This window comes from Ambystoma mexicanum, chromosome 1p (genome assembly GCF_040938575.1).
Source record: "Ambystoma mexicanum isolate Mex_15411 chromosome 1p, UKY_AmexF1_1, whole genome shotgun sequence".
In the NCBI taxonomy this organism is placed as follows: Eukaryota; Metazoa; Chordata; class Amphibia; order Caudata; family Ambystomatidae; genus Ambystoma; species Ambystoma mexicanum.
In genome coordinates this window covers 1,078,921,687-1,078,993,775 of record NC_090921.1, presented here as the reverse complement: position 1 = coordinate 1,078,993,775, position 72,089 = coordinate 1,078,921,687, and the positions used below count along the sequence as shown (strand labels likewise).

The window sequence follows — 72,089 nt, the reverse complement described above, 5'->3', positions numbered from 1 at the left end:
TTATGCCAAGAGTTTTCAGACAAGCAACAGAGGCCGATACATTGGAGATAGTCTTTGACAGCATCTCGCAGTGAGGTCATTAGGTTTGCGAGGTTAAAACTAGAACTTGGTAGGAAAAGCAGACAAGATTATGATGAAGTCAGATAAAGCAAGGGAAACTTAGACACATTTATCTATGTTCTTAATGAAGAGGGCACAATGTGTTATGCAGACCATTTTGAGAGACCAGCTATATTATTTTGGCACCTTGTAATACAGTTTAACTATTTCTCCAACAGTATAAGGCCCTAATTAAGTTTGCGGGACCTTGAAAGTCAGATAAAAAGTAGACACTCATGTGATGAAGGTGTTCTTGGCAGAAGTTGAGAACTGTCATAGTCGTGTCTAGCCAAATCTAAAATAAGCTTATCAGTTTTGTGAGTCAGAGAAAACTGTGGATGCCAGCTATGCTAATGTGGGCTTGGTGTACACCAGACTATAAAAGCAGGTTAAAGGAAAAATGTCTTTGAGTGTGTTCAGAGAATGTCTTGCAACTACAGCCAATAAAGACTGCTGAGAAACTCCAAGGCATCGAATTTTCTGTACTTCTGTCTGTTCAAATGAAGAGTGTTCATAGATGTCAGATGCTTGATGGGACCCACGGTTCAAATGACACCCAAACGTGGGTCCCTAATGTCTTTTCATAAGATTCAGAGACAAAGACCCAGGCTTCGTGGTGATGTGCTGGCAGACAGGGAGAGATGCCTGAAAAAGATGATAAGGTGAGTGACAAACTGCTGTATGGTCTCATTTCTGTCAGGGACATATCCTCATGACCGCCAGCATAGCACTCCTGGCATCTATGGATTATGGCATGTATTGTGAAAGATAGAGGTAGGAGAAAATTAATAAACATGTTTTTGTACATATTATTGGGATTGTAATAATTTTTGAGTAACGGGAAATATTGTGAAGAGAAAAGGTTGCGCCTAGGAGTCCTGACTCAAGGGAGTTAGAAGGAAACGTCTCAAATCCCAGCAGGGGTAGAGTGAAATATATAATGCATAATCTGGATTACGTAAGGTGATGTCTCAAACCCTGTACAGGGTAAAGTAGAGGCAAGGAAAAAGGTGATCACAGTGTTTATAATATGTAATGTCTGAATGTTGTTTGTCAAGTAAGCTATTGAGGAGCAATAAAAGTGTGAAGAGTTGAGAAGTACATTGAAATAAGAGGATTGAGCAGCAATTGGTGGTGCTTGCTCATATTTGTTGTTTTAAAAAATATGAAAAGTGGATGATTTAAGTTTAAAAATAGAGGTTTCATTTAAGGATCTAGTCAAAAATAGGTAGTCAATTGTAACTCTTCCCTGATGCACATATGCAAAACACCATTTTGTTATACCTTTTAAACAAGGGAGTTAAATCAATGTAAGGGTTAAAGAGAAATAAAAATAACATATGTACAGAGATAAAGCTCTTGACAGATTGAAAAGCTTTGAACAGTATAAATCCAATTAGCGGAACACATAAACAAAGGATGATTAAGACAAAAGTGGGACATTTTGCAAGCATTTCTTTCTTGCGAGGAAAGCGTGCAGTTGAACAGTGATTTCATTTTTTTTTAATAAATGAAGACAGTTTGTACATGGCATGCTCTAAGAGTGAACATAAGATAGAAATATATTCATTTTAAAAAGCACAATATGTGAATGGTGGATAGAAACCACAAACATTATGCAGAGTGAGATTTAGTTTTCAAAATGTGGCGCCTTTGAAGTAAACCAAGACTCCTTTTCAAAGCTAAGATAAAGGCTGACACAGAGCCAGGAAGTGATTAATAGTTGCAGAAAAACAGAGCTGCTTGAATTCGAAAACATGAGATAGCCATGCGGGCTAAAGTGGCTATGAATCAGTTTTGCATAAAGAAAGAGAAGTGTGCTTTTTTTAGTGAAGTGACAATACATTTATAAGATACTTCCGAAATTATGTGAAGCTTAGAGAATTGACAAGTGTATTAACTCTGAAACAGAAGAATAAATAAAAATTCATGAAAATGTGTTAAAAATGAGTGGAAATGAGTAGGGCCAGAGCTGATGCATGTATGAGCATGCATGGAATACATTGAGAACAGAGACAGATGTTTAAAAAGTGTGTGGCTTTTGGTTTTCGTGGACCAAGATAGTATGTTTTGTATAAGCAGTAGAGTGATTTTGGATCAACATCGTTAAAAAGAGAGTATTAGTGATTGATTTGTGCATTTTTGAAATAGTCATATTTTGTGTACAAAGGTTGTAACTCACACCCTTATGGAAATAGCCTTGAACCAGAACTTATTGAACTGATTTTCGTTTTTTATTTGTGATACACACATGTAATGCTTCTGTGTTTTGAGTAGGGAAGTTCAGCTGTAGGTCCAAATGACAAACAACTGTTGAAGAAATTGACAATTGAGTAGGTTTTGAGAAACTGATTTTTTTAATGGTATTTGTGCATGTTTTGTTAAAGCAAGGTGCCAGAGAAGCACTTGATTGAATTATCCGACATTGTGGGATAGTTAAGCCCCTGGTTGTTTAAGGTAAGCAAAGGTATATATTTTGAAAGATTGTTTTTCCAAGGAAACTATATGTGACTAAACCAAATTGTGGGTTTACTGTTTTATACTAGAACTTGTCCCCAGTCATTGTACATATGTGAACTGGGGTGGTCCCATTAGGTCACTGTTTAAAGTCACACAAGCCACTTCCCATTCTAAAGGGTTTGTTAGTTATTTTGGCGTTAATGTTAGATACTTCCTCTGTTAAGCACACTAGATCACCCCTGATTTGTTGATCTCATTTTAAGCAAAATAGGCATTTCTTAATAGTGATAAATGGGACATTTTGAAAGAGTTTATATCATAAAGCATGAATGGGCCAATTACACAGATGAGAAAAAGGCAATGGAAAGAACCATTTTAAAAATCTAGACGCATTGATGACAAGTAATTGGGAAAAAAGGAAAGGTGATTCGCTAAAATGTTTCAGTGCGCTACCAAAAGGAACAGCAGATGCACAGTTTATTTTCATAGAATTTGTAACAGAAGGCAAGGAAGTATGTCAGCAGAAGGAAATGGGAAAGTGATTACAGAAGGAGAGAAGACGAATGGGAAAGCGACACACAATGAATTGGAGAGCAAATGTAAGACAGAGATTGCAAATGAAAGCACGGAAGAGAGCTATAAGTAACCATAACAGTGAGAATATTGGTAATTAAGGAAAGAGAGAGGAGGCGTGGGATATGCACCACAATACAATACTGAGTCATAAGTAGATTACACATACAGACACAAGCATATGCACCAAGGCCACAGCATATTAGACAAGCCTCAAGAGGGGGACAGCATAGAAGCATTCAAAAAGATATATATGTATGCCCAAGATCACACAATTTGTTAAACATGCGGCGAGAATAAAAATGTAATTATGAGTGCAAATTACATAAAAATTAGGTTAACACAATAGTAAATGATACTCGATTAAACACAGTGGGCCTCATTTCAATAGTGGTGGTAAGGCAACAACGGCGCCGGTAATGCTACATTACGAGTTCTGCTCGCGAGGGCTGCTCTGCACGCCTGGTCAGACCAGGCGTGCAGAACAGCACCCGCGAGCAGAACTGGATGGTAGCAACGGTACCATTCTGAATGGTACTGATGCTACCATCCTCCCTATTCCCATTGAGCTCTATGGGGGCTCAAATGGGAATGGGGATGTACCGGCTCTGGGTCCCACGAAAGGGGAATTACCGGGCCCGCCAAGGTCTGAATGGCCCAGTAATTCCCCTTTCGTGGGACCCGGAGCAGGACCCAAGTTTGGGGGTAGCCATGCCGGTATAAACAGCACGGCTACCTCCAACCTTGTAATGTGGCCCATTGAATATTTATGGGGAATAGCAAGAATTAACAAGATAAAACACCTTATTTCAGCAACAATGTTAAAAGTGCATGTATTGATGCAAACATATGTATTTAGAATGGGGAGGTAGTAGGTAATGAGAGGAAGTACTCTCAAATGCTCCAAGGCTAAGGTGACACACAATATAGTTTTATAGAGCACACATCCTGATTAGTATGATTTTTAAGACTAAAGAGTGCATTATTTAGATTTTAGCAGGGTTTGTTTAGATGAAACATATTTATGAATAAATGCAAGGAGGCTGGGAGCTGACAAGGAAAAACAAGGAAGGCTTGGCACAATTATTGAGCATGATATGGATTACTATTATGCAAGATTAATTGATTTATTTGGAGAAGCAGAGAAAAATTGAATTTGGAGATAGGAAAAGAGAAGAAATTTTTCATGAGATTGGGGAAAAATATAGATAATTAGGTTAGAGTCCATGTCATGATAGGCTTATAAGGAGAGGGGGAGTGACACACATGCACACACACACACACGCATATAAACACACACACATGCACACACAAACACACACATGCACACACACACATGCACGCACACATGCATGCATGCACACACACACATGCACACACACATACACGCACACACACAATCTTATGGAAGTACAGGCAATCGATGGATCACTGGCTCAATTCACATAAATCCATATTTAGGTAGTCAGAGAAGGAATTCAATACTGCAATGGGAACACACCCACATATATAGGCTGTTTTTGCTTTATATTAGGAACACCAGTTGGAAACATTATGTCTTGCTGAAATACGATATAAGAGTATCTGGATTCTTGGAGACTATAAATGCAAGAGAGATAGGGATACCTTGAATGTACAGGCTCAAAAAGAGACAGGAAGGGTACACACTAATAAAGCTTTATATAAGATTGGTAAGGATTCCTACTGGCAAGGCCAGGTAGGAGTGTGCGCATCAAATTCCCAGAAGGGGTAACAAAAAGAGAAGACAATACATCCACTAAGACAGTGATAGAAAAATGTACATAGGGGAACAGAATAAAGGTACACACATGTAAGGGATTATGGTATATGGTAAGTAAAGTAGAAGAGTTTGTGTTGTGTTTAGACTAATGAATATAAGATAACAATAAACAGTGAAAACTAATAACGCTGAAGTAAGAATTTCCTAACCAAATGATTGACGTCAATCCAGGGGGTGACACACATAAATAAATAAATACATTTTTTTAAATGATGAATGACTGAATATTAAAAAGCAACAAATAAGGGGGCGCTGTTGAGCAGCCTGCAAGATGGCCGCTTAGTGTTTGAGCTCCACGCCTACCCGCCTTCTATCCGGCTACATCTGCGGTTCCCTGCCTGATCCTGTAACCCTGCCTCGGACAAACGACAGCTGCTGCTGGGGGCGCTCTGCACGCCGAATCCCGGAGGAAATCGGACACCGGGTGCCCGTATTCTGCCTACGTGCCACGCGGGCGGTGGCGCGGCCCTGTGCCATAGGAAGTCTCCTGAGTGCCCCGGGCCTCGAGTGGGCACCCGCCGTCGCCCCCATCGCTGCTGGTGCGCGCCTGCGCCTCGGGCGCGGCTCCTCTTCGCCACTGGACCGGAGTTCCTGCTGTCTCCGCCTGCCCGCCCCTCCCGTGGTAGGAACATTACCGCGCCGGCCGCCGGGCCGCGGCTGAGGGCGTGTGCTGAGCGGGCCTGCGGGGGTGTTGCCGTGGTCTGGATCGGGCCTTCTGCACGGCGGGCTATGAGGTGAGGTCTAGGGGCGGCTGTGCCTTTCCGTCTCCCCAGCGCGATGGCCTGTCGTGGCCTGGATGCACTGTGCGCGGCCCTCCCTGCTGGGGTCTGCATTGGGGCCTCACCCCGCTCCTGAGCTGCACTATACCTCCTGTCGGATGTGTGACCTGCACCGCACCCAACTGACTCTCGCTTGCCTGGCCCTGCTCACCCCTCGCCACATCGAGCGGTCCCGCCACTAGCGGTGGACTATACCTCACCGGGCCTTTTCTCCGGCTCCGCGGCACCTCCACCGCGCACCTCGCCTCCTCAGCGCCCCAACCACTTCTGGCCTGCACGCTGCTCGTTCTGGTGGAGACCGCCGCGGGGATTGCGCTGGGAGGGCTGCTGGTCCCTCTGGTGGGCCCTACATTTGGTAAATACTCTCAATTCCCACGCATATGATCTTCTCTCCACCCGGCTCAAGGGCTTTACCGACCTAGGCCTACTTGGCCACCTCCTACGTGCCCTTAGCAGCACGTTCCGCTGTATCTGGCTACCCCTCAATTTGGCATCTCCCCTCTCACTCTCTTCTACCGACCATGTCGAATCGCTCTAAGAGCGGCGCTAGAGGGGGGGTCATGGACAAATTTACGAAGGCGGTCCCTCGTTCCGAGGGGGGCCACGCATCAACTACGCCGGAGGAACCTGATACCGAGCTGAGTTCCGGGGCTCCTTCCCCCGATTTCACTGCCATGATGGAATCGATGGCCAAAAACTTTGCCTCCTTTCATGAGAAGCTTGACGACATCAATGCTAATGTGGCCTCGCTCAAAACACGTGTCGATCAGGCTGGCTCCAGAATTACGGAGGCCGAGAATCGGATCTCGACCAATGAGGATGTGATACACACTCTACAGGACACTGTGGCTGCCTTGTCGCGCGACATGAAGAACGTAAAGGCCAAATGCGATGACTTGGAATCCCGCTCCCGTAGAAACAACCTCCGCATCATTGGGGTCCCTGAAACCGCCCTGAAGGGCCGAATGGAGGAGGCGGTCGAGCGTCTGCTTAAGGACTTGCTTGGTGACCCGGTCCTTTCCCCTTATTTTACTGTTGAGCGAGCTCACCGGGCCTTGTCCCCGAGCCCCAGGCCTGGCGACATCCCCAGGCCCATTATAGCCAAGATCCTCAATTACCGGGACAGGGACCTCATCCTCCGCCTGGCACGCGAGAAGGGTGAGCTGCGCTTGGAGTCTAATACTATCCGAATCTTCCCGGACTTCTCAATTGCTGTGCAGCAGGAAAGGCGTCAGTTCCTTGGCGTCAAGAAGATGCTGCGGGAGCGCAATGTCCCATATGCCATTTTATTTCCTGCCAGACTCAAAATCACCCACAGGGGCAAACTCTTTTTCTTTACCATCCCTGAAGAGGCGGCAAAATTTATTGAATTGGAGATACCGCTCCCGGGCCCTGGTGATGTCATTGCTGATGAAAATTGACGGGGTGTTGGGGAGTGGGTTTACTCGCTGCATTTGCTGTCTTTGTAATTATAATATCTCACTGTGATGGCCTATGCACTCGTTACTGCCAGGGTTGTAATGCCCAGCCCCCTGTCTTCCTTGGGACTGAAATGACACTTTACATAAGACCTATATTGTAATGTAATGTTTTGCAGCCCAACTGTTATGTTTTCCTCCCTCGATGGTACCACTACGAGACCCCCATCTCGTCATGACCGCTCCAGATCCCCACTCAGGGGACACATGGGGTAGATGCTATTTGACTGTTGACACTAGTCTGGTAGTTGCGGAACCGCAGGGGCTTGCGTGCTGTCCCCGCATTCCCGCTTGCGGGCGGGGACTTGCGCTAGAAGTCCACTGCTACTGTTTGTTTGGTAACAGAGCCGTTGGCTCTAAGCGTGCTAGTGCGTGGCAACGGCGCACCCCACTGCGATTGCACTGTTCTTCTCTGTTCTGCTCGAATGGGTTGGCCCCCGTTGGGCCCTTGGGAAGTTCTGGCCAGGTTGGGGTTGGCCTATCTTTGGGTGGCTAAGGGTGGGTGATGGGTACACTGCTGATTTGCGGTTAGTGGTGCGGGTGGGGGGTGGGAAGGGGACTGTTTTTTTAAAAGGCACACGAGGTTTCGCGGGGCGCATACTGAGGGGGCACAAGCGCGCATGCTGTCCTAACTACGGGAGCCCACACGGCTACTGGGGCTGGGACGTTCACTGAGGATGAATACTTCGGCTGAATATGGCTACAATTGAAACGCCTACTGTCATAATGTCCTGGAATGTTCGTGGATTGAGCAACCATACCAAAGCCCGCAAGATCATGGCGTATGTCAACAGGCATAACTCTAGGATCCTGCTACTGCAGGAGACACACTCCAATGGTCTGATACCAAGGGCACTTGCCCCATCTTGGGGTGCCGCCAGATTTTTCACTTCTTACTCCACGCAATCTAGGGGGGTTCTCACGCTCATCCATAAATCAATTAAGTTCGGACTTCACAAAAGCTACATCGACCCCGAGGGCCGCTACGTCATACTACACTGCACACTAGTCAATAGGGAATACCTGCTTGTCAACACCTACTGCCCCAATGTGGATTCACCGGAATTCTTTGACGCAATAGCCACCATACTCCTGGGTTTTGTGGGAGTGCACATTATATGGGGAGGAGACCTAAACCTTATATTGGACACTGTCTTAGACAGAACATCCACGATTCCCAGGGCAGTCTCTCGCGCGGCGCGCAGGTTACGGGGCCATATGCAATCCCTAAACATTTGTGAGGACTCTCCACCCGCAGAAACGTGAATACACCGACTACTCATCGGTGCATGAGAGTTCGTCCAGGATAGATCTGTTTTTGGTTTCCGGTGGGGTGATGGGCGGGGTGGAGGGCGTGGGCATTTTGGCCCGCACGCTCTCGGACCACGCTCCAATCACACTGTCCCTGAGACTGGGCACTCCTGTTCCAACGGTTAGCACTTGGCGCTTTAAGTCTGAGGCCCTAAAAGACATCGTGTTTAAGACCGAAATACTAGCGGATATCGAGTCGTTCTTCGAACTTAACTCACTCCATGATATGACCGCCGCGGTCCGGTGGGAGGCCTTCAAGGTATATATAAGGGGCATGTCCATCTCCCGGGAGGCCGGGGTGCTGAAGGCCATTAGAACTGCCCTGGGGCAATCTGAGACCAAATTGAAACAACTTGAGCGGCGCGCCACTACCGGCTCTGACCCCTCTATTCTTGCCCAGATCTCCGACGAACTCCAAGTATATAATACACTGGCCACCTCCGAAGTCCGTTATTTCAGCCGCCCCCAGGCCGCCAGGAGATATGGAGAGGGCGACAGACCTGGGAAAACGCTCGCGACCCTGGTTAGGGGGGAATTGGGCCGTACACAGATCTCCTCCATTAAAGATCGTAATGGTGACGCTCAGTGGGCGGACCCGAAAATACTAGAGACATTCACTGAGTTTTACAGCTCCCTCTATTCCCAGCCCGCAGAGCACTCCGAGCAGCACATGCGCGACCTCCTCGGGCAAATCCCCACTACAGAAATTTCCCAACAGACTAGGGTCCAGTTGGACTCCCCGATCTCGTTAGACGAGATTGTGTCGTCCATCTCGGACTTGCCCAAGGGCAAGGCGCCTGGCCCCGACGGCCTTACTGCCGACTTCTATCAGGAGCACATAGCTGTCCTAGCCCCTCGTTTGTTCGAGGTTTGGAACGAGGCACTACAAGCCTCCATCCTTCCCCCCTCTATGCGGGAAGCGGTAATCACGGTGTTGCTCAAACCGGGTAAGCCTGAAGACGAGTGTGGGTCATACAGACCCCTTTCCCTCCTGAACCTTGACATAAAGATCTTTGCTAAAATCATTGCCAACCGTTTCTTGCCAATCATGGCGCACCTTGTGCATGAGGATCAGGCGGGCTTTGTCCCGGGCAGGTCCACCTCCCACAACATCAGGAGACTGTTTAATGTCATGTCCCGCATAGATCAAGACGCCCAGGCTGTAGCGGTTACGTTGGACGCCCAGAAAGCCTTTGACATGGTCTCTTGGAGATATATGTGGCTGGTCCTTGAGACAATGGGTGTTGGCCCCAACATGATAGGGTTCATTAAACTTTTGTACACATCCCCTGTGGCGCGTGTTCGTGTTAACTCTCTTACATCTGAGATCTTCACGCTATTCAGAGGCACCCGGCAGGGCTGCCCTTTCTCTCCGATTCTCTTCGCACTAGCGATTGAACCGATGGCGGACTATGTACGCTCAAGACATTCTCGCAAGGGAATAAGATTGTTAGAGGAGCCTGAAATCATATCCCTATATGCAGACGATGTCCTACTTTACATCAGAGATCCCACAACTCACCTCAATCCCATATTGAGAGACATCACTCGCATCGGTACACACTCCGGCTTTACGATCAATTACTCCAAGTCTGAGATCTTCCCGCTCACTAAAACCACCACACACCCCACTTCTGAATATCCTCTGCGCTGGGCCCCTAACGGTATTAAATACCTGGGAGTACATGTATCCCTCACTAAACCCACCCTACTCACCGATAATTACTCCGCGGTAGCGCGGACAGTTGAGGCTAAAATTTCACGATGGCGCACTCTCCCGTTGTCCCTCGCGGGTCGACTGTCCCTGATCAAAATGATCCTCCTCCCCAAGCTCCTGTACACCTTTAGTAACGTGCCCCTATGGCCTGGGAAGGCATACTTCACTAAGCTTCACACGCTCTGCGCACAGTTCCTCTGGCACTCTGGTGCGGTGCGCAAGAAGTGGACTGACATGGCACTCTCGTACAGACGGGGGGGCATGGCTGCTCCTGACCTTGCTACATATTGGATCGCGGCTCAAGCCCAGTATGCCACCCACTGGTACCCCGGTGCCCCAGGACGCCCTCACGTTAAGCTGGAACGGCTGGCATCCTCGGGCATTAACCTGATAACCCTAGTGCTGCACCGACACTATGCACCGGACTCCCCCTTTGACCCCATAGCCTCGACCTTGTTCGCTTGGTCGCACATATTAAGCCCATCAGCTGGGACCTCCCCGTATTACAAGTGGCTGCCCGTGTGGGCCTTCCCGGGGCTGGAACCCACGCTTGATGTGGCCTTGACCCGCCACTGGGAAGCTTTGGGTTATAGGGCATTGTCTGACTTCTATCCAGAGGGCAAATTTATAGATCCCCAGACTTGGAGGCCGGGTCACACTAGATCTCCCTTAGAGACCCTTCAATACTATAGGCTTCGCGCTGCGTTCCGCACTATGTGGCCCTCCTTCCCAGACGAACCCCCAGACGACCCGGCCTTAGCGTACATTGCCAACTCGGGCGGGGCACGGGGCGTTGTCTCATCCCTGTATCATATCTTGCAGGATGCCTCCCCTGCTCCGGTTCTTGGGGCGCGTAACAAATGGACTGATGAGTTGGGTCTAGAGATACCTGATGGGTTGTGGGAATGCATGTGTCTCCACACTAAAAGAGTCTCCTTCAACTTCCGCTTTCGGGCCATGCAGTATAAACTCCTCAACAGGCTATACTACACACCTCACAGGACTTCTGGGTTTGCGCGCTCCGAGGTGCGACTCTGCCCGCGCTGCAGGGCCACAGATGCTGATCACCTTCATATGTTCTGGTCCTGTCATAAGCTGTCCGATTTCTGGGAAGGGGTCATGAACACACTCAGTGCAGTAACTGAGACCACTATTAATCCCGATCCTCTGGCAGTTTTATTCGGGGTTTGGGGCACCGAGGAAACTAAACGCCTGAAAAAGTTTTTAGATATAAGTTGCATGATCGCCAAGAAGTGTATACTCCAGAATCGGAGGTGCTCCCCTCCTCCGACCCATCAGAGATGGTTGGGTCTGCTCACATGGTCGCGGAACTGCGAGGAGGACTATTTGGCTACGCTGCCTGCCCGTTCTCGTCCCAAGAACATTTGGAATTCACCACATACCTCAACAATCAGTCCGATGCCGCATCGAGATCTTGTCCATCCCCGGCATCCACCCATGCATTGTGATCTTCTCCTGGCTCCTCCTTTGTTTGTAAAGTATTCTAATCATTGCTGTAAAGATGTTAAAGTGGCCCGCTAGCTGCTTTACGAGCCACTCGCTTCATATGCTTGGTGTCCCGATGTTTTGTACCCTGTGAACCTCTGCCAATAAAAATAAAAGTTTAAAATAAATAAATAAATAAATAAATAAATTTTAAAAAAAAGCAACAAATAATACAAGTTGATAGAAGGTATAAATAAAAGAACAAAAATAACATTGTGAACACAAGGTTGATGGGGGAAATTGTGGATAAAATATTCAGATATTCAAACAATGACCAGCAATGGATGCTGACTGTTTAAATTGATCAGTGTAATATATTTGATGTGATTAATGAAAGGACAAGATGGTATGGATGGGCAAGATTGATCTGACAGTATGAGAGAACTTTTTGCAGAATTGCACAAAAGAACATAGAGTAAGTAACAAGAAAATTGTTTGTGTTTATATGAAGATGTTGATTTATGTATTACAGATGAAAACAATTGTCATTTTTGGAGCACGGGAGGAATATCTATATGGCCTTAGCGGAGTATAGCGATATAATGGGAAGAAACATTATGACAAAAGTAAATATTAGTGGACAAGTAGAGAAAGAAAAGGTAAGTACCAGAGGACACATTAAGCGTGTGAATAGCCTTATTAATCATTATTAGGCGTAAGAACACCCAGGTAAGTACAGAAAAAAGGTATTAAGGGATACAGGGCCTCATTACACGGAAGGCGGTAATCCAGGGTGCTATTAGCACCCTGGACCATGCCGGTAAATTACCGGCACCGCCTTGGCGGAAAGGGGATTTACCGCCCCCTTCCGCCATTGCCCTTCCCCATTCCCATTTCTGCCCCATAGGGCTCTATGGGAATGGGGAAGGCGCTAATTACGGCACCGCAATTTTGCGGTGCCGTAATTAGCTCCGAGGTCCCTTAGCGGGTTGGTACTTAACGCCTGCAAGAAGCAGGCGTTAATTCCTCCAACCCGCAAAGGGACCTCGTAGTACGGCGGTAAGGGTTAACGGTCACCGTTGCCATTAACGGTGACCGTTAACCCTTACCGCCGTCCGTGTAATGAGGCCCACAGTCTTTTTCAATACATAGCATTTTTTCCAAGAAAGGTGTAAACAGATGTGAGCACAGAATAGTACATATATGCGAGTATGGCCATATCAAATGGAGAGAATGAAGAAGACCTTTGGGTAAAGGGTGGGCAAACTTTCTATAATCCTGACGATTACAAAATTCAAATATATACATTTGGCAAATGCATGAACCTTTAAGAATAGGTAAAACACTGTATGCCTATATGCCACACTTGCATGCACTTAATAGGATCAGTGCTTATTTCCAAATACCACGGGTAGGTAAGATTAGTGTAGAAAGGGCAACAAAAAATGTTAATTATGTCTCAACAGAATAAATATTGCAAAGAAAGAAGAGACTGCGGTCCCACACCATCAGAAGGAGGGCTTCAAAAGTACAGAGAACATTTTCAGCATAGCAGAAGAGATTAAAAACAGTCTTGTCACTATACATATGACAATCCAAAGGAGACTAAAAGTGCACCATCATTTTTATTTTTCAGGAAAGCAACCCTGCATCTTATTAGGCTGAGGATACCAAGAGATGACCTCAGAAACATCATGTTAAAGGAAAAACAAAGGCCTATGTTAAGGAAATAATTGATCGCTTTGCTAGCTTATCAATGACTTTACCTCTATATTCGTTTCTACAGGGAGCAAGAAACTATATTAGCTATGGATACGCCAAGGAGAAAGAAAGGGAGCAGCTAAAGAAGACAACATTCTTTTTTGGAAGAAAAATAAGTTTTGAATTTGTTATGTTGTTTGTTTTGTCTTCTATCATTTTTATCATAAAGAAGGAGACAATGTATCTCTATTGGTGTGAAGAATGACACAACCACAGTGGTTCTTATTGTCACTTAGGAAATAAGCACACTATAAAAAGAAATGGAATGTAAGCCCATGATAAAATGTGGCAATTAAAGGAAAAAACAAATATGTATGTACTTTATGGTCTCATGTCATAGACACACCCAGGTATCAGCCAGTATATGTGAAGCATGGGTGACACTAAGGTATGCAGGAAATGGAGAAAGAATCAGCCATTCTATTATATTAGAAAAAGAGAACATTCATTAGCAATTGTTTTTAGGAGGTAGGAGTGCTTAAAGGAAAAGTACACAGTTATTATAAGGTTTAGGTTCGAGGAAGAAGTACTGAATGTAAAAATGTACTTATTCTTCAAGAAACTCGACCAGTTTTTATATTATAGATGGACGAGCGGCACCTACACTCCAGGTGATTGACGGCAACCGATCCTGCGAACAGGGAGATAAACCCTGTTGTAAAGGGTTTTGAGGGACCCAGCCAGATGCCCAGTTGCAACTAAAATTGAAGACTTTTCTTTATGAAATTCCCCCATCCTTGTGTTCCCCAGTGACAATCTAATGACCTCCAACTGACTATTTTATGTGAATCAGAAGATTGAGAGTTTGTGTCTTCTGTGGTCACATAACAGTGCATCCTAAAAGACTGGCCTATGAATCAAGGGACCCTTGAACTTGCTGCAAAGCAGCACAAAGGACAAATAAAATAAAGTATGGGCTGATTTGAGAAAGTCCTTGGACTTGGAATAAGGAGAATAAAGAATCGGGTGGAAGATGTGCAGATGGAAGACGAATAAGATGAAGACAAAATTGAACGTGCATGGGGAGAGGGCAGGGACCAAGGAAGTGTTGTGGGGTGGGAGGAATAAGAAAATGTATATGAAAAATAAAATGTTGCATGTGGAAGGACCAGTAGAAAATGGGCTGGTGGGTTGTCTCAAGGAATGAGCAAATGTTCTAAATGATCTCTCCCGATTCTCGTAGTGGCTGAAATCACTTGCTGTGCATGTTATTTTAACGTTTAATTGGGTAACAGGGTTGGGGCCCACACAGGATCAAATAAAGTTATTGTTTGAGGATACGTACGTACAAAGATTAAAAGAGGGCAAAACATATGCCATGTGCCTGCTGAGTGCCTCTTTGCCTTCCCGACTGCTCCAGCTGCTCCAGTTGCTTTGTGCATTTCAACTTTAAAGCGATTTCAGTGGAACATTTTGACACGCTGTATTGTGCCGGTGTTGTTCGTGGCCACGCCCCTTTCTTTGAGAAGAACGTAAAAGCAGGCACCCACGCGCAACAGCGCACACGCACCAAGTAGAGTACCAGCTGATTGCCTCATTGCTTTCTCGATTGCTCCAGCTGCTCCAGTTGCTTCGTGCATTTCAACTTTAAAGCGATTTCAATGGACCATTTTGACACAGTATTTTGGCTCACTACATTGTGAACACTCAGAGCGTATTTGACTCTTATATTATAAGATTACAGCTTTATTTGTTTTTACTTCAGCTGTATTGTGCCGGTGTTGTTTGTGGCCACGCCCCTTTCTTTGAGAAGAATGTAAAAGCGGGCCCCCGTGCGCACCAGCACGCGCACCAAACGGAGTGCCTGCTGAGTGCCTCTTTGCCTCTTCGCCAAGTGCGCGAGGGCCAGGTGTCACTCGACAGCCCCGCCTGGTGCATGTAAGCATAGATTTTCATCCGCGGTGCACTGAATTTTTTAATTGAATTTTTTATTTTCTGATTTATTTTTTCACCATGCACCGCAGACTGCAATCTTTGAAGACAGGTATGCCCGTCTCTGCCCACACGCTCTTAAATCCCTTGAACTCAGGATCATCCATCATAAAAAGTGCGAAGCGGACTGTTGCTACCATAATGAGCTCTACTCCGGAGAAACCTCTTTCAATGTCTAAAGGAAAAAAATCTGTATCTAAATCTGAGGTATTTGTGTACATACGAAAATATTGCAAAGACTTGCACCTGGAGGTGTTCGCCTCACCTAATCCCCTAGTGGTTCAAGTGGAAGATTCTGCAAATGTTATAGTTATCCCCATATCGCAAGCTATTCCATGTGAAACCGCCTGCTTATCATGTGAGCCGATGAAGTCGGTGGTGTTTTTATCCAATCTGGCTCCCTCCGATAGTATGCTTTTGGACTCTGTGTCAAATGTGCCTTCTTTTCCAGGTCCGGTTCTGGAGGTATTGTCCCGAGAAAGTGAGTCAAATGCAATTGATCTGCATGACCAAACTGTGAATTCTAATAGCGCTGTGACACCTCATTCCTTATCAAGATCTCCGGTGTTATTCTTGGACTCAAGCCATGCTTATGTTAGTTCTATAGCTTCGTATACTGCACCTACTCCACATAAAGCTCAAGATCTGTCAGAAGTCCCCAGAGTGTTCCCCCTGATCCTATTGCAAAAGTGCTTGAAATTACCTTTACAACTATGAACTTAGCTCTTCAAACCATGACTAAGCTTTTCGAAACCTTAGAAGGGAAAATGTGCACACAACACACTCAGATAGAACAAATTCTGCAGTGGCAACGAGAAACGTCAACGTTTCTCCAAAGCACTCTGTTACTCAACACATCAAAGCCAAATCTAAAAAGTCCTGTGACTTTGGTAGCGGCCTCCACACAGACGCCCAGTTAACCAGCACCTGATCCAGTCACGCAAACGGTAGTACCGGTGTTCCTGAATCCTATAATAGAAATTGACGCCACTATCCAACCTATGTAGGTAGTCGATAATGGCACAAATCCACTTCCTATTATCATCCCAGAGTTGCAAGTGACAGAACTACAACTGCCATTGAATGTCCAGCAGTTGTTTGTTGTACCCTTAAAAAACAAAAAAACTGCCTATACTATTTTCAATAAAGCCAAGGAAACCTCCCTAGGCTCTCTCCCATGCTCTAAACTTTCAAAAAATCAGAAGTCCCAACCAACAACTAACGGAATCAAAACTAAGCAGTTCATCAAAGCATTATCAATGCCAAAAGCCTCTAAGAATTCACTTCTTACCTCCAAAGCCATCTGCAAAAAGTATCAAAGACTTGATCTGGCAAAAAAAGGTGACCTTTTCTTCCAACAACATAGCGAGAAAACAAGTCATACCTTATGCTCCTCTAGATTGTCTGGTAAATGCTGTCACAAAGCAACAATCATGTGAGGCCCACCAATCAAAGTCTCAATCTCAGATTAGTGTCCCCTTAGCGCAGCAGCGTCGAGAGATTAGTGAGGCAGTGAATGCGTATATGTCGACACATGCACCCCCTATGAAAAAATCAGACACACCATTGAACCCGCAGGTGGAAGCATTAAAATCGGAGAGTAGCGCCAATGTAAACATGCCAACCACACAATCTGATCCTAATTACAGCTTAGCAAAAAGAAAGTGTGAGAGGAAAATCTTGGCGCAACCGGTTATAATGGAGGTACCCAAATTGACCGGTCCAGATCCTAAGCACTCTGATTTTGGAGCAACTGTTGCCACTTTAATAGAACCGCAGACTGGTGAGTCGGCTGTAATGAATTCGACCCAAGCCATCCAATTTCTAAATCCAGCCATAGCAGAGGCCTCAAGCAAAAGTGAGGAAAAAAAAGCTTGTGAGCCAAAGGAAGATCCATTTCGATTGATAACTAAGAGACCGGCGTACTATGCATTGACCCTAACATGTTGCCCAGTACCATCACCTCAATATGTTATGAATCGACGTGCGGCCTTGGCAATCTTTTTGGATTTACCTCAATTGGAAGATATTAGGTCGTCCGACATCACACAATTCTATGGATGAATTCCAGAGTGGTGCAAAATACGATATGGCAAGCTAAAGAATCCCTTCTTAATCTAGGCTTCATTATTGAAGTTGCTGATGTTAGAAATCCCCAACCTAATCGGAAACAAGAGTTAGTTGGTGGCAAATCACCCAGATCTATTCCTAAAAGTGGCCACAATGCCAAAAAAAACAGTGGCTTGCATGTGCTCACGGGATCAAATGTAGCTAACACAATGTGAGTCAGTGGACGCGTGTACTTTGGCCAGCTGGAACACGAGAGGATATAAGCATCTAGCAGTCAGTTTTAAGGATCTCATGAATCACGATATTATAATGCTTCAAGAAACTTGGTTTATGAATCCCCCTCTGCTAGATGGCTTTGATGTCTTTCTCAATGCTGCCTCCAAATCATTCAATGGTCGCCCTACATCAGGCCTTCTCATCGCCATCAAAATTCAAACAGGAACCATTTCTTATCAATGGCCGACGACTAATGATTATGTACAAATGGTCAAGGTTACAACTACATTGCATGCATATGCCCTTATTAATCTGTATTGGAATCAAGCCGGCATCTCAGACACACGGTTTATTGAAAATCTTTATGACCTTATGCTTACAATTTCGCAAGACAATGCAATCAAATACACCATTATTGCAGGTGACCTTAATCTGAATTTTCTAAGTAACATCACACCGCAATCGTCCATGAGACGGAAAATTTGGGACAAATTTATTATCTCTCATAATCTGGTGATGCTCAATGGATCCTGTGTGTCTGACATGCCCGCCTTCCCAACATGGCGGCGGGGTGCATCTGTGGCGTGTATTGATTACATCTATGTGAGTGCCTCCCTGTTTTCAACAGTAGAGGCATTTCAAATTGTAAACTCGCATTATAGTGATCATGAATTGCTCACCGCAAAATGGAGTCTTGCCTCAGGGTCTAGGATTGCTGAGAAAGCTGTTTCTTTATCAAACTTGTCTGTTAATACAAGAGGCAACAGACTATGATGCTCTGAGCAGCATCTGCAGAATTGTAATAACTTATTGGAAAACCATCTTTCCCCACCGGATCATTACTTTAATTCAGATACATCTTACTACAGGAAGATGCCACTCTTTTTGACTGGCAAATTAAAGAACTCTACATGCCCAAAACAACCTTTGCACCAATATGATGCTGAGCTAAAAGCGAGAAAATCAAAATTTAGAGTAGAAAAAAGATTTATCCTCCAACTCCCGATAGGTTTGAGAAGTTTGGCCTTTGCCAATGCCCGAACCAGATATAAAAACTGGATAAGAGCTAGACGAGCCTCCTTAAATCAGGAAGATGGTTCATTTATGTTGAAATTGATACAAACTAAAAACTCATCGAGAGTATGGGCGATTATAAATGGTAGTCACACTGGACCTCAAGCAATTGTGCAAGTCAATAGTGTAACGGAAGACAATTGGATTACTCATTTCTCCACTCTATATGCCCTCCCAATGAACATGATGAGCCTTGATGAATTATCTTGTCCTTCCAAGTTCCACCTGGAGTTTGACCTCCTAGACATTCACCTATGCATTAAAAAAATGAGTCGTTCGAGAGCCTGTGGCCCAGATGGCCTTTCAAATTATGCGCTAAAACAAAATCCAATTCTGTGGGCCCAAATACTTTATAACAGCTTTGCTCTAGTAAATAAATATCAGACCATTCCCGAATCTTGGGGCATTCGGTAACTGTACCCATATATAAAAAAGGAGATTGCCAAGTACCAAGTAGCTACCTGTAACGCTCACCTGGCTCCTACGGAGGCGCTGGTCTAGTCTGGGATGCTGTGGCCTCTTCAAGCAAGATGCGCAGAGCTCGGACCACCGATTGAACAGGACCCCCAAATCTTGCTTGTCTGGCCCGTAGGAATATCCTTCTGCAGATGAGAAAGGGGGATTAACTGTCTGCAGAATAGTGTGCTTGCTTCCCCCTTTCCCCCTTCGTTCTTCTCTGACTTCCTCCAAACTCCCCGGTTTAAGCTCACCTTATGGTTTGGAAGGATGAACTCTCCATCCTGCTTCTGGTGCAGGGGCGCGCGTTCGTCCAGTTACTTCACTGGTTTTCAGAATGGCGCTGACAAAATCCACTTGACTTTTCGGAGCAATACGCCATAAGTATGAAGTTTCAAAGGTTCAAGTGTGAGCCTCTGTTTATGTTGTCTTCCTAACCTGTGATCTGTCCTTTATTTCAGGTGCAGAACAAAGGCGATGCGTTGAGGGGTTAAATTGCCGATGGTAAAATCAGGTGAGTTAGTGATGAGGGCGACCCCTCTAAATGTCTTTATAATTCCCCAGTAATGTCTTTTGTCCTTTCCCCAAAGGGGCCGGGGTGCGGTACCTGCCAGAGAAGCGGCGCCGACCCGAAATGTGGAATGGTTCACCAAGAAAAGCCGGTAAGTATTATGGCTGAAAATTCGGCTTTCCTCCTGTGTTCCCTCTGCTCACCTTTTGTCTCTTCTTCTCTCCCCTAGGTGCAGAGATGTGGCGACCGGTGCTGCCAGCCACGATGGAGCCGGGAGATGTCTCAAGGACAGGTGAGTGAAGCGAAGTGCTGCAGCGATCAACGCGATGCTTTTAAATGGAAGTCTCTCTTAAAGAATGCTGGCGTGAAGATTCCGGATGCAGGTAAGAAGTTTGAATAAGTTCTTGGTTTTCACCTTTCTCTTCTCTTCTTTCCTTACAGGTGTTCCAGGTTCGAGGCGGGCGTGGCTGGAGTCCAGGTGCAGGAGCAGACACGGTGAGCGTTCAGCTGCTGGGATGCAGAACAACGCGAAGCACGTGTGGCTGTCCAGGCGTGGCTTAAATAGCCTTGGAAGAAGTCCCAGGTAAGTATTCTTCCACAGCCCCACCCAAGTAACAAAATAGTCCCTTCAGTAAAATAGTCCCTCCTGAGCCTCATTTGGCTTGGGTCTTCATGCAGCATGGTCTGCATCAGGTGAGTATGCAGCATGGTCTGCATCAGGTAAGTGCACCAAACACTTTCCTTTATGAGCCTGGCGCCTATGGCGCCAGGACTGATGTCCAACATGAGCCTGGCGCCAAAGGCGCCAGGACAGAGTCCAAAGAGCCCCTCTAAGGGGCCGCTGGGCTTTTAACCAGGGGCATGATGCCTGCTGCCGGGGGTGCTGGGCCTGGTGCTCCGGGGGTAGGCATCATGACAGTACTCCCCCCGAAGGCCCCTCCCAAGGTTGTTCCCTCTGGAGGTTTCGGTTTGTTTGGGAAATTCCGATGGAACCTTTTTACTAGCCGAGGTGCATGTACGTGGTCGCTGGGTTCCCAAGACCTTTCCTGAGGCCCGTACCCCTTCCAATCAATTAGATAGAAAAGTTTTGATTTTGAGATCTTAGAATCCAAAATGTTCTTCACCTCGAATTCAGGCTCCCCATCTATCCGGATTGGTTCTGGTGGCTTTATTCATCTGGTTCCTGGTTGCACTGGTTTCAAAAGTGACACATGAAAAACGGGGTGAATCCGCATATTAGCTGGTAGATCTAGCTTGACTGCCACTGGGTTAATTATAGCTTTGATCGAGTAAGGGCCTAAATACCTTGGATTAAAAGTCTGAGGTCCCTTGAGCGATAAGTGTTTGGTAGCCAACCATACTTGATCCCCTATTTGGTATGGAGGCGCCTCTCTTCGATGCAGATCCGCATTCTTTTTGTATTTCCCTTTCGCCTGTTGTAAGTGTGCAGTTGCATCCTTGAAGGCTTGAGTAATCGTAGAATGCAAATGGTCCACTGCGGGTATTTCAAGGCTCAAAGGTGAGTCCAGGTCTGAAGTACGAGGGTGATGTCCATATAGAGTATAAAAGGGGCTCTGACCAGTTCCAGAGTGTATCGAGTTATTGTATGCATATTCAGCCACCCAGAAAATATCCTTCCAATTACCCTCCGATTGGTGCAACATACATCGTAGATGTTGTTCAAGGGTCTGGTTCGTTCTCTCCGTCTGACCATCGGTCTGTGGGTGGTGGCTGGTTGAGAGTCTTACGTCGATTTGTGCCAGTTGACAACACTTTTTCCAAAAATGAGAAATAAACTGGCTTCCCCGATCGGAGACTAGTATGGAAGGGAATCCACGCAAACGGATGATATTTTCGAGGAATTCTTTGGCAAGAACAAAAGCTGAAGGTAATCCTTTAAACGGAATAAAATGGGCCATCTTGGAAAATAAATCCACCACAACCAGAATAGTATTGTATCCATTACAAGAGGGCAGGTCCGTGATAAAATCTAGTGACAAGGTGTGCCAAGGTGCTGGTGGAATGTCTAAGGGTTGAAGAAGACCGTCGGGTCTTGTTTTTTGACCTTTGTTTTGGGCGCAAACTCCACAGGACATCACGAAAGATTTCATATCCTTTCGCCAGGAAGGCCACCAGAATTGTCGTTTAATTTTTTCCTCTGTTTTGGCAATGCCAGGATGTCCTACCATCAGAGTATCATGATGACGGGAAATAACCAGTTCTTGCAATTCCTTTTCTGGCAAAAATAAGCGTCCTTGGATGTAAGGTAAGCCATCATTGACTGAAAAGTAAGACCCCCTTTTGATCCAATCCTGCAAGGCTGAAGAGTCCAGGAATTGTTTTACCCGTGTGTCACGCTCACCTGATTCCCACGGAGGCGCAGGTCTGGCTTCGAGTGCTGATGCTTCTTCAATGGTGAAGCGCAGGACTCTGAGGATGGACAGGTAGGGCCCCTCTACTCTGGCTTCTCTGGCTCGCAGGAATATTCCCCTTAGGGTCTGGAAGGATGAGTTCTCCCTCCTGCTTCTGATGCAGGGGCGCGTTGAAACCCAGTTACTTCACTGGATTGAGGTTTGATGGGAGTTCAAATAAGCTTGACTATTCAGGTAAGGCGCTGTAAGAGTTTTGTAGCATGTTCAAAAGTTCAAGCTTAATAATAATGTTCATTGTCTTATTGCAGCAAGCGCTAACGCTTATGTCTTTTTCCCCTAGGGGCTGGGGTTCGGAATGCCGGAGATATGGCGCCGACCCGAAGTGAAACGTGCAGTTCCAGTAAATGACAGGTAAGTTCTGGATGAGCGTTCGGGTAATGTCTTTGCATTCGCTCATTCAATGTCTTTGTCTTTTTTCCCCATAGGGGCCGGGGTCCGGAATGCCAGGAAGCGGCAGGACCCGAAATGGAATGGGAATGACCCAACAGGTAAGTCTTAGAAGGAAACTGAGCTTTTCCTATTCCCTTCCTTCTCTCACCTTGTGTTCTTGTCTTTTTCTCTCTAGGCTCTGGGAAGTGACTGCGGATCCGGATGGTCGCTGCTGAAGATGGAGGTGCCCAGGAAAGGTGAGTGAAATGCAGCGCTGCAGCGATCGAAGCGAAATGCTTTTAAAAATGATGTCTTCCCTTTCGGGATCGTCGGTGTGATGTCTCCGTGATGCAGCTTTAGCAGGTAAGGTCTTCTTTCTGCCCAATTTTCTCTTATCTCCCTTTGCAGGTGACCCAGGATGCTGACAGGCGTGGCTGAAGTCCAGATGCAGGAGCTGACACGGTGAGCATCCAGCTGCGAGGAGCAGAACAACGTGAAGCGTGAGTTGCTGATCGGGCGTGGTTTAAATAGCTTTGGAAGAAGTTCCAGGTATGTATCCTTCCACCGATCAGGTATGTATCCTTCCCCGACCACACCCAGGTGGAAAGTAGTCCCACAGGTAAAGTAGTTCCATTCAGGCCTCAAGAGGACCTGGATGTAGCAGCATGGTCTGCATCAGGTAAGTGCACATTAAAACACTTGAACACATGTTTAGCTTCATGAGCCTGGCGCCTAAGGCGCCAGGACAGGGGTCCAACATGAGCCTGGCGCCTAGGGCGCCAGGACTGTGTCCAAAGGGCCCCAGCTCGGGCCCGCTGGCACTTCCCTGGGAGGAATGATGCCTGCCTCTGGGGTTGCTGGGTCGGACCTGGCTCCTTGGAGGTAGGCATCATGACAGTACCCCCCCTCAAGGCCCCTCCCAAGGTTGTTCCTTCCGGGGGTTTTGGCTTGTTCGGAAATCCCCGGTGGAACCTTTGTATTAATCGAGGTGCGTGAACATGGTTACTAGGCTCCCACGATCTCTCCTGAGGTCCATATCCCTTCCAGTCAACAAGATAGAATAGTTTTGACTTTAACACCTTGGAGTCTAAAATGTCTTTAACTTCGAATTCTAATTCCCCTTCAATTTGAACTGGGTCTGGGGGCTTGGACAGTCGGGTCCCTGGTTGTACTGGCTTCAAAAGTGATGCATGAAAAACTGGATGAATACGCATGTTAGACGGTAAATCCAGTTTAAAGGCCACGGGATTGATTATAGCCTTGATGGGATAAGGTCCTATCAATCTGGGATTGAAGGTTCGCGGGCCCTTGAGGGGTAAATGTTTCGTTGCTAGCCATACCTGGTCTCCTACTTGGTAAGGAGGAGTTTTACTTCGGTGCAAATCAGCGTTTTCTTTATACTTTTTCTTGGCTTGCTGTAAATGAGTTGCAGCTTCTTTGAAGGCTCGGGTTATTGTGGAATGCAGATGATTTACTGCGGGCATTTCCAGGGTCAGAGGTGGATCTAGGTCAGAGGTCCGAGGATGGTGACCATACAAAGTACAAAAAGGAGTTTGTCCGGTTCCAGAATGCACTGAATTGTTGTATGCATATTCTGCGATCCAAAGGATGTCTTTCCAATTTAACTCGGATTGGTGTAACATGCACCGAAGATATTGCTCGAGAGTCTGATTGGTTCTCTCGGTTTGTCCGTCTGTCTGGGGGTGGTGGCTGGTGGATAACCGCACATCTATTTGTGCTAGTTGGCAACACTTCTTCCAAAAATGGGAGATAAATTGACTTCCACGATCCGAGAGTAATATGGAAGGAAAACCATGTATGCGAACTATATTCTCCAGAACTTCCTTAGCCAAGGTGGAAGCTGAAGGCAAACCTTTTAAAGGGATAAAGTGGGCCATTTCGGAGAATAGATCCACAATTACAAGGATAGTGTTGTAACCAGCACAAGGAGGCAGGTCAGTTATAAAGTCCATTGACAAGGTGTGCCATGGTGCCGGTGGAATATCCAAGGGTTGAAGTAGGCCAGCTGGCCTTTTCTTTTGACCCTTGTTTTGGGCGCAAATTCCGCAAGACAATACAAAAGACTTTATGTCTTTTCTCCAAGAAGGCCACCAGAAGTGGCGTTTGATTTTTTCCTCCATTTTAGCGATACCAGGGTGTCCTTCCATTAATGATTCATGATGATAGGCAATAACATGTTCTTGCAATTCTTTACTTGGCAGAAACAACCGCTCCTGGAAGTATGGTAAATCATCCTTAACGGTGTAATGAGGACCCTTTTGACTCCATTCCAGTAAGGCTGAAGAGTCTAGAAGTTGTTTTACTTGCGTTTGGATGTCCTCAATAGTTTGCAATGAAGGTAGGCCTAAGATTCTTTGCTCAGGTATGATTGGCACAGGTTCTAAACTCGAATTGGGTTCTTCCATACCAATCCGGGATAAGGCGTCCGCTTTACCATTCTTGCAGCCAGGGCGATAGGTAACTACGAAATCAAATTCCGCAAAGAATAGAGCCCATCGGAGTTGTCGTGAAGATTGAGCTTTGGCCGTCTTTAAATACTGTAAATTTCTGTGGTCCGTAATTACGGTGATGGTGTGTCTTGCCCCGAGAAGGTAGTGACGCCAAGCCTTGAAAGCAGATTAATAGCCAGTAACTCTTTGTCGGTAATTGCGTAGTTGATTTCAGGAGGAGAAAATTTCCTGAACCAAAAGGCCACAGGGTGTAGTTGGTTAGTTTCTGGGTCTCTTTGCGACAGGACAGCTCCCATGGCCGAACTGGATGCGTCGGTTTCCACAATGTAAGGGAGATCTGGGTGCGGGTGCTTCAATACAGGTGCAGAGGTGAATTTGGTTTTCAGGTCCTGAAAGGCTTGTTCGGCCTCAAGAGTCCATTCAAAGCGTTTGTTTTTCTTTAGGAGAGCTGTGATGGGTTGGACTGTTCGGGAAAATTCCGGGATGAATCTTCGATAGAAATTGGCGAAGCCGAGCATGCTCTGAACTCCCTTCACCGAGCTAGGAGATGGCCATTTGACATTTGAGGATGGCGTCCACCTTTCGCGAGTCCATTCGGAATCCTTGAGGTGTCAGGATGAATCAGAGAAACTCAACTTCTGTGGTATGAAAAACGCATTTTTCGAGCTTTGCAAATAGTCTGTGCTGGCGCAATTTCTCAAGAACTGCCCTAACATGTTTTCTGTGATCGGATTCTGAAGAAGAGTACACCAGGATGTCGTCAATATAAACAATGACACAGACATCGATAAGTTCCCAAAGAACATCATTCATAAAGTACTGAAAGGCGGCAGGTGCATTGCACAAACCGAAGGGCATCACCTGATATTCGAAGAGCCCAAATTTGGTGCGGAATGCAGTCTTCCATTCGTCGCCTTCTTTTATACGCACCAGGTGATAAGCTCCTCGGAGATCTAACTTGGTGTACACACAAGCGTCTTTCACCTGGTCGATAAGCTCAGGGATCAGGGGCAGAGGATAACGATTCTTAATCGTTATTTGATTTAGGGCGCGATAGTCTATACATGTTCTAAGGTCGCCCTCTTTTTTCGGCACGAAGAACAGAGCTGAGGAGACAGGAGACTTGGACGGGCGAATAAAACCATTGGCTAGGCACTGATCTAAATACTGACGCAAATGCAGGTTCTCAGGTTCCGTAAGAGCATAAATCCAACTACAAGGTAGTTGAGCATTGGGTACCAGATCGATTTGGCAATCATAAGACCGATAGGGAGGTAACGTGTTAGCCTGTTCCTTCTGAAAAACGTCTTGGAATTCTTGGTATTCTGACGGTAGCTGTACAGGGGTGGAAGTTGCTGAGGCTAGACCCATAACTGGATTTCTTGGATAGCAAGTTGGTTCACAATCAGGAAAACTTATCTTCTTTGCTCGCCAGTCAATTCTGGGATTATGTGTTTCTAACCAAGGAATTCCAAGAACTACTTTAAATTGTGGTGCCTTGATCACATCAAACACGATTGCTTCCCGATGTCCATCCTGACCCACCAGTGTCATTTCAACAGTGGAATGCGTTACAGGCCCTGAGGCTATTTCGGTTCCATCTACTGTAGTAATGACATCTTGGGTTACTTTCGGGCGGAGAGGGAGCTTAATCCTGGAAGCCAATTCACGCTCTATGTAATTTCCAATAGCTCCACTGTCGATGTATGCTTTTATAGCATGCAACTGCAGAGGCTGTTTTGGGTCCACGAGCACCATTGGCATGACAAAATGCGAGGTCAAAGAGTTTGTTTTCAAGCTCGGCAAGTGGACCCCTACGCTTGTCGGGCTAGGTCATTTCCCGAATCAGGTGTCAATAAGTCGTTATCAGTGGCTCCAACCACCTTCTTAGGTGGTTTAACCGGACAATTTCAAAGAAAGTGACCGGAGGTCCCGCAATACAGACAAAGTTGCATTTGCCGCCTTCTCTCTCGTTCCTTCTGCGTTAATGGTCCTTTAACACCGCCGATTTGCATAGGTTCGGATACGTCGGTACTCTTGGAGTTAGCGTGGGTTTTGATCGGTACTCGGGTTTCGTACTTGAACCGATCTGCTTTTCTATTTTGAAGTCTGTGATCAAGTTGAACCACCAAGTCTATGTAGTCTGTGCAGACCTGGGGTGGATCTACTATCTGAGCTAGAACATCCTTAAGCTCTCCGCGCAGGCCTCGATGAAACAATGTGATCCTGTTGTTTTCTGGCCATCCAGTTTCCACAACCAGTCTATTAAAGGTGGCAACGTAGGACAGGAGATCCTGATTACCTTGTCGTAAGGATAGCAGTTCGTTATCAAGGGACTGTCCTTGAGAGTGTCGAGCAAACAATCTTTCCATGCTGGCCTGGAAACCCTGAAAATTCTGGAGAATGGGATCATCCTGATTTACCAATGGAATAGACCAATCGGCAGCACTGCCACTGAGGTAAGATAGTATAAAGGCTACCTTGGTCTGGTCGTTAGGGAAGGCCCCGGGTCTGCATAGAAAGTGTAAACGACATTGGTTCATAAAGACGGCATATTTCTTGGGATCCCCCGCAAAACGTTCAGGTGGGGCCAAAGGCATGTGTCCAGGTAGATTGATTTGTACCGGGTTATTCAAACCCATTGATGTGGAAGTACCTCCGGAATTAGATAAAGGAGTGTGCCCTGCCTGGGCCTGCAATAAACTTTTGGCCAGGTCATCTGTTCTTTCCTTGGATAGGATCAGTTCTCTTTTGAGAGCGTTAGTCTCCTGGTGGGCTGAGTGCACTTCTGCCCGTAATTCCCCCGAAAGCTGGGCCAGCTGATCTGTCTTGGAAGTCTCCATAGCGCCCGGGTGGGAAATTGTGGGTGGGCTTCGCGTTCTGTCACGCTCACCTGATTCCCACGGAGGCGCAGGTCTGGCTTCGAGTGCTGATGCTTCTTCAATGGTGAAGAGCAGGACTCTGAGGATGGACAGGTAGGGCCCCTCTACTCTGGCTTCTCTGGCTCGCAGGAATATTCCCCTTAGGGTATGGAAGGATGAGTTCTCCCTCCTGCTTCTGATGCAGGGGCGCGTTGAAACCGAGTTACTTCACTGGATTGAGGTTTGATGGGAGTTCAAATAAGCTTGACTATTCAGGTAAGGCGCTGTAAGAGTTCTGTAGCAAGTTCAAAAGTTCAAGCTTAATAATAATGTTCATTGTCTTATTGCAGCAAGCGCTAACGCTTATGTCTTTTTCCCCTTAGGGGCCGGGGTTCGGAATGCCGGAGATATGGCGCCGACCCGAAGTGAAACCTGCAGTTCCAAGAAATGACAGGTAAGTTCTGGATGAGCGTTCGGGTAATGTCTTTGCATTCGCTCATTCAATGTCTTTGTCTTTTTTCCCCATAGGGGCCGGGGTCCGGAATGCCAGGAAGCGGCAGGACCTGAAATGGAATGGGAATGACCCAACAGGTAAGTCTTAGAAGGAAACTGAGCTTTTCCTATTCCCTTCCTTCTCTCACCTTGTGTTCTTGTCTTTTTCTCTCTAGGCTCTGGGAAGTGACTGCGGATCCGGATGGTCGCTGCTGAAGATGGAGGTGCCCAGGAAAGGTGAGTGAAATGCAGCGCTGCAGCGATCGAAGCGAAATTCTTTTAAAAATGATGTCTTCCCTTTCAGGATCGTCAGTGTGATGTCTCGGTGATGCAGCTTTAGCAGGTCAGGTCTTCTTTCTCTCCAATTATCTCTTATCTCCCTTTGCAGGTGACCCAGGATGCTGACAGGCGTGGCTGAAGTCCAGATGCAGGAGCTGACACGGTGAGCGTCCAGCTGCGAGGATCAGAACAACGCGAAGCGTGAGTTGCTGATCGGGCGTGGTTTAAATAGCTTTGGAAGAAGTTCCAGGTATGCATCCTTCCACCGATCAGGTATGTATCCTTCCCCGACCACACCTAGGTGGAAAGTAGTCCCACAGGTAAAGTAGTTCCATTCAGGCCTCAAGAGGGCCTGGATGTAGCAGCATGGTCTGCATCAGGTAAGTGCACATTAAAACACTTGAACACATGTCTAGCTTTATGAGCCTGGTGCCAAAGGCACCAGGACAGGGGTCCAAAGGGCCCCAGCTTGGGCCCGCTGGCACTTCCCTGTGGGGAATGATGCCTGCCTCTGGGGTTGCTGGGTCAGACCTGGCTCCTTGGAGGTAGGCATCATGACACCGTGCTTGAATGTCTTCAAGGGTTTGTAAAGTGGTTATCCCCAAAATTCTTTGTTCGGGAATTATCGGCACAGGTTCTGAGTTTGTGTCCATTTCTCCCATTCCAATTCGAGATAGCGTGTCCGCTTTGCCATTCTTACAGCCTGGACGGTAAGTGATTACAAAATCAAACTCAGCAAAGAACAAAGCCCATCGGAGCTGTCGTGAAGACTGAGCCTTGGCAGTTTTTAAATATTGTAAATTTCGGTGATCAGTGATCACGGTGATGGTATGCCTGGCGCCAAGAAGATAATGCCGCCAAGCCTTAAAGGCGGACTTAATGGCCAATAATTCCTTATCGGTGATTGCATAATTTATCTCCGGCGGCGAGAACTTTCTGGACCAAAATGCTACGGGGTGCAGTTGGTTGGTTTCGGAGTCTCTCTGAGGCAGGACAGCTCCCATGGCTAAGCTGGATGCGTCGGTTTCGACTATATATGGGAGATCGGGACGCGGGTGTTTCAGAATAGGTGCGGACGTAAATTTAGCTTTCAATTCCTGAAAGGCCTGCTCAGCTTCCTTGGTCCATTCAAAACGTTTATTTTTCCGCAAGAGTGCAGTGATGGGTTGCACCACCCGTGAAAATTCCGGGATAAACCTGCGATAAAAATTGGCAAAACCAAGCATGCTTTGGACACCTTTCACCGAACTAGGTGATGGCCATTTGAGGATGGCATCCACTTTCCGTGAGTCCATTCGGACCCCTTTAGGTGTCAGGATGAATCCAAGAAACTCAACCTCGGTGGTATGGAAAAAGCATTTTTCCAGCTTTGCAAACAGTTTGTGCTGGCGCAATTTTTCTAGGACGGCCCTGACTTGTTTTCTGTGATCTGATTCTGAAGAGGAGTACACCAGAATGTCATCGATATACACGACAACACAGACATCGATGAGTTCCCGAAGGACATGGTTCATGAAGAATTGGAAGGCAGCAGGCGCGTTGCAAACCCGAAAGGCATCACCTGGTATTCGAATAGTCCATATTTTGTACGGAAGGCCGTTTTCCATTTGTCGCCTTCTTTTACTCGTACCAGATGATAAGCCCCCCGGAGATCTAACTTGGTGTATACGCAAGCGTCCTTCACCTGGTCAAGGAGTTCAGGGATCAAAGGCAGAGGGTAATTATTTTTAACTGTTATCTGGTTCAATGCGCAGTAATCGATACAAGTTCTAAGGTCGCCTTCTTTTTTTGGCATGAAGAACAAAGCCGAGGATGCCGGAGACTTTGACGGGCGAATGAAACCATTGGCTAGGTATTGATCTAAATATTGTCTCAAATGCAGATTCTCCGGTTCAGTAAGGGCATAAATCCTGCTACAAGGGGGTTGTGCACCGGGCACCAGATCGATTTGGCAATCGTAGGATCTGTGAGGAGGTAACGTGTTGGCCTGTTCCTTTTGGAAGACGTCCTGAAAGTCTTGGTATTCCGGAGGTAGTTGCATGGAGACAGAGGTTACTGATGCTAGACTGATCTTCAGATTTTCTGGGTAGCAGGTTTGTGCACACTCCGGGAAGGTTATTCTCTTCGCTCGCCAATCAATTCGAGGATTATGTGTCTCTAACAAAGGGATTCCGAGAATAACCTGAAACTGTGGAGCCTTGATTACATCAAACACAACTGCCTCCCGATGGCCGTCCGGACCTACAAGTGTCACCTCAGCTGTGGAATGTGTTACCGGTCCAGAGGCGATCTCGGTTCCATCAACTGTGGTGATGACATCTTTGCTGGTTTTAGGACGCAGAGGGAGGTTAATCCTGGAGACCAATTCACGATCCACGTAGTTTCCTATAGCCCACTATCGATGTATGCCTTTATTGCATGCAACCGCTTAGGCTGTTCCGGATCTACGAGGACCATTGGCACAATGAAATGCGAGGTCTGAGAGTTCGTTTTCAAGCTCGGCAGGCGGACCCCTACGCTTGTCGGGCGTGGTCGTTTCCCGATACAGAGTTTTCATGGATTTTATCAGCAGCTCCTACCACCTTCTTGGGCAGCTTTGCTGGGCAATCTCGTAGAAAGTGTCCAGAGGACCCACAATAAAGACATAAGTGCTTCGGCCGTCTTCTTTCATGTTCCTTTTGAGTTAGAGGTCCTTTAACCCCTCCGATTTGCATTGGCTCATAGGCTTCAGCCCCCTTGAGGTTAGCGTGGGTCTTGACCAACACCCTGGTCTCAAACTTGGACCGATCTGCTTTTCTGTTTTGCAGTCTGTGATCCAGTTGGACCACTAAATCTACATATTCTGAGCATTCTTGGGGCGGATTTACAACTTGGGCCAGGACATCTTTAAGTTCTCCGCGTAGACCTCGATAAAATAACGTGATACTTTTTTCCTCTGGCCACCCAGTTTCCACAATTAGTCTATTAAAGGTTGCAATGTAGGATAGGAGGTCTTGATTGCCCTGTCGCAGAGATAGAAGTTCGTCATCCAGAGCCTGCCCCTGGGAGTGACGAGCAAATAACCTTTCCATACTTGCTTGAAATCCTTGAAAATCACGAAGAATCGGGTCATCTTGAGATATGACAATACAAAGGCTACCTTGGTCTGGTCATTAGGGAAGGCCCCAGGTCTGCATAGGAAATGCAAACCACACTGATTCATGAATACTGCGAATCGTTTGGGGTCCCCAGCAAAGCGTTCTGGTGGGGCCAGCGGCATGTTTCCAGGTAGATTAATCTGCACGGGTTACTGGAAAGCACAGGAGCGGGGTTCCCCCCGGAACCTGGTAAAGGAGATTGTCCAGCTTGACCTTGCAAAATCTGTCTAGCCAGGTCATCAGCTCTTTCCTTTGTTACAATCACTTCCCTCCTGAGAGCATTAGTCTCTTGACGAGCGGCGTGTACTTCGGCCCGTAATTCCCCCAGTAGTTGGGCCAACTGGTCAGTCTCAGAAGTTTCCATAGCGCCTGGGTGGGAATTTGTAGGAAGGCTTCGTGTTCTGTAACGCTCACCTGGCTCCCACGGAGGCGCTGGTCTAGTCTGGGATGCTGTGGCCTCTTCAAGCGTGATGCGCAGAACTCGGACCACCGATTGAACAGGACCCCCAAATCTTGCTTGTCTGGCCCGTAGGAATATCCTTCTGCAGATGAGAAAGGGGGATTAACTGTCTGCAGAATAGTGTGCTTGCTTCCCCCTTTCCCCCTTCGTTCTTCTCTGACTTCCTCCAAAACCCCACGGTTTAAGCTCACCTTATGGTTTGGAAGGATGAACTCTCCATCCTGCTTCTGGTGCAGGGGCGCGCGTTCGTCCAGTTACTTCACTGGTTTTCAGAATGGCGCTGGCAAAATCCACTTGACTTTTTGGAGCGATACGCCGTAAGTATGAAGATTCAAAAGTTCAAGTGTGAGCCTCTTTTTATGTTGTCTTCCTAACCTGTGATCTGTCCTTTATTTCAGGTGCAGAACGAAGGCGATGCGTTGAGGGGTTAAATTGCAGATGGTAAAATCAGGTGAGTTAGTGATGAGGGCGACCCCTCTAAATGTCTTTATAATTCCCCAGTAATGTCTTTTGTCCTTTCCCCATAGGGGCCGGTGTGCGGTACCTGCCAAAGAAGCGGCGCCGACCCGAAATGTGGAATGGTTCACCAAGGAAAGCCGGTAAGTATTATGGCTGAAAATTCGGCTTTCCTCCTGTGTTCCCTCTGCTCACCTTTTGTCTCTTCTTCTCTCCCCTAGGTGCAGAGATGTGGCGACCGGTGCTGACAGCCGCGATGGAGCCAGGAGATGTCTCGAGGACAGGTGAGTGAAGCGCGGCGCTGCAGCGAGCAACGCAATGCTTTTAAATGGAAGTCTCTCTTCAAGAATGCTGGCGTGAAGATTCCGGATGCAGGTAAGAAGTTTGAATAAGTTCTTGGTTTGCACCTTTCTCTTCTCTTCTTTCCTTACAGGTGTTCCAGGTTCGAGGCGGGCGTGGCTGGAGTCCAGGTGCAGGAGCAGACACAGTGAGCGTTCAGCTGCTGGGATGCAGAACAACGCGAAGCACGTGTGGCTGTCTGGGCGTGGCTTAAATAGCCTTGGAAGAAGTCCCAGGTAAGTATTCTTCCACAGCCCCACCCAAGTAACAAAATAGTCCCTTCAGTAAAATAGTCCCTCCTAAGCCTCATTTGGCTTGGGTCTTCATGCAGCATGGTCTGCATCAGGTGAGTATGCAGCATGGTCTGCATCAGGTAAGTGCACCAAACACTTTCCTTTATGAGCCTGGCGTCTATGGCGCCAGGACTGATGTCCAACATGAGCCTGGCGCCAAAGGCGCCAGGACAGAGTCCAAAGAGCCCCTATAAGGGGCCGCTGGGCTTTTACCCGGGGGCATGATGCCTGCTCCCGGGGGTGCTGGGCCTGGCCTGGTGCTCCGGGGGTAGGAATCATGACAGCACCGCCCAATAGCTCTTTTAGACGCACCTGGTAAGATTTTTGCCCGCACCCTCCTCAAAGAGCTTAATAGATTGATCTCAAATTTCAACTTACTCGACCCATTACAAGAGGGATTTGTATCAGGAGTGGGCACGATTCTGAATATCATGATCCTAAATCTCATTAAAGCAAAATATGCAAAGCGTGGCCAAAATCTATACTTGGCTTTTGTAGACTTTAGAGTTGCTTTTGACTCTGTTGACTGGCTACTATTATATCAGAAGCTTAGCAAGTACAATTGTCCTCCATCACTATTAGCCTTGATCATGCTTCTACACACCCATACCTCTATGCAAGTAAGGTTAACGTTGGATGGGCTATTATCCTCTCACATTCAAACGCAAAGAGGATTAAAACAAGGGTGCATCTTGGCATCAACTCTGTTTAACCTCTTTATATTGGACATAAGATATGCTTTTCATGATACTAACTATGATGCCCCTAAACTAGGTGCACATACTATTAATTACCTACTATATGCAGACAATCTAATTTTACTATTGCAAACTCCGAGTGGTCTGCAAAATATGCTGAACAAATTGAATGCTTATGCCTTCTCAAATAATATGGTCATAAATACCTTAAGAACACAAGTCCTTGTACAAGTCTGTAAATCCAAATCGACTGTTAAATCTTTGGACTGGTACTTGGGATCAGATAAACTTGAAAGAGTTCCAACTTACAAATATCTCTGAGTTTTAGTAACAAATTTGCTGAGAATCGATAATGCCACCATAGAACGCCAACAAAAGTTGCAATCATTGACGAATCAAGCAAAGCTGTTAACATATAAATGTGCAAAATTTTCGTGCCATCATATAGTATTGCAAAAAGTAGTCCCAATCCTAACGTATTTCAAGGAGACAACATTACCCCAAGAACGTGACTTTTGGGATGTCATCAAAGCCAAATTCTGGAAAAGAATTTTGTGCCTGCCCAAGTGTAAGTCTCGACCTATGATTCGTTTCGAAGTTGGGCTGCCCTCACTCTTTTCACAAGTTGAGTGGAAACGATGTGCACTCCTTAGAAAATGCCTAAGCGATCTTACAGCTGTAAATGTAATTGGTGTATTAGCCAGTTACTAAACATCATCTGAGGACTTGTTCCCAAGTAAATGGCTGCAACATACCTTAAATACCCTTGCTGATGCCAACATCTCATTGGATATGTTCTTACAGAATCCTACTAGGGCTAAAACAGAACTGTTTCAAATGGATTGGATAAATACCATCAGCCAATGCTCGCGAGCAAAGGACTTCGATATTACTCTATTTGGTCACAAAAAATTGGGAATCATGGCTGACTATCTTTATAAGTGGCCGCCTCCCCGAATGCGTACAGAATATCTCCGCTTCAGATTCAATCTCTGGCATACACAAGATGTCCTAGCTAAAAGAAAGATGATAACACCAAATCAGAATTTTTGTAGGTGGTGTAAATCAGTGTCTCAGAGAGAAACGCTTAAACACTGTTTGATTGAATGTCCGGACCTAATAGATTTGAGGAGAAAACACTTCTCCAGAGTGACTAGCACATTAGCTCCGATGAATACTACACAAGCGTGGCAATGGTTATTCACCAATAAGAAAGTGTTGGTTTGAATCGCAATTGTGCAATTTCTGAATGAATTGTTAAAATCTGATTAGTAGATTATGTATTTAATTGTTTCCTTTTTTACTCATTCCATTGTCTGGTTTCTTTTGCCTTTTCATTTTCTTCTTTAACTAACAGTGCTGATTTTAGGCAGAACATTTTATGCAGTTTATATGTTTTACCAATTTCATTTTATGTATCTTCGTGAGAAGAATATTAATATATGTTAATCAAAGTATTGAAATCAAAGTGACAATATTTTTCTATTGTATATGTTTTGAAAGGTTTAAATTTTGAACCAACCAAAATAAAAAATTAAAAAATATGCCATGGTCTTTTGTCAGAAAAGAGAGATACATATAGGAGAATACAATATGGTTGAAGACACTGTTGATTTTTTAGAAGTGTCTTTTATGATACCTCCCATGTTGAGATAGAGGATTACATTGAGGGGGGTGACGGAGATAGGGATGCATAGGTGTAATGCACTTGGGGGAGGGTGGACACTGGGTGTGGTGGTCGAATATTGAACACTGGTCGAATATCGACCAGAGGGGGAAATGTATAGGGGGTGCCAAACCCTCCCCCCCTCAACTGAGTATAGATAACATTATAGGCAGATTATTCTGTAATTGCAGAAATCAGGATTATAGTGCCTTTATTTAAGGTAAAAGGTGCACATAGCACTGTGCATAGTTGGGTTAGGATGACCCAGAAAATGAAGGGTGCTTTAAATATCACATACATACCATGAGTGTATAAAGATATATTATGAATAAGGGATACAAAGTGAGAGATGCTTAAAATAAATAAATAACAGCTCCCTGAAGAATTAATACAGTGTCAGAGAAAAATATATTTCCCAATGGATAACTCAAAGACAAAATGGTGTCCAGTCTCAAGCCAGCTGTGGAAAAACTATGAGTCATGCCAAGAGTTTTCAGACAAGCAACAGAGGCTGATACATTGGAGATAGTCTTTGGCAGCATCTCACTGTGAGGTAATTAGGTTTATGAGGTTAAAATTGGAACTTGGCAGGAAAAGCAGCCAAGATTATGATGAAGCCAGCTAAAGCAAGGGAAACGTAGACACATGTATCTATGTTCTTAATGAAGATGGCACAATGTGTGTCATGCAGACAATTTTGAGAGACCAGCTGTATTATTTTGGGACCATATAATAGAGTTTATCTATTTCTCCAACAGTATAAGGCCCTAACTAACTTGGCAGGACCTTGAAAGTTTAGTAAAGAGTAGACACTGATGTGATGAAGGTGTTCTTGGCAGAAGTTGAGAACTGTCACAGTCGTGTCTAGCCAAATCTAAAATAAGCTTATCAGTTTTGTGCATCAGAGAAAATTGTGGATGCCAGCTATGCTAATGTGGGCTTGGTGTACACTGGACTATAAAAGCATGGGAAAGGTTACATGTCTGAGTGTGTCTAGAGCACGTCTTGTAACTACAGCCAATAAAGACTGCTGAGAAACTCTGAGGCGTCTGATTTTCTTTACTTCTGTCTGATCAATGAAGAGTGTTGATAGATGCCAGATGCTTGATGGGACCCCCAGTTCATTTTTAACACAACTAGCCTGTTGAGTGCAATAGTCGCACACAGCTAAAAACTGGGCTGGTCTGCCCTCATTTTTGTGTTAAAATATACAGCCCAGGCATAACCCGTAAGGTCCACTATGAGCAATTGTCCCCTACTTGGGTTGCTAGGGGCTTGGGTTGCTGGGGGCTTTTTCTTGCATGTCTTACATCACTCTTTCTCTGTAACATTATTTTGAATCATTAGGTGGTGTTAACATGTTCCCAATGTAACACAACTAAAACACATTTAACTATCAGGTTGCATGTCTCATAAATGGAGGTCACTTGTGACATCACTTTGTAAACATTTTGTAGCTGCAGTCAGCAGGCAGCAGTAATTTGGGTAAATGGGCACCCCAAAGACTGGGCGGCCGAGTTTGCTCAGGCTTGGCAAAAGCTTTTTAAAAAGTCTTCAACTCTCCTCTGTGACTTTCAAAGTGAGATTCAGGTAGGTGTCTGGATAACTGGTTTTGTCTTACAGACTTATTACCATTAAGGGCCATACATCTTTAGAAATGTTCAGGAATATTGGAGGGAGGTTCAAAGTGGAATGGTTGATTTTTAGGAAATATTCCTGAAGGCAGTAAGAATTGGTAGAATGTGGTGTGATGCTAAATGCATGGTCGAACAGAGAGAACATTGAGTCCTGTGTCTCATTATCCAGATGCTGAAGCACATACAACTTTATCAGTAAAAGATGTCAATAGGTTAATGCGCCTATTCCAGTGATCTGTGTGTGACCTTCCAGTCTCAGGTTTAAATCTGCGTAGCAACAACTCAGCCTTCCTTCCTATTGCAACTAGATAAATAAAGAAGGACTGACACAAACAAAGCAATGTGCTCCCACCAAGAGAGGGTTCTCACTTGTGCATATTGTAATCAATTCTGTAAAAGTGCAGGTTCTCCAGGCCCCCATGAACAGAACCAGGTTCTCACTTCCCTGGAAGGGCTCCACAGTGTCCCCCCTCTTCGTCCTTTGGCACAAACTGTTGATTTGTCAATTCGCCCCTTGCATTCCAAGCAGCCCTAAAACCAGCAACAATGTCAATGAGCCTCTCCATTGACATTTTCATTAATCTCAGGCTTATGAAATGTGCAACCTCGGGAACCAGACACTTCCAAGTATTTATGTTAATCGGGCTGTAATCAGACCCAGAGTCAATTAACGTTGCTAATAGGCCAGCCTTCCTTTTTCTCTTTGCAGCCGCTTCCCTGAGAAGGGTGTATTTATCTGTTCCTTGAGCCTTGTGGACCGTTTCAGACAGCACCTTCACGACACACTGCAGTGAAATTCCCACAACAGCAGACAAACGGCCCCTTCTTTCCACACCTTCTCCACTCCGTATCCACACCAGGACACGGGCTGGAGTTGGCCAAATGGAGCCCACGACCACCACAGACGCACCAAATAAAGTCATGGTGATCCATCTGCTCCAAATCCATCACTCTACTCCCTCTCCTCGATTCTGGCCATCACCATTCCCTGGCCCCTCAAACTCCTTGCCCCTCTCCTTTCACTCATTCCCTTTTATGACATGGCTTTGCTTCTTGATCACACTGCATTCTTTGCATCCATCCTTACCTTCTTTTCTACCCACACTCTGCGGCATGTGCTCTTCTTAGCCATCTCCCACACCTCCTCCAGAGTGGCATCTCCCTAGCCCCTGATCTCCTTTCTGCTCTTGTGTTCCCTCATCTATAACATGACTCAGTCCTGTATGTGCTCACCATATGATGCCCCAAAGTTTGTTGGCTAGTTCCTTCAGATCTGTAAAGAAATCTTCTGCTGACTCCTGGTTTTGCTCCCTCATTCAAATATAATAGCTTTCTAAAATCCTAGCTGTTCCCGGCGTAACAGACGCCATTCTAGCAGATATTGAAGGTCAATACCAGTCGCGAATTCGTAGGGTCACGTCTAACCCCCTTCTTAAATATCAGTGTTCTCTTCATAGTGTAAGTCCGTATTCTTTACCGCAGTATTGTATGTATTTAGGAACTCTCTACCCCGTCATCTCCCCCATCACCTCCCCTGTCCCATTTTGGGCTGGCTCCTGAGGATGTACTTGCCTTCAAGCTTTAAGAAATGCATAGCCGTGCCATTTTTCTTTCCACACTATATGTAGGAACACAGATAGCAGGGACTTAGTCCTAGGAGGCCCCTTTCCATGTGGACCGATTGATGGTGGTTTCACCTGAACTGGACAGAAAACAGGGTGGGCCAGGCATGATGGGCACTGCTTCCAAAGCATACAAAGGCTGACATTAAAAACTAAAATAGCAAGAGAATAAAGGCCCTGGAAATGTTTCAGTTCTCTGATTGATTGATATGTTATTTATAATGCGCCTATACACAATGTGTTTCAAGGCACAACCAGACAAGGGAGGGGGACAAGGGAGGACATACAAGCGATCTTACTAGGCCTAGTATCGTTTAGATTGTGCAAGTGTGCAGACAAGACATGCAGGGGAGAGGGTACGGGGAGAAGTGCGCTCAGAGCAGCAGGGCCCCGAGTTAAGTGCAAGGAAGGTTGGGACTCCAAGGGGAATCAAAACCCAGTAGTGCAAGGGAGGCCAGGCAGCAGTGCAGGAAGGCCAGTAGGCAAGTGCAGGGGGCTGTACAGGGAGTGCGGGGGCTGGTGTCCTGTAAGACTCATAGGAACACCAAGCAACCAGTCAGCAGAACGGTGCAGGAGTAGGGGAAGGTTAGCAGGGTAGAGGAAGAGAGAAAGAAGAGGAGAAAAGGAAGGTCTTGAGAAGCTTACAGAACTTAAGGGAGATCCGGCTAAAGGTGGAGAGAGGCAGTGAGGCTGTTCCAGAGGGAGGTACCTGCAGAGGAGATCTACCCCCCAATCTCTGCTTGGAGAAGCGACTCACACACAGAGAATTAGAGGTAGCCGAGTGGAGGGCTCTAGTACGAAGGTACTTAGGAAGAGTTGGAGATAGCGAGGGCCCTGGCCCCAGAAAGCCTTGTGGACAATACAGAGGGTCCGTTTCAACGTGGCAGCTGCTAAAATGGTCCAAGTATTTGTTCTTGGCCTTTCTCTCTTTAAGCAGTTTGCTTAACATGACAGAGAAGTCGCCCTTTGAGCTGCTAGCCACCGTATGTAATCGTGTAGCCGTGTTCATGAATGATGATGACACCACCGATGGCTATATCCACACATGGACTAAGCACTCCCACAGGAGAATGGTACTGCCACTGTATGTGCACATGGAGTATAATCTCGTGCCTCTAGTTCCTCAACGGGACAGAAGGTATCAGTTAAAAGGGCCAGCCTGCAAAGGCAATAGGCGGGTGCAGCAAACATCTTACGCTGAGCAAGTTAACACACCAGGTGCCACATTAGAATTGCTTAGGCAGATTTCCTCACACGCCCAAACCTTGACGGCAGGGCCGGCCCTAGAATTTGCGGGGCCCTGGGTGGCATAAAATGTGCAGGCCCCCTTATTTGCATAAATGGTGACCAGTGATAGTACAGAAAATTATTTCACGGAATGAGTCTTTAATATACAACATAACATGGGCAGCTACATTAAAAAACATGCTGCCATTAGTAAGGCAGGAGACAAAAACAATGTGACGTCCAGCATATGATTTGTCACTGTTAACATTTACCTATGTGGCAATATCAGGAGTGAGGCTTTATTTTGTAATAGGAGACAATGAGAAGGGAGCCTCATCAATGTACCCCGTGAGCCTTCCTTGGAGGGGGTGAGTAGGCCACAACTGTTTGACGGGGTACAGGAATTGAAAGGGGAAGCAGGGAATCCCATAACAGAATGTTGTAACAGCAACTGAGCAGGTTAGGTAACTGTCCTCTTCTACCTCTGAACTCGGCCTCACAGTGGTAGGGCTGCCCACCCTGAAAAGATGAGTCGACCGTTCCCTTCTTTCCTTGAATCATTGGACGCATTTTGGTGTTGATGAAACAAGATGTGTTTGGTCTTCCTTGGGCACCCTGGCCCCTATGGGCAGTTGATTCTGTTTGCGGTAGATGCTCTGCCCTGCTGAGCCCACCGTTTACAGAAAACCTTGGCCTAAAACTGACATTAACTCAAGTTTTAACAAGTCTTTTAATCATATGGAACAGGAATTCAGAGCCCAAGATGCCAATAGCAGTGCTGACCAGCCCCACAACACCAGTCCCATTCTCCAACAGGCAAAAACAACATCTCTCAGAGCGATGGCGTTCAATGACGCTCGTTAGGAGCATTGACTCATATTGACCCAACATCAATGTGCCAAGTCCACTTCCTTACCTCGAGTCCACGCCTCCGTTTTTACAGAAAGCGTAGGCGTGTGAATAGTACGATGCCTTACATGTGTTAAGTTACATGTGTTAAATAAATACAAAATCCAGTCTAAAAGATGTTGTTCCCACTTTTTTAATGTTAAGAAATCATGATGACGCAGAAACTTCGAAATCCAGAATCACGCCAGAATCATGTCCCATTCTTAATCCATCCTCTTCTTACTCTAGCGAATTCTCACTGGAAGAAAAAACAAAATGCACAGGTCATGAAAGTCAGGTCACACATTACCTATAGGTACGTGCTGGGAGCTATGCTGACCCCCGCCCCCCAACGTTATCTGCATTTCGTAAGACAGGGCAGGAACCTTTGGCTCTCCATGACTCCTCACCGTTGACCATGTTGACTATGACTGATGGGAGCCAAAGGTCGCAGACTTCTGCTGGGAGAGGTACTCTTTATAAGATCGGACCTTGTATGTCAGTAGTTACTGCCTACACAAGAGCAGAGGCTGCCGGCAGTACACCAGACATCTGCTGTTCAGATTTTAATCACGTGTAATTTTCATCTGGTATGTGATAGGTGCCCTTACATGCCACTTGGAGGTAAAATCTCGGGGCCCTTAGATGCCACTTCTTGGAGGTAATCTCGGGGCCCTTACATGCCACTTCTTGGAGGTAATCTCGGGGCCCTTACATGCCACTTGGAGGTAAAATCTCGGGGCCCTTACATGTTGCTTCTTGGAGGTAATCTAGGGGCCCTTACATGCCACTTGGAGGTAAAATCTCGGGGCCCTTACATGCCACTTGGAGGTAAAATCGCACAGGGTTGGCTGCAGTCTGTTAGCTTTCAGGCTTTTGCTCTGCCACAAATGACACATGCTTCATAGCAAGGGCCTGATTCACAGAAGGTTGTCCTATAGGATTGCACCATTATGAAGTGCTACTGTGAATCAGGCCCTGAGTCTTAGATGCCCTATAAACCAGCAGACTCCTACATGCATTGGCATTCATCCATACCTGGAAATCATTAGAGAGGCTGGTAGGCTGGATCCGCTTAATTTCCCTCCAACGTAGGTTATCCATATCACACCCCGCCAAAAGCCGCTAGACTGCCAGCCTTCCTATCTCCAAGCCACACCCATCTCTCGTAGCTGAGCAAATATGGGATCAATTCTAGATCAGCAAAACCCAATGGGGGGCGGAGGGGTTCAAGAAAGCTTGATGCAGTGCCCCATAACTACATAATCCTGCATCTGGAAAGGCTAATGTCTCCCATTTTAGCCCATGGAAACTACCCTGTCTTCTAAAGGCTAAGATGAAAGGGCCTCCTTAATAGATTGATCAAAAGCACCCTTTCCCATCAAGCACAAAGACCACTGAACGACTTGCTCTTCCACCGAAAGTCAGCTAACCTCCAATGTTCACAAGCTGACTTTCAGTGCACCCCTCAAACAGCCTTTCAGATCAGGGACAATGAGGCTAAGAAAAGCCAGCTTCCAAAGCACACCCTACAAGAGGAATAGCCCACTAATTCTGGACAGATGTGAGATAGACCATGGCTAATGTGCTCAGTCTTAGCATATGCCACTGTCCTATTGAGACTCTGAGAAAATTACCCAAGACAACCATTAAGACATTGGAAACAGTTGAATCCTTAAGAGTGTCTACTTTCCAATGTAACCAAGTCCTGACCAATGTTTCCTCTTAACTTCCTTATGTTATGCTTCGATGATGAAAGTTAAGTAACATTCTTGATTACTGTTGCACACCAATGTCATCATCATCACTGAACAGGCTGTTTTTACTGCTGATGTTATTGTGTGGCCAGTAATGGAACACAATTACATTAGTATGCAACAGCACCTGATGATGACATTGGTGTGCAATAGTAATCAAGAATGTTACTTAACTTTCATAGTAAACCTATTTTAAGCATCTGAGATAATTGTACCTGCTTTCCCAGCGCGTCTGCCTCTCCTGTGACTCTTTCGGACATAGTATCTCTTCCGGGCGCGGTATCTTTTCCTTGCTAGGCTTTTGCTTCTGTATATGCTCTTGCCCCGGTAAACACTCTTTCTCCTGATGGTACTCTTTCTCCGGACATTGCTCTTGGCCCGGACCGGACTTTTGGTCCTATAGGAACTCTTGGCCCTGACGGCGCTCCTGGCTCGCGCAGTGCTTTTAGCCCTGATGTTGCTTCTGCTTCTGATGTTGCTCCTGCTTCTGGTGTCGCTTGGGCTTCGGTGCCTTTTCCTGGCCTGGTTCTTGTTTGAGGCAGGGGGTGGGCTAACAGGCGGTGGGCCAAACCAGCCCCTTTCCTGGTCCAGGCTGCTGTTACTTCCGCTGTTGGCCTCACTTATCTCTCTTGTCCTGGCATTCTTATTCTTGGAAGGCGTCTTACTTCTATGGGTCAAGCTCCTGCTCCGGTTTCTGTAGCCTGTGCTTGGCATTTTGCAGACCTGTGAGACACCACCACTTAGTCACCCTCAAACATTCTGGCTGAAAATGTGCCTTACCCAGGGTTTTATATTGAGGAGGTGCAATTGTTTGCTCTCTATGACACGGGATTGGGTAAGACTGGCCATATATGGTCATAAAGGTATTTTGAGACCTACAGTATGTTTCACTAACTGGGCCATCTGTGTTTGCCTCACCATTACTGAATGAAATGACACATTGGTAAGCTTTCAATAACAAAAAGATGTGGAGGTATCCGTTCTCTCCTCGGACATTATGATGGAGTGCAGATAAAAAAATCAGAATGTGCCAAGGTTACCCTCTGGACATCCTAAGCCACTGAGGAGGTCCAAGAGGGTCTGGGAGGATATGAAGAAAAGGCACGGACTGGAAAAGTAGCACGAGCTCTGATGTCTGCCACCAGACCTAGCAGAGTCTGATATTACTAGAATGTAGATAGCCGGAAGGAACAGGCCAGGGAGCCGAGAGCCTATGTGCCATTGGAAACCTTTGAGATGATGTAAGCGCCCAAGAGGGGTTTGAGTAACAGGAGGAACTACACAGTGTAGTGACCTTTTCATCCCAGGAAAGAGGGAGAATGAGGAAAAGGCACAGACTGGTCTGCCTCCAGATCTCGCAGAGTCTGATATTACTAGAATGTAGATAGCCGGAAGGAACAGGCCGGGGAGCAGAGAGCCTATGTGCCATTGGAATCCTCTGAGATGATGTGAGCGCCCAAGAGGGGTTTGAGTAACAGGAGGCCCTAGAAAGTGCAGTGAACCTTTCATCCTAGGAAAGAGGGAGAATGAGGAAAAGGCACAGACTGGAAAAGTAGCAAGAGCTCTGATGTCTGCCTTAGACCTAGCAGAGTCTGATATTACTAGAATGTAGATAGGCTCTCGGCTCCCTGGCCTGTTCCATCTGGCCATGTGCCATTGGAAGCCCTTCAGATGATGTAAGCACCCAAGAAGGGTTTGAGTAATAGGAGGCCATAGACAGTGCAGTGAACCTTTCATCCCAGGAAAGAGGGAGAATGAGGAAAAGGCACAGACTGGAATGAGGAAAAGGCACGAGCTCTGATGTCTGCCTTAGACCTAGCAGAGTCTGATATTACTATAACGTAGATAGGCAGAAGGAACAGGCCAGGGAGCCGAGAGCCTATGTGCCATTGGAAACCTTTGAGATGATGTGAGCGCCCAAGAGGGGTTTGAGTAACAGGAGGAACTACACAGTGTAGTGATCTTTTCATCCCAGGAAAGAAGGAGAATGAGGAAAGAGCGCATCAGGGAAAGCAGGGTGTGGAGTGTGAGTTAAATTGACTCTGGTAGCCTGGGGAAAGAACAAGACGGACATTTTTAAAGTACTCCATCATTTAAGGTCCAATTATTGACAAAGAATGATAGACTCTGAGTAGTTTATGTGCCATATTGTTGGGTTAGTTTTCTCCTGCTATAAGTCTGGAAAGCTTAATGCTGCCATTGGCATGGAAGTCAAGAAACAATTATACTCTTCATCGCCCCCTGGCAAGGTTACATCACACACATTCTCTCTGATGAAGCTCAAGGATGTCACGAAACTGATGGAGCCCAGACATTTCCATTCTATTCTATAATTACGACAATTGGTCCAGATAGCAGCGACATGAAGGTGGGTGTCTGTAATGGACTCAAAGGATCAAAGGTAAACCTTGACCATCACGAGCCCAGCTTGGGCAGGGCAGAGCAGGCGCCGCAGAGTGGCATGCCTCTCACCACAGTCCACTCATTCTCTTCCCTCACATTGCAAAATGCAGAGGAATGCAGAGACATGTCCTACCTTGGCAAATGCACAACAGCAGGGGAGGAACGAGGAGGGCCGGAGCCTGGCTTCAGAAAGAAGAACAGGGATGGAGGGAGTGTGGGGTAGTGGAGGCAGTGAAAGGAATGCAAGACTACGGGTGTGGATTGAGAGCACTGTCTGGCATTGAATCTGTGGTTAAAAGAGACTTCCATTTGACATAACAGGTTGCATGTGTCTATCACTGTATTGTCGCCACTGTGGGGGTGGTGTCACAAGTTAGGGACAATATGCCATGAGCATATTAAGTTGTGTTACAAGGAGCAGAATGAAGAAAAGAATCGCATAATGTCTAGTGCTCTATTCCTAAACAGGCTGCCTTGTGGAGCACTATGTTGCACCAAAAATGTTCCTATGTTTCCATTTACACAGAAAGCACGTGCAATACCAAGCGTTTAACAAATCAAATAGACAACAAATGGCATATATAACCTATAACAAACAGAACAGACTCTTAACCCCAGTATTAAACAAACTGTGCCAAGCACTCGGCTCCTCAAGCCACATCCATGGCCTGGCATTGCTTCTATGTTCTGCCCCCACCATCCCTCTCTCCTTCCATTCTTCTACTTCTCCCTTGCTCTTCCTAAAGCCAGTCCTCCTGTAACACGAGGCTGCTGCACACTTCTCTGCCATTTTTTGTAAAGGTAGCACATGTCCCTGCATCTCTCTGCATTTTGAAACATGAATGGGGGGGCGAGTGCAGAGGATGAGTGGACTCTAGTGGGAGGTGCACCCCTATGTGGTGCCACAGACAATAACTGCATTATATATAAATACATAGAGAAAAGAGGGGCGTTGGGGCGCGACTCTGGGTCCCAGCAGCAATCAGCTCACAGTCTAGTGATGTTCTCCAAGCGCGCTTTCGTGCCTCTGCAATAGTCAGGGAGGCAGAGCTGATTAAGATGTGCAACGTTGAATTCTACTGGTAAGTACCAGGATGTTGCAGCAAGGAATTCCGGTTCCTGTAATTCAGAGGCAGCCAGGGCCCAACTCTCCTCGCTTATTCAATCTTTGTCCTCAGTGGGAAGGGGGAATTACCAACAGTGTGCCACTCCAAGGTCAGGCATAGGTAACCTGGATGCAGCCCTTTTGGAGCCCCAGACTCCAGTAACATGCGTTGATAAAAGAGGGGCGGTAGGGGTGCAACTCTGGGTCCCAGCTGCAATCAGCTCACAGTCCAGTGATGTTCTCCTCAAAGTGCGCTTCCATACCTCAGCAATTGTCAGAGAGGCAGATCTGATTCAGGTGTGCAATATTGAATTCTACTGGTAAATACCAGGATGTTACAGCAAGGAGTTGTGGTTCCTGTAGTTCAGAGTAGTCAACGGGCATCCAACTTGCTCCTATTATTCAATGTTTGCCCTCAGTCGGAAGCGGCATGGGGGGATTACCAACAGTTTGGTACTCCGAAGTCATAAGTAACCTGAGTATTCCCTCTCTGGAGCACCAGACTCCAGTAGCATGTATAGACAAAAGAGGGGTGGTTGGGGCGCCACTCTGGGTCCCAGCTGCCATCAGCTCACAGTGTACTCCAAGCATGCTTTCATGCCTCAGCAATTGTCAGGGAGGCAGATCTGATTATTGTGCGCAATGTTCAATCCTGCTGGTAAGTAGCAAAATGTTATGGAAAGGAATTCTGGTTCCTGTAGTTCAAAGTCAGTCAGGATCCAACTCTCGCTCAGTATTCAATGTTTGCCCTCAGTGGGCAGGCGTGAGAATTACCAACAGTGGGGCACTCCAAAGTCTGGCATATATACACAATTGATGCACCTACAGTAAAGCTCACTAAATCTTAAGATGTGCATCAATCCTTTTACATACACATACAAATGTTGCCAATCTTCTAGGATATCACTCTTTTCCCTCCAAGGAATGATGCAGAAATCAGCAGAACCACATGAAACGTATCCATCTGTGCGTGTTTGTAGGCAAAAGGTGAGGGGGCAGTGGTTAGATGTGTTGTGTCATGGGTATTTCCATTACTATACAAAATAGTGGCAGGTTGAGGTGTGGTTGCTTCCTATAAAAACATTCGGCCTGGATTGATGTCACCTCTATGGGTATTTTATTTCTACATGTGTCCCTTTATTTCCCCTTTTCCAATTGTCCTTTTCGGCTTCGGGGCTAATCTAGTCCAGACTTTCGATGCCACCTTAGGTGGGCAAGGTTATCACTTCAGTTATGATGCGGAAATGACATCACAGCATTACTGAGTAAAACGCGCCACTGATCCGAGGGCCAATGGTAAAGAATGGAAGTCGTCATGAGGATTATTATTCAATTGGAAAGTTAAAGGTCACTTGGAAACAAGTGCCCATTCAGAATACCTTTGAGTAGTAACATGTATATTCTACCCAATGCCCAGACTAACCTATGCTGGGCGCTAATAAGATATTAAACATTGTTTATGGTAGTCAATGCTCTCTCCCTCCCTTCAGCATTTAAAATGAATGATCATCACCTTATCAATTCCTACTTTATAGTCATTGGGTCACTGTAAAGTAGATGTGTGCCCGGGTTTGAACAGAGAAAGACACTCCTGGTTAAGTCACCTTATGGAAGATGTCTACACCTACGGCAAACAAGAGTGGTGGACTCACCTGATTCGAGGAGAAAAAACGAAATGGGTGATAGCAGTTGTTGGCTTCTTTAGACAGATAAGCTTGACAGACATGAAATCACAGGAATCAGTGACCTATGCGAAGTGATGTGGAGAACAGTGGAAAACAAAGATCTTGTCTAGGAACTTTGGAATTTTGTAAAAATTGTTTAAAAATAATAAAGTAGATTCTGCTACAGCTCCGCTGACACACACTCAAGTGGACATGACCATCAGCGATAGGAAAACAAAGGAAAGTAGAGTCAGAAGGCGCGCTAGCTCAGGCTACGGGGATCCAGGGATCTAAAGCCGGGGCACACATGGGCTGGATAAGCATTTGGATCATTTGTGGAGACCTTGCTTCAGAGAGAAAAGTACAGAACGTTGGCCCCTCTAGATGAACGGATAACTACTGTGTAAGTGAGTGCATATATCTGATTGGACCAGCGGTGCCTGTGACAACCCTCCTAACTCATCACAATGAGTTTAGGCCACAATGAGCTACAGGGTGAGAAAGGAAATCCTAGTCTTAAACAACTTCATGCTTTCTTCTTGCCAGGCTCCCAAGATTGTCCATGTGTCCTATGCATGTTCTCTTCAATTTTCCATTTAGATTTTATTTTCAGTTGTAAATTTACCTGATTTGATGGTTTAAAACCAAAATATACATATGAACATATTACGACAGTACAGGCTTTGCATTGTTTTTGAACTCCAATATACCACATTTAAGGGGGAGCTCCAGTTTTAACAAAAATAAAAATTGATAGTGCAAAAAACATTACTACTCTTTGCTGAAGAATCTGGGTTTTGCCAAACCTCGGTTAGGCACTTATTTTGAGGTTAGGCGTAGCCCATCTTGGAATGTTTAAAGCCTTTCTTTGGCACCTAAGAGTCTTCATTAAAACGTGGAAACACACCAAGACCCTGTGCATGTCACACCCGCTCCCACATGCTTTCATCTGCTCTAACTTGGAGCTATACATTTCCAATTTCAATACAAGAAACACAAAAATTACAAAAAGTTATGTTTTGCATATTCTAGTTTATTTTGCCATTAGTTCTCCTGTTGTAGATGTTTATTGCTGGATCTGATCGTGTTGTTTTTCAAAATCACTGCCTGGAGGTCAAAGATGTGTGGATATTTCCAGACCCAGGAAGCATGGAAACAGGAAGCGTGAACCTGGAATCTAGTAGCTCCTTCTGTGTCGGTGGCGATGACGCGATCTGTAGGCTGCAACGGACAGAAATATTCATTCTCTGTTGTATTGTGTGCCTGCGCATGATGCTTATAAATGCTTTAAGGGTCTCATCCTGTTTCCATCCAGATTAAGCTACACATTTAAACTAATGTATACATAAACATTACAAAAGTGGGCATGGATGGCTTAGATATACTGAGGCACTTGATAGAGCACAGCGTGGGATTCAAGCATCCTTGACACACTGTTCCTAAAACCCTGATAAGCAATGCCCACGCTCCAATCTCCCACAGATATTCTATTGAGAAATGATACATTGGAAATATTACAGTTCAGAAGTAGGGATGTAAAGCGGGGACTAATGAATCTGTGGAATTTCACAAAGGGGGAAACTAGGTTTAAAAAGATTTACCTCTGCGGCTTCTTCTCTTCCTGCCATGTGCCATGTGCCTTCTTCGCCTGCGGGGTGACCTCCCTCTTCGCCTCCTCCTTACACTTCTGCTCCGGCTCCTTGCTCTCCTGTATGCCATGTTGTGTGGTTATCCCTCTGGTGCCCGGGGCAGGTGACTTGTGCCTTCTGGAAGCTTGGTGGCCTCTTATAGCAACGCTGATTGTGATGTCACCTGGCCATGCAAGCCTTGTCATTTGACTCAGCATCTGCTTTGTCCCCAGCAGCCTCTGACCTCCTGTCTCTCCACTGGTCCAACAGCAAGCTGGTCACTGCTGTATTCACCATTACCCATAACATTGTATCATTCCCAACACCCCAACTCCAAACACACTCTTTTCTGTACCCCCAATTTCCTGTATCTCATCTCACCCATTGTCACCCACTGTCCTTGAAAGACTCCACATGGACCTGGCAGAGTAGCCTCCAAAATAGGCTTGGTACTTTGGTCTCAGCCCTTCCCACACAAACATATATTATTCTTATATACGCAGTTTATATGAACTAGTGGGAACCAACATGATCTTACTTACAAGATCTTAGAGGCCACTTCCTTTCCGGATCTTATAAGATTCTAAGAGTCAAGCCACTTCCTTTCCAGGTCTTATAAGATTCTGACTAAAGAGTCAAGCCACTTCCTTTCCAGATTCCTTAGAAAGGAAGTGGCTTGATTCTGACTAAGACTCAAGCCACTTCCTTTCCAGGTCTTATAAGATTCTGACTAAGAGTCAAGCCACTTCCTTTCCAGAGGCTTGGAATCGTCATGGGATTTGGAATCCTTCCTCTGAGTCCCATTACCTCCGCCATCCGTTGTCCTCTGTATTTCCTTTGCATGTCTCCAATGCAAATTACCTTATAATGCAAATTACCTTATAAGATTCTAAGTCAAGCCACTTCCTTTCCAGAGGCTTGGAATCGTCATGGGATTTGGAACCCTTGCTCTGAGTCCCATTACCTCCGCCATCCGTTGTCCTCTATTTCCTTTGCATGTCTCCAATGCAAATTACCCCGGCATAAGTTCAAACTTGTTTGCATTAAAGTCCATTTTGTTAATGCTACATGTTTACATATTTTGTGTGTTTGCTCCCAGGCATGCCACTCCTGAATGAACATGAATATCCGTCTGACCAGCCTTGCTTGATCTGATCAAGATCTTTGCCCATGCCCAGCCCCCCAGCCCCCCCCCCCCACATGGTCTACAGGAAAGAGAAAACGAATATATAAAGTTTGCTAGGGCTTTTATTTTAGTCATTACTTTTCCTGCTGTAGGTGTTTTAATGCTGTTGTTCTTCATACTGGATCTTGTTAAAAATGTCTCTTGGTTTTTCGAAGATCACTGTAGGGGAGTTTCACGCTGGCTGCACGGAGCCTTGACCCAGACAGCACGGCAACAGGAAGTTTTGACAGGGAATCTAATGTCTCCTCCTGTGACGGCGGCGACGACGGTATCCTAAAGAAAAGAAATCTCATTAGTCCTCTGTTGTATTGGGTAACTGAAAAGAGCAGCTCCTGCTAAAATACACTTGCTGAAAACTGGGAGAAATTCCCAATACGTCATGGTGAAACATACGTACCTCTGTGTCCTCTCCTTCTGCGGAAACCCCTGTGCCTCCTGCGTCGGCGAGGAGACCTCCTCCTCCGTCTCCTCCGAGAGCTTCGGCTTCTGCTCCTTCCTCTACGGTATGCCATGTCTTGTGGTTGTTATCCTCCCAGGGGTGGGTGCAGCAGGTGACTGTGCTTTGGGCCAGCCGGGGGCCCACATATATAGCGGCACCGATTGTGATCTCACCGGCCCATGCTATTGGCGGTCATTTGACTCGGCACTTGCTTTGTCCACTTCAGCCCCACCTAGGCCCAGCCGCCTCCACATGACTCCACCAGCAGGCTGTTTGCTGAACCTGAACCAAACGCCGCTGCTGTGCGTGACGCAGCTTCATTCCAAGGGCAGGCCCCCTAGTCGGGAACGGAAGCTCCGATCAGCCCGCTTAGAAACAGCTTGAGGGTTCAGCCCGGCTCCCACAGTTCCATTACTCCCTTATGGCTATCCAGAGGTGGACATTTTTAAAAACTTAGCATCTATTCTATTTGTAAATACAATGTTCCTCTGGCAGTACATGCCAACATTCCGAGGCACCTGGGAGGGAGATTTTGTCCGCGAAATCGGGAGACATAAAGTTTCCCATTGGAATTAATTGGGTCTGGAATTATTTTAGGCGGGAGAACATGAACAATAGCATCATTTTTCACAGAAAAATTGGGAGTCTCCCGCCTGAATCGGGAGGGTTGGCAGTGTCCACGTGCATTGTAATCATCAACCAGTCCCCTCAGTCCCAATTGTTGAAAAAAATATAGAATGTTGTGTTCATACAAATAACTGTATGTTTTACAAATAATGGGTCCAATGAAAGCAGAGAAGACCCATAGGGCCTGTTTCTTGTACTGGCAGTCGCATACTATTTTACATAAAGCAGCACATACATCGGTTTGCCAATTTAGAGCGACCACTAGGCTTGTTAACCAGTTCTTTATTTACATTGCATCGTGATAGAAAACTGGTTTTACCCTTGAAAAGAGACCATAAGTTGGAAGAGCTTCATAAGTACTATTGACAGCAGCTTTGTGTCCAGACTCTTTTGACGGGTGGCCCAAGTGTGGCACTGACTTATGCAGGCGTGGCATGAAGAACGAGCGCACACAGACATAATGATCATAGTTTGTGATAATGAGGTGGCACCGTGGCACCTGCGGTGGCCAATCAGATTCCGGGGGTGGCACGTGCCATTCCAGGCCACGCCTGGACACGCCACTGATTGACAGAAAGGTGCGTATATACATAAAACATATCAGATAAAAAACAACACTAGAACCGGGAAGGGGGTGAGGGGTGTCTTTGCTGTAGTCTCCTCTCAAGGTTGCTTCTTGTTTCCTCAACCAAGCACCCCCTCTCCTTGTCGTAGGCCTCATGATTCCAGTCACCAAATGCAGGTGGATCCTCAATTAAAACAGATTATGTTATAGAGCACGTACAGTAAGGGATAATATATGGCATGTTTCAGAGGCCGCTGCCAAGTCAGAGCGGATTCTGTGACATAATAGTGCACGATGCTGAGGGCTTTGTGATGTGCCCGGATTGCCATGGCCATTTGGAGCTGTACACCTATGACAGGTGATTGCCTTGTTTTAGCCTATGTAATCCATGCATCCAGCTTAAAAAGGCAATCATTGGAAGGACGAATGAAGTGCATGGGGTCTTGGGGACAAAAGATGATAGATTGGAAGGCCCACCTCTCTCCATTGTTCCAGATGGCCCTTAAAAGGCACATCCTGGTCAGTCCTTTTGTTTGGACAACGGTTCCTGCTGAAGAAACTGCCTGCCATTTTGGTGGTCTGGCTGTGTGGGGATTTGTTTTACATCGATATTTTAACTGTGTTACTCGGTCTTTATAAAGCGCTAATCTTCCACTGGTGGAGCCTTGTAATACCGAGTGACTATATGTTAATGCCTTGCTGCACCCGCTGGGTTTGTTGTAGGCTGTAGTCCAAAACATAGTTTGCATTGCACTTAGAATGCAGAATTATTACAGGATTAAGGGGCAGCCGCAGTTCTAGGGGGGCTTAGACATTTTCACAACAGACGCTATCTGTGGACCAAAAGATTACTTTCCGGGGCTAATTTCGTGTTCAGCCCGTCCCCCACATTGGCTGGGCAAGAAATTGCTAAACATGCATGTATACCTGGTCCCAAAATTAAGCCAATTAAGACACATTTCACTTCGGAGAGTTAACATGTAGCCAGGCTGAGTTCACAAGTAACACTCGAAATTGCCAATATATGCTGTGCTCTTGACATGCAAGTCTGGGGCATCTATTTTTGCAATGGTGGAAGGATATGTTTGTGAGTTTTGGAGTTCCATATAAGCTAAAAGGCTCTTTTCTACCTACTCAGAGCTTTCACGTAACAAAATGAAACAAATGGGTGCACGTGAGACAAAATGTATATGTACACATTTTTGGAACTAGCAAATCAGAACAATGAAAGTGAGCATCACACACGTATGCAGAAGACCACCACATTGGAAAAGCTGATAATTGTGGCGTACTGCAATGAAAAGGTGTTGCGTTGTCATGTATTACAATGTGCCACATATTGGCCTCAAATGGTGAAGCACCCACAACAGTTGTGAGTTATTGCCCCCTATTGGTCCTTCTATACTTAAAGTGTCCCCCACATTCCTAGCACATAACTTGTCTTAATCCACTCGCCGTGTGCAGATCCTGATGTCTATTCCCTAATACCTTAGCATAAAGCTAGAATAATGCCTTATGCTAGGCACACGTGTATGGCTTATTATACGGCAGCCCACATCTGGCACACACACCGGTCTGGCTGTGTGTTCTGCCTGTATACCTTACACAAATCCTTTTTAGGATAGTTTGTGTAGACACATCACAACTGTTGATTGTGTAATATCTGCCCCTGAACACCTGGCAGCAAGTCGTATAGAATCATTGTGTTAGCCTACACAACCATTTTTAATTGTTCTAGCTAATTATACTGCTGACCCCATAACACATAGCTAGAAAGTTTCTTTTTTTGTCTGAAATCCAAGCAAAAATTAGTTGACTGACCCATTCTGACCCATTCTGACCCATTCTGTTAATCCGCAGGACTGGCAATTATCTACAATTAACCTTTGTGTTTTAGCCTCCAGTACATCTGTAAAGCTCACTATACTGCCGATCCCTTAACAAAGCTACACTGTGTTGTGATGTCATCTTTCACAATTCCACCCGGAGTGAGGAATGTTCGGTTTCCCCACGTTCCACCAGGAACGCGACCCGCATTCTCCCAACGCTCTCCTCACCTCCGGGGGCCGTATAATAAAGCTCCCTCCCCAAACTTACTTAGCCTCGGTATCTTTTATTATATTGGCGACGAGGCAACCCCTTTCCCCGTTGACCTGCATCCGGCCCCCGGAGCTTCCCTGCTCGCCCAACCGCCAGTCTTCAGCACCAGAGGCGGCCCCTGCGGCTCTCCACATTGCCGCTCCCGCCTGCCTCCCCCCTCCCGAGCCCCGAATGAGAAGGGAGAGGGGCCGCCCGACAGACTCGCCAGAACGGCACAGCAAGTACCCATTTCTTTTACTTTGGCCCGCAACAGCTGCAGCGCTCAACGCGCGTCATATGATTTCACACCAACGGCCGTTTGAGGAAAGCACCTCACAACGTGCCCCACGTGCCGCCATTTTGTCCACACCAGCTCCCACGGCAACCGCGCCGCGGATTCTCAGCTTCTGATCAGCTGATCGAAGGAGCCCCAAAGATCAAGCCGCGCACCACAGCGCCCCCACTGGCTGCAGGGGGCAGTTAAAAAAAAAAGAAAAAAAAAAGAAAAGGGAGAAAGTCTGTTTGACTGAGACAAGGAAGCCTGCTATAGACAGGATTCCAGATCTGGACTGGCATAGGGTGGAGAATTACCGAAACTATGAGCCTCTGCCTATTTTGATGGACTCAAACCCAGTCTGGGACTTGCTTACAAATGAGACGCCATAACCACCATCCCAGCAGCCCCAAATACATATAGCCTCACACCACAGCGCCATCACAGGTCACAGGAAGCGGTGAGAGGAGCACAGAAAGACATTGCCAAACACAGAAGAACAGGCTTCACTGCACCCTATAGACTCTGTGACTTAAAGAACTTTGTGCACAGGACTCATAGTGCATATAACAATTTTCAAACATCAGGTACTGCACTCAAGCACATTGGGCAATTACAAAGAGGAGACACTGAAAAGGGGAGTGACCATACCCCACACCCTCCTCACAGCCAACCATGCAGAACGTGCCACACCCCACCAAGTTTCTTCCTTGCCCCGGTACCCCAACATGCCCCTGGGAGCAATGGCTAGATAGCTTTCAGATATATCTCAGAGCCATTGGTGGCGGTAAATTCAATGATGATCTCAAGGAAGCGACCCTCTTGAACTGCATAGGGGCCGAAGGCCTAAGAATATTCAGGGCACTTCCCGAGCCAGATCATGCAGAGGGCGACGGCAACCGGAAATTTGACACAGCCTTGGCAAAACTCACCAAGCTTTTTGGCAGCAAAACAAACGTAGTTTTGGAGAGGTACAAGTTCTTTTCCCGAAAACAGGCAAAGGGTGAACCAGTTGATGCCTACATTGCCTCCCTCAGGGTGCTCATGTCTACGTGTGACTTCACTGGTGTTGGAGATGAATATTTGAGAGACCAGTTGGTACTCAATGTAGCAGATCCCCGCATACAACAAAAACTGTGGCAAACGAAGAACCCCTCACTAGATCAAGCCACTGAAATAGTGAGAAGTATGGAATTCGGGGACCGATGCATGAAGGAGAGACTGGTCATAAAAGAGAGTGTTGAGGTGAAGTCCACAGATGGCTTAGATGGCTTCTCTGAATCTGAACATGATGGAGCGTTGGTAGCAGCCGTGAGGAGTGCACCTCAAAGAAGCAGAGGTAACTCCAGAAGAGGGAGAGTTTCAGTATATGACAATCAAAACCCCACACGCTGTCATAAGTGTGGGTGGTATAAACGCCACGACGCGGGGAAGGTGTGCCCTGCTAACAGTGTCGAGTGCTACAAATGTGGTTTATTGGGTAATTTCGCCAAAGTCTGCCGCAACATCCGAGGGAGACCAGGAAGATCCGGTAACTCCAACAGACGACCACTCAACAAGCATGGGTCTGTGAAGGCAGTGGACTATGACCAAGTGTCAGAGAGCATGTTGTCCATCAACCAGACAAGTCCACAAGTGCAGATCCTCACGGTCACCTCTTTCCAAGAGTCGAGCGGTCCATGGGTTAACATGTACGTCAATGATATACCCTTGAAGGTTATGGTAGACACAGGGTCCCCATATACCATGGTGGATCTTGAGACCTTTGTAAAAGTGCTTTCTGGTAAAGTCCATGATTTACGGAACTCCTCTGTGAGAGCCACAGGGTACGGAAAAACTCCCATTGACATAATTGGGTACACATGGGTCAAACTCAAGTTTCACGACAGACAAACATACTGTAAGTTGTTTGTAGCCAAGGACGGTTCCTCAGTAGTAGGATGGGAAGAACAAGCGGCTCTCCAAGTGAAAATCCACCCTGGGGAAGATATTCCTATATTGAGCGTGCTCAAAGGCAACACTGACGTCAAGTCCAATTTGGCTCAGCAATTCCCCAAAGTGTTTTGCAAAAATATCGGTCTGCTCAAAGGTTTCCAACACAGAATCATATTGAAAAGAAGAGCCGTCCCAGTGGTCCATCGAGTATGTGGAGTCCCCTTTGGGACTAAAGCAGCACTTAAAGATGAACTCACACGTCTTTGCAATGAGAACATTATACAACCCATAGAGAGTTCTGAATGGCTTGCCCCCATCGTCCTCGTATAGAAACCCGACAATTCCATAAGGATGTGTGTTGACTTGAGAGATCTCAACAAAAATATATGGGTTGACAGACACCCACTTCCTAACATAGCTGAACTCTTATCGACTATGAAACCAGCAAGCTATTTCAGCACCTTAGACCTCTCCTCAGCATATCACCAAATTGCCTTAGATGAAAGCTCAAAAGCCCTCACCTCATTTGTCACACCTTTGGGAGCATACATGTTCAACAGAATGCCATTCGGGCTTGCTTCCGCCGCAGCGGTCTTCCAGAGACTCATGTCACACCTCTTTGGAGGCCTCGATGGAGTACAATGTTTCCAGGACGACATTCTCATATCAGCAAAACCTGAAGAAGAGCACGACGCCAAAATAATGGGCGTATTACAGATAATTCAAAAAAGTGGTCTCACCCTCAAACTGGAGAAATGCAATATAAAGTGTAATGAAGTCTCCTATCTTGGTCATTCCATCGACGCCTGGGGCATCCGTCCCAAGAAAAAACTCCTTGACACGATACTGAGCTTAGCTGAGCCCACCAACAAAGAGCAATTGAAAAGTTTTTTAGGAATGACGGAGTACTACTCCAAATTCGTGAATAACTATGCCAACAGAACACAAAACATGAGAAATCTTATGAAGAAATCCAACAGATTTGAATGGTCCACAGAATGTAAGAACGAATTTGAGAACCTCAAGTCTGATATCAACCAAGCTCCAGCCCTTAGTATGTTTGATTATAAAGCCAAAACGATAGTGTCGGTAGATGCCAGCAAGATCGGCCTTGGTGGAGTACTGGAACAACAACAGAACGGTAACATCGTAACCATCGCATTTGCATCCAGAGTACTAAGAGGTGCTGAATTGAACTACTCCACCATCGAGAGAGAAGCTCTGGCTGTCAAGTGGGCCCTACAACATTTTAGTATGGGGTCTACCGATCCTCCTAAAGACTGATCACAAACCTTTAGTGAACATTCTACAATCCAAATTGCCACACCTTATCTCACCAAGGATAAGACGTTGGTTTCTAGACATTATGCAATACAATCTTCAAATTTGTTACAATCCTGGTCCACTAAATCAAGTAGCAGACTGCCTGTCGAGACTATCTACCATTCAAGATAATAAGGATGTCGAAATTGAGGATCAAGAAGAAGATATCATAGCCACCATAAATCCTGCCATACCCTCCGACGAATGGATACGCATCACCAAAGATGACACAGAACAGCAGGAAATCAGAAGAGCCGTAATGAACGACTGGGTTGGTGTCAGGCTTTCTCAAATCTGATGTTGTCCCCGGAAGCTGCTGAACCCCCGCAGTCCCCTTTGGATGCTAACCTCTTAACTGGTATCAAACAGTTCAGTTGAGAGCACCCCCAAGGGAAAGGGGGAAAATGGGACAAAATAATAAACTTCAGGTTTTGCTCAGCTTCTTTATCTGTCAACCTGTTGGTGAAAATAACAACAAATTCACTTTAGTCACTAACCTTTGAATTCCTTGGCTCTGACTTCTCTTTATAAATTTAAGTAAATAAACACGCCACCATACCTGATTATCCTCTGTGAATAACGTAGAGGACGTGTGTGAATTCTACTGAAGAAAACATAAAAATAGAGTCTCAGATGCTCTTACTAATTTCTTCAATTCGGTTTTGAAAAAACTGCTAATCTCTCTCAGTTTAATGAGTTTATCTTCAAGCAGTTCAACTGTCTTTTACCCAAACAACCCGCTGGAAATATTATACATGTAGTTTGTATTGGTTTCTAGCTTCAACACAAATTCCAAGAATGACACTCTGGCTATTCAATTTTAAATTGTTTGTTTCCTGAATGTATAAAAGTGTTCATTAATTGGATCTTTTGCTTGCAAAGAAGATCGCTCATAAAAGAAGAGTTCCTTTAACCAGAATATGCGCATGCGTGAAGATATTGTTTACTTCTTCTAAAATGGAAGCGCACATGAACAAGGAATTGAGTTCAAAAATGAAACTGGCATGGGCGCATGCGTAAAGGAATAGTATTCCACTCTTCTTAATATGAATTGTTCAAACATGAAAGAAGAAATTCCTCAGTTCCGGACACTAATCCTTGAAGAGGCAGCCCAGTGATGATCACGTGCCAGGTTAGAATGTTAGTAAATTAAACATAACGCCTCGGAGTCGCGTGGCTACCACACTGTCACTTGCGCAGATAGTGTAAGATTTCTAACGCTAGTCCGACGCTAAGAAAAGCACTGTTACCGTCAAAAGGTACAATACTCAATAATCTTTTATACGGCCGAAAAAACACACAACGCTAAAATGATAAACAGACCTCCACACTCCAACTTGCCAGGTGCAAAAAATGTGACGCCGTTCAATAAATTTAAATACAGTTCTAGAAGTTCAAAAATAAATTCTTGAAAGAACGAAATGAACTACTATTTAAAAAAAAAAAACTAAGAAAAACAGGAACAAGTTAATTAATGGTATTGATACTTAACTCCTGCTAGAAAATCATAAAATTCCATAAAAGATAATGAATTCACTTAGCTTGCTTCTTTCTTTCACCGGAACGTTTTCTAAGTTTCTTCTTAATTCTCCAACACTTTCCTGGTCCAAATAACTAATTTTTAGGCACAAGGGCCTAACTAAAGTTTTCTAAATCTTAAGAGCTTCAAACATAAGACCTTCCAGCTGGGCTTCTGACAATGAAACGCGGTTTAGAATGTTCCAACAATGCCTTTCTTTTACTTCTGACCAATCACTGATCCTTTTGGAATTCTCCATTTTGACTTGGGAAGCTCTCCACACTCTGCACAGAAAGTTAAGGCCCAAACCATACTTTATGTTAATCATATCCTCATTCCACCACATTCATCCAAATCCCACGAAACCTGACAGTACCCCCCCCCCTTAATGCCCTGTCCCAGGGCCAACTTTAGAAGGATACTTTCTATGAAATTTTGCGACTAATTGTGGTGCATGCACATTCACCTCATCCTCCCATGTACGTTCCTCAGGTCCGAAACCTTCCCAGTCTATTAAATATTGTAGTTTCCCTCTTACCCTCCAATTCTTTTCACCACAAACTCTTCAGATGAATTCTCTAACTGAACTGGTGAAGGTGGATGTACAACTCTAGTCCCCTGAATCACAGGTTTTAATAGACTAATGTGAAAGGTGGGATGTATTTTCAAGGAAGTAGGTAGTTTTAACCGTACTGACACTGGATTGATCACCTTTTCTACTTTAAATGGACCTACAAAACGTGGAGTAAATTTGTTTTTGCCCTTAATTCTCAAATGTCTCGTCGAAAGCCAAACCAATTCACCAACCTCATATTTAGGACCCAACCTCCTTTTTTGATCTGCAAATCTTTTGTACTTCTGTTTACTATCGAAAAGTACCCTTTTGCTCTTTCCAAATTCTTTCTCATAGTTTTTAATCGAACCTCAACTCCAGGATTCTCTGACTCTTCAGTAATTTCAAAACTTAAAAACCGTGGGTGAAAACCTTTTCCAAGGTAAAACGGAGACATGTTAGTTGAATCTTTAGCACAGTTATTATAAGCAAATTCGGCAAGCCAAATCAAATCCACCCATTCTTCCCCTGCCTGTAGATAACACCTCAAATACTTCTCCAGTTCTTGATTTACCCTTTCTACTTGTCCATTGGTCTCGGATGATAACCTGATGATAAACTGACTTCCACACCCAAATCCTTACAAAAAACCCTCCAAAATCTAGAAATAAATTGAGGACCTCTATCTGAGATAATTTGATTAGGAAGACCATGCAGTCTAACTATTTCTCGCAAAAAGACTTTGGCCAAACTGTCTGCAGTAACCTCTCACTCTATTGGAACAAAGTGAGCCTCTTTTGACAAGAGGTCCACCACAACTAGAATAGATGTACAACCCTTGTCACAAGGAAGATCTGTAATGAAGTCCAGGGAGATTGTATGCCAAGGACGAGGTGGAATAGGCAACGGCTCCAACAACCCGATTGGTTTTCCGGTTTGATTCTTCATTTGAGCGCAAATAGCACAGGTTTTTACAAAATTTAAGATGTCCTGACGCATTTTTTCCCACCAGAAGCTCCTCCTGACCAATTCTAGCGTCTTTCTAAAACCTGGGTGTCCGGACAGCATAGATTCATGACAGTCTCTTATTACTCTCTCTCTCAATTCCAAAATAGGTAAGTAAAGTTTATTTTCAAAAAACGGCAATCCTTTCTCAATTTTTCGAACCGGATCCTTTCAAACCCTTTCCTCCATTTGTGCAATTGACATGGACTTTCGAACTTCTTCCTCAACATCCTCAATTTTCTGTATTCCGGCAGAAATAAAACAGCATGGATCGATAATGGATATCATCTCCTTTTCTGATTCCATCTCACATCCAGGAAATTGACGTGATAAAGCATCAGCCTTTCCATTAAGCCTACCTGGCTTAAATGTCACTACAAAATCGTAATCAGCAAAGAACAATGACCATCTTAACTGCCTTGGTGTGAGAGTCTTGGCTGATTTCAAAAAAAGCAGATTTCTATGGTCTGTTAACACAGTCACTGTATGTCTTGCTCCTTTTAAAAAATGCCTCCACTCTTCAAAAGCAAACTTGATTGCCAATAATTTTCGATCTGAGATCGTATAATTTTGTTCTGCCATAGAAATTTTTTTAGAATAGTAAGCCACTGGATGAAGTTGTCCTGTCTCTCGATGTCTCTGAGAAAGAACAGCCCCCATGGCAAGATTCGATGCATCCGCTTCTACATAAAAAGGCTGAGATGGATCTGGATGAATTAAAATAGGGGCCGAACTGAACCTTTTCTTTAATTCTTGAAATGCCTCCTCTGCCTCTGTCGACCACACAAATTTGGCACCTTTCTTTAAGAGTTTTGTTATGGGAGTAATCAACCGAGAAAATCCTTCAATAAATCTTCTGTAAAAATTTGCAAAACCTAAAAAGCTTTGAATTTCTTTTACTTTCATTGGTGTTGGCCAATCCGTGATGGCTTGAACTTTGTTCGGATTCATCTCCAATCCCTTGGGAGAAACAATGTATCCTAAAAATTCCACAGAATTAGTATGAAACTGGGATTTTTCTTATTTAGCAAACAAATGATTCTCTCTGAGTCTTTGTAGAACCTTTCCCACATGAATTTTATGAGACTCTAAATCCTGAGAATAAATCAAAATATCATCAATATATACTACTACGAATATATCTAAAAAATCTCTTAAAATTTCATCCATAAAGAATTGAAAGGCAGCTGGTGCATTGCATAAACCGAAAGGCATCACCAAGTACTCATAAAGCCCAAATCGGGTTTTGAATGCCGTTTTCCACTCATCACCCTCCTGGACTCTCACCAGATGATAGGCACCACGTAAATCTAGTTTGGAAAAAATTGTGGGTCCCTGGACCTGATTCAAGATTTCCGAAATTAGAGGGAGAGGATACTTGTTTTTGATTATAATCCTATTCACAGCTCTATAATCAATGCATGTTCTGAGAGACCCATGTGGTTTTGGTAAAAAAATAATGGAGATGCGGCTGGAGATTGAGAATGACGAATAAAACCCTTAGCCAAATGTTCTGCAAGGTACTCTTTAAGATAATCATTCTCCTTTTCAGTTAATGCATACACTCGACTACTTGGTAAAACCGCCCCGGGCTCCAAATCAATTTTAGAGTCAAAACTCCTATGTGGAGGTAATTCTCCTGCCTCCTTTTCATCAAAAACCTCCTTGTACCCTTGATAACACTCCGGAAGATGTCCTAACACAGCTCCTATATTATGTCCTGTAATACCTGCATCAGTCAGAAAAAAGGAAACCAAACCTTGTGTTTCTTCCCTCCCAGGATTACCTTTCAAAAGGCAATTTTCTAAACAGAAACTAGACTGTAATTCTACCACTCGCCTACTCCAATCAATTTGAGGATTATGCAAGGTTAGCCATGGCATGCCTAAAATTATTTTCAAAATTGGTGTATCAATTAAATCAAATGAGATTTCTTCTCTATGACCTCCAAGTAATTCCATAACCAAGACACCAGTTTCATGAGTTATAGGACCTGATGAAAGAGAAGTTCCATCTACAGCCCGAACCTGTTCCACAACTTCCTTCCTCACAAGTGGTATTCCCAATGCCTTAGCTACTCCCCAATCCATAAAGTTCCCGGTGGCTCCTGAATCAATCACTACCGGTCCATACCCTTTCCTTTCCTCCTTCAAATACAAGGATACATTTACAGTTATGTGTGGAACCGCTGACTGAACTGTATTTGCAACCTGCTGTCCTTTTCCTCCGGCTGATGAAAATTATTTGGGTGTAAAGGGACAATTTCCCAAAAAATGACCGCCCCTACCACAATATAAACACAAATTATTCTCAGGCCTCCTAGTCTTTTCCTCCTTTGATAAAGGACCTTTTATTCTAATTTGTTGATCATTTACCCTTGGTTTCACTTCTTTACTACCCACCTCAAGCCTTGAACAATCTCCTCTAATGACTGACCTCACCTCCCCCTGAGTACAACGACGCCTTTCTGCTTTCCTTTCACTTATATGATAGTCCAACTGAACTACTAAATCAATCAATTCCTCACAAGAAGAAGGGCGTTGGACTGCACTGGACAAGGCATCCTTCAATTCCTCCTTGAGGCCTCTATAAAAAAGAGAAGATCTCTTCTCTGCTGGCCACTGGGATTCTAAAACCAAAGACCTAAACTGTGTGATATATGTGACCAAGTCTCTGTTTCCTTGACGCAAATCTAATAATTCCCCATCAACTTCTAAGGACATTTGTCTTTTATCAAACATTTTCTTAAATTCTTCCATAAAAAGAGAAACATTTTTTAAAGATAAACTCTTCTGCCTGACCAATAAACCTGCCCAAGTAGAAGCCTCTCCAGATAAATAAGACATCATAAAAGTAACTCTGGAAGCATCAGAAGGAAATAGTTCGGGCCTACTAAGAAAGTGCAACTCACATTGGGTTACAAATGTCTGATATTTACTTGAATCTCCAAAGTAACGCTCTGGAGCTGCCAAAGGTACTGGCATAACTAATGCCCTAAAACCTCCCTCTGCCCCATCACCTCTACCCACACCTCTCTCCTCACCAGCCCTTACCAATTCCGGGGGGAATTCTTCTCTCCCAATTCCCTGCGTCTGTGGCATCTTTTCACATAACTCATCTACTCGTTGTCCTAATTTTTTATTCTCTTGATATGCCACCTTTAATTCCTCCTGTAATTCCCTCACTAAAACACTTAACGCTTCCATTGAGAACTCAGGGTTCATGACAGCGTAGGAGGACTATTTTTTCTGGCCTTTCATACTGTCAGGCTTTCTCAAATCTGATGTTGTCCCCGGAAGCTGCTGAACCCCCGCAGTCCCCTTTGGATGCTAACCTCTTAACTGGTATCAAACAGTTCAGTTGAGAGCACCCCCAAGGGAAAGGGGGAAAATGGGACAAAATAATAAACTTCAGGTTTTGCTCAGCTTCTTTATCTGTCAACCTGTTGGTGAAAATAACAACAAATTCACTTTAGTCACTAACCTTTGAATTCCTTGGCTCTGACTTCTCTTTATAAATTTAAGTAAATAAACACGCCACCATACCTGATTATCCTCTGTGAATAACGTAGAGGACGTGTGTGAATTCTACTGAAGAAAACATAAAAATAGAGTCTCAGATGCTCTTACTAATTTCTTCAATTCGGTTTTGAAAAAACTGCTAATCTCTCTCAGTTTAATGAGTTTATCTTCAAGCAGTTCAACTGTCTTTTACCCAAACAACCCGCTGGAAATATTATACATGTAGTTTGTATTGGTTTCTAGCTTCAACACAAATTCCAAGAATGACACTCTGGCTATTCAATTTAAAATTGTTTGTTCCCTGAATGTATAAAAGTGTTCATTAATTGGATCTTTTGCTTGCAAAGAAGATTGCTCATAAAAGAAGCGTTCCTTTAACCAGAATATGCGCATGTGTGAAGATATTGTTTACTTCTTCTAAAATGGAAGCGCACATGAACAAGGAATTGAGTTCAAAAATGAAACTGGCATGGGCGCATGCGTAAAGGAATAGTATTCCACTCTTCTTAATATGAATTGTTCAAACATGAAAGAAGAAATTCCTCAGTTCCGGACACTAATCCTTGAAGAGGCGGCCCAGTGATGATCACGCGCCAGGTTAGAATGTTAGTAAATTAAACATAACGCCACGGAGTCGCATGGCTACCACACTGTCACTTGCGCAGACAGTGTAAGATTTCTAACGCTAGTCCGACGCTAAGAAAAGCACTGTTACCGTCAAAAGGTACAATACTCAATAATCTTTTATACGGCCGAAAAAACACACGACGCTAAAATGATAAACAGACCTCCACACTCCAACTTGCCAGGTGCAAAAAATGTGACGCAGTTCAATAAATTTAAATACAGTTCTAGAAGTTCAAAAATAAATTCTTGAAAGAACGAAATGAACTACTATTTAAACAAAAAAAAACTAAGAAAAACAGGAACAAGTTAATTAATGGTATTGATATTTAACTCCTGCTAGAAAAAGTTTCTTCTTAATTCTCCAACACTTTCCTGGTCCAAATAACTAATTTTTAGGCACAAGGGACTAACTAAAGTTTTCTAAATCTTAAGAGCTTCAAACATAAGACCTTACAGCTGGGCTTCTGACAATGAAAGGCGGTTTAGAATGTTCCAACAATGCCTTTCTTTTACTTCTGACCAATCACTGATCCTTTTGGAATTCTCCATTTTGACTTGGGAAGCTCTCCACACTCTGCACAGAAAGTTAAGGCCCAAACCATACTTTATGTTAATCATATCCTCATTCCACCACATTCATCCAAATCCCACGAAACCTGACAGTTGGTGTTGGGAAAGAGTTGGCAAACTTCACTCCATTCAAAGATGAGATATCCATGAATGAAAATCACATCTTCAGGGGAAATAGAGTGAGGAACAGCTACTGGTGGCCCAACATGTGGAAAGAGGCGGAAGAGACAGTAAAAAACTGCAACGCCTGTGCTTCCAGTGACAAATCGAAAGTATTAAGGAAAACCCCACTTCAGCCGGTAGAAACACCCAAACATGTATGGTCAAAACTGGCAATAGACATCATGGGTCCCTTCGAAAATCTGGAGGAAGTAAAAATATTCATCATTGTAATCGTCGACTACACCTCCAAATGGACAGAATGGGGTGTGGTAGATACCAGCACAACCACAAAGAAAATCACTGACTTCTTAACAGAAATATTCAACAGGGAAGGTGACCCCAGAGACATAGTCTCAGACAACGGATCCCAGTTCACTTCGTCAGAATTTCAAGAATTCCTTCACAAAAGATCCATCAACCACATCACTACGTCACTTTACCACCTAATGTCCAACGGGTTGGTAGAAAGAATGAACAGACTGATAAAAAGCGTCATCCAACTGGCCACTGCCAATGCTATGCCTTGGAGAGAAACCCTCAAGGAGGCTCTGTACGCATATAGAACAACGCCACACTCCACCACCAACGTAGAGCCTTTCACCTTGATGCGGGGTAGAACCGCAACCAACCAATTAAGACCGCCATGGATCTTCTTAGACACCGGTGAGGCGAGAATGAACATAGAACCAAAATTGGACATAGAACAAATACATAAAACTACAAAGGAGAAGCAGAAGAAGTACAAAACATACTACGACAAAAGAAACAGAACTAAAAGGGTGTTCCTTCAGGAAGGAGACTGGGTGTGCATCAAAGAACCCAGGAAAACACTAAAGGGCGAATCCAAATTTAGATCTCCACAAAAGATCATACAATGTCACAACAAATCTGTCACACTGGACGATGGAGGGAGATGGTCTCACGATAACCTCGTGAAAATAACCAACGACACCTGCAAACCTAGCACTTCAAAAAAACATTTCTATGATGCATGGTCAAGAGAGAACGTGAAGAGAACGACCAACGACACTCACAGACCTGGTACATCCCCAGATACACAGGATGGCATAAGATCAAAAAGTGAACATATTCCTGAAGAGAGATACCACGCCAGACATACAAGAAAAAGCGAACCCTGTCACACCAATGGAGAAAAACCCACCAAGGGCCTCTCGAAAAGGAATCGCAAGATTATCCGCAACTTCAGCGACGACTTCATCTACTATTGATTACATATTAATTTAAATATTCAACTTAACAACAATCCCACCCCTGCCTACCCTGTTTCCCCCCCCCTCTCCGTTCCCCTCTTTCCCATAGATAAGGAGATGTTGTGATGTCATCTTTCACAATTCCACCCAGAGTGAGGAATGTTCGGTTTCCCCACGTTCCACCAGGAACGCGACCTGCATTCTCCCAACCGCCCTCCTCACCTCCGGGGGCCGTATAATAAAGCTCCCTCCCCAAACTTACTTAGCCTCGGTATCTTTTATTACACACTGACCCTCTTTTTGCCTGAAATTCCACTTATAATCTTGCTATGTGTAGAATAGCAATTATGTTGTGTTTAGACTAGCAGTTATCCAGAGTGAATCTGTGTAGCAACCAATACATATGCATAGCTGATCATAGCGTTGACCCTGTAACATATATCTAGGCTGTTATTTGCCTGAAATTCTATCTAAAAAGGTTTTCATTGGGCCGTATTACAAGTGCTCTGGTCCAGAAAATATGCATGAAAAAATGCCAGGATTTCTGGCTCTGGCATTTTTTCCAGACCAAAACACTTCAAGTTTACCGTGGTGGCCACAGATCTTCCGGCAGGCCTCACCTGCCGGGTGATCAGGCCCCTATCAGCAAAGAAGTATCTGAATCACTGGCACTGGTAATATTGGTGCCGGTGATTCAGGCAATTCCATCCCATAGAGTCGTATCGGACTCCATGGGAATGGGATCTTGCCGGACCTACGCGTCTGTAATATCCTGGTAATACCGAGATATCGGGCAGGGGAGACGGTAAGGGCAGTAGGCCAGTTTCCCGCCATTTACACCGACCCGATACCGGCAAACTATTAATGAGAGCCATTATGGTTACCCTTTATAGCTAGCAATTGTCTAGACTAAATTTGTGTTACCATCCGCTACATCTGCACAACTAACTATTGCTGCATGCTTACAAAACACATACACTGCTAATCATTGGCTTAGACATCACAATTTTGGTTCTCACCACCCTGCTCAATACATACCTAACAGATAGCTGAATTGCACTCTTTTTAATTTCCTGCATACCAAGCACATAACTACATAGACTATGTTGGTGTGCACATATACCCACCATGGAGCTACTTTGAAACATTACACTTTTACTGGATTTGTATACTGCAAACATGCATATCTATCATAAAATGGAATTATATTCAGCCACTACCGTGTAGTTGGCTCACTGTTTTGCCCGCTACCTAGCACAGAGCAAGATTGATTCGATAGTATTTATACAGGCATCCCTAACAACTGTTTAACTTAATATGAATACATAAACACCAAACGCACAGCAGATTTGAGTCTTTGGGCCTCATTACGAGTTGGGCGGTAACCGCCGGGGCTATTAGCCCTACTGCCAAACCCCCCAGTGCTATTAGCGCCGGATTACGGGTTTGGCGGAACGGTAAGTCCCCATTGGGCCCATTCGGGAATTTCTCATTCCCCATTGTGCCCAATGGGGAATGTTCGGCGCTATTACCGCCGGCGGTAATAGCACCAAAAATCAGCAAAATCACAGCAGATTTGTCCCCAGCTAAGAGCTGGGGGTAGATCCACCAAGACCGTGATTTGGCGGACCCTTAAATGTGGCGGTAATAGCGTTACCACTGCATTGAAGGGTTACTGCCAAACTTGTGATGAGGCAGTTTGTATTTACCTGAATACCAAACATATTAGGAGCTTTCTCATAGTGCTTTGCTCACAACATCTGCATGATGAAATAACTGACTTCTACACCTGCATAACTCCATCAAGTGCCTGCATGCACAGAATTTAAGGAGGTTGAATCAGTGTTTGTGCCTCCACAATAACTGCAGACTTATTTCTGCTGCCAATATTCATATCGCATAACTAGTTTACGTTTAGTTATGCCACCGTACCAAACACATACACTCTTTACATACTTGTACTCAAGGGTCCAACGATCACACCTTGAAAACACATACTCAAAAAGTGGAGCACACACTGGGCAAGAAGTAATGCTGTTTATTACAGCTGGGCAAGCACAGATCAAATAGAATAGTGGAATAGAACTGATTGATGGGAACTGAGATCTGCATGTACTGTAAGCATTTGTTTTATACCATGAAACACAATGGTCGAGACTCTATGAAACACTTGCAATTTAGCATGTTCATATTTTCAATGTTTCTCAGGAATTTCAATGGCTAGACCACTTCATATCCTTAGTACTGAAAGTATTTTAGTGAGCATGATTTGAGCAAACAGTTCAACAATATCCTCAACACATGTCTCCCCATGTGGTGCCACATCGATCCTCAGCCCACCCCTGAGCAATGTGCAATTAGAAAAATAACATGTTGTGCTGACCGCCAGAACTTTATTATACAGCCATTGGTCAGCACGGTTCAGAGCGGAACACGAGACACCCTGCTACTGGTGGGAAGGGATACATTCACACGATACCTGCTAGATAACAGCCTTCTCAAACCCTGTGGTGGATACTCTGAAGGCTGGACACCTCCATGGAACACAGTGACGTGCCATTTGATTGGTCCTCCCAGGAAAGGCACTGCATCCAGTGTCCCCTTCCCCACAGCCACCTGCCAATGGGCACTTGTGGCCATGTGACCAGTTCACTGGCTCAGATCCATTTCCCTCTACACCGTCTGACTGCTGGATTAGCTTTCTGCCCTGTAATTACATCATCCAGTTTTGTTTTAGTTGCTTTAGTCTGCCTGTGACGTGCAGCTTGAACTCCATCTCCCTCCTCTGTGGCACCCAGATTGTTCGACCTATGTTTCGAATGAGGTTTTCCTGGGCTGGGCCCATCCTGGGTGACCATGGGGTGGCGGGCTTCCCTGCTGAGTGCGTCTATCTAGGATGGTGTTTTCCCCATCTTGCGCTAATTATATGATGTTCCGTTGGTCTGACAGTACTGATGATGCATCTTTTACCCCTACCTTTCCCAGTGAGGTCTTCTTTTTATTGTGTGACTGTGGTTTTGCATACCTTTGTTAACCCCCCCAGAAGGTGCCTCATCCCCTTGCTGTACTCTCGGAGGTGGTAGGGGGGCACCCCTATCTGGCACTGAATTATCGCCTTTAGTACATACTAATCACCTACAAACCTTAACGCGCTGTACTATCCCCATAATAACTGTGTTACTTTGTGGTATTTTAACTCCACTCCCAATGCATAACTGGTTGGACCCACCGTATCTGCCTGAACAAACAGCAACAAGCTAAATCAACACACCTGTTATGCCTATTCTGTCTTAATCAGTCCTATCAGACCAAACCTAAGGCCCTCACACATAGAGCATCAGACACAAACAATTCCTCATCATTTCCAATAACCATAGCCTCATACACCTCTACACCGAAGAACCCCTTTCCATAACCTGAACCTTGGAACATTATTATATCGGTATATAATACAACTAAACATTGTCACAGAAGGATAAGGAAATCATTAAACAAACCAAACACAACAGCCCCAAATGAAAAAAAGGTAAATGTCACCCCTTCCATCTCACCCTACCTTATGTCCCCCTCTTCCCAATACTCAAAAACTACAAGGTGGAAAGGTGCCTAGAAACAGCAAATATAGCAAAATCAGAAAGGAAATAAGAACAAGGAGACATTTTGAAGCAGCACCTCACTATCACTTCTGATAAGGCATCTCAAGACTCTGCAGGCTGTACATTACCTCACCTCAAGAATATTGTTGTCCAATAATACACACTTGTGAGGAAGGTAACATGGTCTTTATTCGGAGCTCAGGTTAGGCTGCAGCTCCTTTCTCTGGTGAGGCACATAACTGACAACACATTCTAACATAAACATTCTTGAGCCTCCATGTTCCTATGACATCCAACTGCAGTGTTCCATTTAGAATGGGTTTACATCACTGTTACTTTAGTCAAGCATGAACTATATACAAGATTAACTATTTACAATAGAACAAAACCATTGACGGCTTTTCTCTCCAGATACCTCCTGAAGCATCCAGCTAAACCATACTACTGTATTGAAGTTGCTGAACCAGCACCATATAGGGACGCAGATCGACAACCTGCGGGAGTGAGCAAGGGGGGATAGGGCACCGTAAAAGGGGGGTGGGGAAAACACAGGACAACCAAAATATAATCATTGCATGGGAAGAGATCACGCCTGGAATTGCATGAGTGGGCATGGATTACGTATATTAACAGCCCAAAGCCCCTACGTATAATTAGCACACAATAGAAATGACCTATCCAAAATATCCGCAACCTCACTGGGTGATGTCAACATGGGGCAGCAAGCCAATCCAGTGGGCACTCGGGAATGGGTGAAAGGTGGACCTGGGCCAGCAGTCCGTTCACGTGACCACAAATGCCTATCGGCAGGTGGTTATGTGAAAGGAAGCTGAGCTGAGTGGCCTTTCTGGAAGAACCAATCAACTGGTACATTTTGGGTCCCGAGGAGGTGGACAGGTGTTGAGTTTGCTTACTTATTATTAGACTTTTATTTATTAGCATAAACATAGGATAGAATGTTATACAAGTTCTGAACTAGAGTGTTCCACTTACTTTCTTATGTGTGATGAGTTTATTATGATATCACATTGTTCCACTCTGGAGTGTTTTCTTTTATGTGTGATTCCAACTAAGTCAGTTGAAGTTTTGCCTTGGAGGGCAGCGCCTGCTGTCGCGGACTCTCCACTAAATAAACTCTCAAACGTAATTCAGTTGCGTGAGTCCCTTCATCTTAACATTGGCGACGAGGATTCGTTGGCGGACCACTTTGGAGTCTTGTTTGGATCATATGTGACGCGGTTGCCTGGCAACCAGTTCTCACGCTTGGAGCAGCGTGTACAACAGCTGACTTAACAATAATACTTTGTTGCCTGGAATGATCAGAGGGTG

The 72,089-nt window shown here is 45.2% G+C and overlaps 3 long non-coding RNA genes across 3 annotated transcripts; all 3 read right to left on the bottom strand.

Annotated features, from left to right (window-relative positions):
- Positions 1-41,149: 41,149 nt before the first annotated feature.
- On the bottom strand, positions 41,150-43,936 carry LOC138568777 (uncharacterized). Its single transcript, XR_011302987.1, has 2 exons — positions 42,984-43,936; positions 41,150-41,270 (listed from the first exon to the last, which is right to left on the bottom strand). It is a non-coding gene; the product is annotated as an uncharacterized lncRNA (long non-coding RNA).
- Positions 43,937-48,952: 5,016 nt separating this feature from the next.
- On the bottom strand, positions 48,953-49,706 carry LOC138568760 (uncharacterized). Its single transcript, XR_011302985.1, has 2 exons — positions 49,542-49,706; positions 48,953-49,161 (listed from the first exon to the last, which is right to left on the bottom strand). It is a non-coding gene; the product is annotated as an uncharacterized lncRNA (long non-coding RNA).
- Positions 49,707-50,798: 1,092 nt separating this feature from the next.
- LOC138568712 (uncharacterized) lies at positions 50,799-51,314 on the bottom strand. Its single transcript, XR_011302984.1, has 2 exons — positions 51,152-51,314; positions 50,799-51,027 (listed from the first exon to the last, which is right to left on the bottom strand). It is a non-coding gene; the product is annotated as an uncharacterized lncRNA (long non-coding RNA).
- Between the last annotated feature and the right edge of the window lie 20,775 nt (positions 51,315-72,089).